The sequence below is a fragment of the Triticum aestivum genome, chromosome 6B, assembly GCF_018294505.1.
Source record: "Triticum aestivum cultivar Chinese Spring chromosome 6B, IWGSC CS RefSeq v2.1, whole genome shotgun sequence".
Classification (NCBI taxonomy): Eukaryota; Viridiplantae; Streptophyta; class Magnoliopsida; order Poales; family Poaceae; genus Triticum; species Triticum aestivum.
The window spans coordinates 327,238,580-327,310,668 of record NC_057810.1 but is presented as its reverse complement, the minus strand read 5'-3'; positions in this window follow the sequence as shown (position 1 = coordinate 327,310,668).

The window sequence follows — 72,089 nt, the reverse complement described above, 5'->3', positions numbered from 1 at the left end:
CAACCAAGCGCACTGCGTGCATTAGCGCGAGGCCGAGCAGGGGGTGGGGAGGGTCGTGACCCCCCTCCCCAACCCCTGCGAGGCCGAGCCTGGAACGAGCCAGAGCAGGCGGCGACGCGGCGTGCCGCGGCGCCGCATGCGTAGGCGAGTCCGCCACACCCCGTCGCCTCCCTGTCTATCTTAGGGGTGTGGCTTTGTGGTTGCGTGCGTCCTATTGTTGAAAAAACAGAATGTTCACACTGCGCCTGTCAACCAAGCGCACTGTTTGCGTTAGCGCGAGGCCGAGTAGGGGGTGGGGAGGGGGGTTGTGACTCCCCTCCCCAACCCCCTGTGAGGCCGAGCCTGGAACGAGCGGGAGCAGGCGGCGACGTGGTGTGCCGCGGCACCGCATGCGTAGGCGAGTCCGCCACTCCCTGTCGCCTCCCTGTCACACCCCGTGCGCTTGTCAACCAAGCCAGGGTGTGACGTGGGATTGTGCCATTATAGCCTAGTGAAAAGATTTGCCAAGTGGAGTAGGCGCTTTGACTCGGGCTAGCCGTTGTAGTGTTCTTGATTGGCCGGAAAAAATAATTGTCTAAGCAAACTGCAATGCTTTACTGACAGCACATCTTCCGTCCCATACCGGACTGCATAGTGGACTGCATTTTTTTAGGTGAGGGGTACTGGAGTTACTTGCTAGTTGTGCGTCGTTGGGCTTTTGTTTGTTTTGGGCTTGTTGGGTCTGTTGGGGTGTAAGATGCATTGGGCTCAAGTCGGCCTGTGAGCACGGCTGGTTCCCGGTGCTTTTTGTGCGCTCTAATATTTAGTCCCACCTCGCCCGTGGAGACCACGCTCGACCTGTTTATAAGTGCTGGCGAGGCATATCTGTCGAACTCCTCTAGTTACTTATGTGTGCGCTTATACACGACGCTCGCTACTCTACGCTCTCTGACCTGTGGGCCCATGTGTGCCCGACCCCATGCATTGTGGCTCAGAACGGCTCGCCTACTGTGGGTGCAGACCTATTACGGGACTGGCTGGGGCCTGGTTGCAGTTGGGTGGTCAATTTTTTTCTTATGTGAAGCATTTTTTCTTTTTGGAGTATATATATTTTCGTGGTAGTACAAATGATGTCATTTGTACTGCTTGCACCAATGTTGAGTACTGCACTGCGCGTAGCAAGTCCGTGTGTTGTGCACCGCACGAAAGTTGCTGCGGCCCTTCTCGTTCTAGATTTATGCATGTACTGCACTTCATGTATACACTTTGTGAACTGCCTTATATTTGTTCTGTGAACTGAATTCACGTTTGTTTAGAATGGTCTGCGGATTATATTTTTTTAGAAATATTAATATCAATGTTCCTTTTCTATAATTACTATTTGTGGACTGCATGTGGACACATGTGTACTGCTTTTTTTACCATTGTGAACTGCATTAATCTTTTCTTTTTTAGGTATGAGTTGTAGTCAGATTACTTAATTTTTTTGTTTAACGTTGTTTTTGAATATGTTTTGTATGTGAATAGTATGTTTTGGTATCACACATTAAATGTTTAAAAGTTGTCTAGATACTTGTTCTAATACAAACTAAGTTCTGCGAAAGCAATTGATCACAAGCAAACTGACATTGTTTTTACAAAAGAAATGTTCGATATGAAGCAACGGACATCATCAAAAGCTTGCATACATGAAACAAAGAACAACACAACGACTAAAGTAAAGTGAAACTAAACATAGCCCTGATTATTTCTAGTTGATGTATTGGATTACAGCCTTGTTCTTCTTTTTCTTTGCTTCTTTCTCTCTTTTTGCCCTGTCCAGTCCCATTATGACATCGTAGATGATTCTCCATGACTCATATGTTGGGAATGCATCTATTGCTGCATACTTGATAAGCTTTTTTGGCAGCGGGCGAAATCCCCACAGAGTATGGTCCTCCTTGCAGTTAATTTTTTTCTTCATGTCATGGTAGTGAATGTCTATCATCCTGCCAGCAACATCAGCCAAAGAGTGAAACTTCTTTTTATTGTATGGATCTCTCCATTCCACCAGAATATCAATGTAGTTGTCGGAGTCGATCTCCAAACCAGATACCTTCAGCTTGCTTTTGTCTCCTTCAATGGCGAATCCGACAAAGGTGTACTCACCATTCATTAGGAATTTTTCTAGTTCCATTGGCCTGCAATATGTTTGTATAGAGTGAATATAGTTTATTTCTTAGAACTACCAATGTTTTTTTGTTTTTTTTGAAACTGAACTGCAATATGAATATCTGAATTTGTTGCATTGAGTAGTTGCTAATACTTTGTTCAACATAACTAGTAAATCTGATAATAGATTGCATAAACAATGCATGTTTTGTGCGTGCTTGTATTCTTGAACTGAGTTTCATACATGTTTTGTATAGTAATGTTGCAGTTTTCTATTGTTCAGCCAAATAATTTGTATTTGGTAAAACAAAATAAATGAATTCATATGCCATGCTTTTCAAAAATGAGAACCAAAGTTTAAATATTTGTCAATTGCAGTGAAGAAAATTTAAAATCAATATTGACAAGCAATAGTACATATTAATAGTTATTCTAACCTGTCTTTAGCTGTAGAGATGTGGTAGACAAGGCATTCTTTTTCTACGCATAGCTGGAGCACTACTGCCCGCTGTGGCTTCACGTAGTGTGTGTACTCGACATCAACACCGACTAGTTTGACGGGCATTCCACCGAGCTTCCTCCTGAATGTGGACAACATCTTATCCACGTCTTCACCCTTGCTTGTGCAAACGACGTGGAGCTTGTGGTTGCCGAGCTCCCTGGTGTACGTGCGGCGCTGCTTGTACAGAGGTGCATCTGCCATGACTCTCCTCTGCTCTCTCGTGTTTGTTCTGGAGAGATAGGTTAGTGAAAGGAAGGTTGGAGAAGAAGATGCAATGGTTTTTTTGGGGGGACGAAGAAGTTGTGTTTTCTCCTCTGCTCTCCTCTGCTCTCCTTGACAGGACATGGGAGAGGTGGAGCGGGGTGGTAGCATGGTGGGGCTCTATTTTAAGTTACGTGGCAACTGCAGAGAGGTTTTTCTATGAGGAGGCTTTGTTAGTGCGTTGGAAATTCGGAACGTCATCGCCTCTTTTTTCGTGACTAGTTCAAGGTATTGACGCAACTGTCAGAGAAATGTGATGATTGTGTTTTCGGTGAATTTTGCAAGTCAGTGCACTTCTTTGCTGTCAGAACAGAACTGCGTATGTCCATTGAAGTGAAATTTATTCTTCATACACTGAATTATATCGGATTAGGATTCACACAGATGTACGCACATTTAGTTTTTTGACGGAGTTCTTTCTTTTTTTCTCTTTTTTTGTGGTAATACAACTTTTGTGTGGATGGAGGGTAGTGTGGGTAGGGGTGTCGGACTGCTTTGCTTAAGTAACAGGGTTGCATTCTTCATTTTAGCCATACTGCATTGCAGAGTGAATAGAACTGCAAATCAGAAAAAAAGAATACTTCGTACTTCCACGTGGAGAACTGCATTATTGTACATCACGGACCACATTTGTACGTTGACTTCGGGCTTCCTGCGTTTTATTTATCAATTGTTTCAGGCAGTGCCGACACACATTTTTTTGTTTGTTGTTATTCATTTAAAAAATGTTTCTCATTTTTCTTTTTGATGTTTTATTTTTGAACTTATTGTTTTTTCTTAGTGGGCCTTGTTGGCCCTGTGTTCGGGTAGTGAAGATGCATTGGGCCCAAGTCCGCCTGTGAGCATTGCTGGTTCCCTGTGCGTTGTGTGCGGCCTATTTTTTAGTCCCACCTCGCTCGTGGAAGGCGCGGCCGACCTGTTTATAAGCGCTGGTGAGGCTGCCATATCGAACTCCTCTGGTTACTTATATGGGCGCTTATACATGGCGCTCGCTGCTCTATGCTCTCTGACCTGTGGGCCCATGTGTGGCTGGCCCCATGCATTGTGACTCAGAACGACTCGCCTTCTATGGGCGCAGACTTACTACGAGACTGGCTGGGGCAGGTTGCACCTGGGTGGTCAATTTTTTTTCATTGTATTTTTCTGTCTTAAGTATTTTTTTCAATGTCGGGGCATGCACTGCTTTTAGTAAATTATGTGTGCACTGCATTGATCAGGGTTCTGTACTGCATGTGCATGCATTCCGTACTGCATGTACAGTTCTCATTTTTGTTTTTATGTTTTTGCTATTATGTAATCTTTTTTTCCAATGTATGGGAGTGCACTGCTTATTAAATCATACTTGTACTGCATTGATTATGTTTCTGTACTGCATGTCCATATATTTCCGCACTACATATACATCTCGCATTTTCCTTTTTGTGTTTTTACTCTGATGTATTCTTTTTTCAAATTTAGGGGTGTGCACTGCTTTGTTGGATATGTGTAAACTTCATTCGACAGAGTCTGTACTGCATTCGTACACATTTTGCACTGCATGCGTCCTATTTGCACACTGCATCTTATTTTCGTTTTGTGCACTGCTCGAATCTAATGATAAATAAGCAAACAATAGAAAACAAATTATCACAAGCACTCTGTACGACAAGTTCATCATCAGCAAACTAAGTTGAACAGAAAGCAATCTAACATAATCAAAGTTCATCATTACAAGCGATTCTGCATGGCAAGCAAACAAGTTCAGCACACAAGCAAACTAATGATACATAAGCAAACAACATAAAGGAAATTCGATGATAATTCTAAAATGACGCTGACATTGTTGGCTCTTGGACGGCACCATCTTCTTCTTCACCAGTTAGGCTCTCCTCATCCCTAGCTGCTCCTGGCGCGCTTCTTGGGGGCTCCTCCTTCTCCAGCTTTGCACGGCGAAGCCCGTCCTGGGTGAGGGTGATGCGGTTCCATATCTTGTATGCTGCGCAAGCATCCTTTGCCGCGTACTCGATGTGCCTCATGGACAGAGGCAGGGTGGCCCAATGCTTGTGTTTGTCGCCGGTGATCTTCTTCTTCATGTTATTGTAGTAGTCGTCGATGAGCATGCCGGAGACGTCTGCAAGGGAGTCCAACTCCTTGGTTGCCTCGGGCACCCTCCACTCCTTCTGGATGTCGACGAAGTTGGCGACCTCTAGATTGACGCGCTCTAGCCTGGTTTTGTCGCCGTCGATGGAGAAGCCTGCAAAGGTGTACCTGGGGTCGGCGAGGAAGTTGTCGAAGACGGTGCACCTTTCAGCGACACTCAGTTGGAAGAGCAGCACCGGGTGATTCTTGCTGATGGAGAGCTGGCAGAGGGCGGGTTTCTGCATCGCTTCAGGCTCGTTGTTGTACTCGAGATCAATGCCGACGATCTTGTGGCGCTGGAGGCTGAGGTGGCGCTCGTACTGGGCGAGGGAGATCGCCATCTGCTTCTTGTCATTGGTGTGGATGACAAGCAACTTGGTGTTTCCATGGGCCTCCACGGCCTTGTCGCCCTTGTACTCGTCGGTGAACGCCAACGCTGGTTGTAGGGCTTGGTGTTTTTGCGTGGATATGGAGCGATTTGGTGGCAGCGCAATGGATACTTGTGTTGTTGTGGATGAGAAGGCCTTTGGAGGGGTCTGAATTTAAGGGGAGGGCGCGGGGTGGGATGGCCGCGTTGGATGAACTGCACGATCTCGCTGATGATGCGGTTGTGCAGATCGTGGGTTGGTGTTGCATCTGTGATCGTGGGCTTGTGGCGATGGAACCGCTCCGATAGGGTGGTTGTATGCGAAAGTGGTTTTTAACGTGGTTTTATTTTATTTTTTATCAGTAAATTTTTTTAACCACCACTTTCTGTGTGATCGGGCATTTTTTCACGTTTATTTATGTATTCTGCGTGATAATGAACTGCATTGGTTATAGTTTTGCATTGCATCGTCTACAATACAGAACTGCACTTTGTCTACAGGTGCATACTTCACTGTTTTTGGCGTGTCCTTGCCGCAGCCCTTGAAAAAAGTATAATGTATTCCGCAATTTTATGAGTTTTTCGCTGTGTTCTATGACGTGTATTTATTCATGTAGGTAATCCGGATCTGGATTTCTATACCGTACTACGTCGTGTAACAAAATGCACTGCATTTTTCTAGTGCTGCGTGTTGCATCTGTTTTTTGCCTGTACTTACTGAAGTCCCTAGTACAGGAGGGGTAGGGGAAGGGGGGTTGGCCCCCCCACCTTGTTTTGAACTTATTGTTTTTTCTTAGTCGGCCTTGTTGAGCCTAGGTTCGGGTAGTGAAGACGCATTTGGGTCCAAGTCGGCCTGTGAGCACGGCTGGTTCCCGGTGCATTGTGTGCGTCCTAATGTTTAGTCCCACCTCGCCCGCGGAAGGCGCGCCCGACCTGTTTATAAGCGCTGGCGAGGCTGTCGTATCGAAGTCCTCTGGTTACTTAGTTGGGCGCTTATACACGACGCTCGCTGCTGTATGCTCTCTGAACTATTGGCCCATGTGTGGCCGGCCCCATGCATTGTGACTCAGAACGGATCGCCTTCTATGGGCGTAGACCTACTACGAGACTGGCTGGGGCCTGTTGCACCTGGGTGGTCAATTTTTTTCTTTGTATTTTTTTCTCTTAAGTATTTTTCTCAATATCGGGGCGTGCACTGTTTTAGTAAATCATCCGTGCACTGCATTGATCGGGGTTATGTACTGCATGTGCACGCATTCCATACTACACATGTTTTGCGCTAGATATTTGTGCACTGCATGGGTAGCATTTTTCTTTATTGTTTTTCCTCTTACGTATCCTTTTTTCTAGTGTACGGGTGTGCACTGCTTTGGTGCCTCCATGCGCACTGCATTCGTCATAGTCCTATGCTGCAGGTTTACACATTTTGCACTGCGTGCAGCCTTCTTTGTGCCAAAGTTGTGACTGGTTATGCCAACACTGCTGACTTCATGACTTACATTTAAGGACTACATCAAGTGCAGTAATTTCTGCTTTGTGCACTGCGCGGAAGTGCTTCTCTTTTGGTTCATTTTGAGCAGGTACTGCACTTCATGCACACATATAGTGAACTTCCTGGTAGGACTTTGGAGAACTGCACACATAAAATAGTCTGTGGATTATAATTTTTTAGAGAATTATTATTTAATGATCTGCGGTTAGTTTGTGGGAATTGCTGCAGTCAAAGTACACCTTCTTTTTTGGTTCCTTTTTCTTTGATAACATAAGCCTTTATTGATTATCCTTTATTCTTGGTAACATAATTTTCATTAACTCCCCTTTAATTTTCAGTTTTGACCTTTTTGCATTCCTCTTCTATAAATGTAGGCTAACTTCTACCCTTCCTTTGCAGTTCATTTCTCCTCTAGCTGCAAGTTCTCTCCTTTCTCTAGCCTCCCTTTATTTTTTTATTTTCTAGGTTTTTGTTGCGATGGCTCCAGGCCCCTGCGGGAATCTCTTCTACTGCGGCCATGGTTGTGGTGTGCTGACGCACTGCGATTGTTCAGCTTGCTCGCAGGCCCGTCGTGCTCATCGTGGGGGCGATAGTATTGTGCCGAACTGGGTGAGCGAAGCAGCTTGCATATGGCACAGTATTCACAGAAGGATTGGATATGGGCCACATCAACGTTTCTGCGTTCTATTCTGCCCTGCTTCGCAGTGGCCTTGGCCGCACAAGTCCTTTTGTCCATCAGCTTACGTCAATAGATGTGGAGACTCACTACAAGATGGCATGTTTCGTTAGATATGATTTTTCTTTGTGTTTTCTATTTTTTTGTATAATTCCATTCTATTCTAAACTTCTAGTATTTAGGAATGCACTTTTTTTTGTTTTTTGAAGTGTACTGCATTGTGTTCTTATTTCTTGTTTTTATTTTTTTGCTTGTGTGCATGCAGCTTGTGTTTTAGTTTGCATGGTTACAATATGTGGACTGCTTATATATTAGTTGAGCACTACATGTTTCCACATTTTTTCCTAAATTGTATGGTGTGTACTACATGTAGCTAGTCTCGAGTACTGCATGATAGTTTGAAGCGTACTGCATATTTGTAAGTTCCATACTGCATATGATATTGCGTTTTATCTGTACTGCTTGTTGGACTATTGTGCACTTCATCTAGCTCGTGTCTGTAGTGTGTGTAGGTTTTTACTGCTCTATGCACAGTATGAGAATTGTACTGCTAGTATCGTTCTCAAACAGTTTTATTATTTTTTGCAGAAAATTCCTCAACGAGCTGTTAGGTATCTCCGGCTCAAGAAGAAGGGAATTCTCCAAGTTGTTCTTGGTAATGGATACCTTAAACCAGCCAAGTACCGTGTATGCATTGATGGACGACTGTGTCTGCAGAAAGGGTGGAAGGAATTTGTCATTGATAGTGGCCTGAAGTTTGAGCAAGTTGTTGTCCTCAACTTCTTTGAACTTGAGGATTGTACGGTTAGAATCACGTTTGACGTGATTGGTTAAGGTTATGAGGTTGATTTGTAATAAGTACTTTTGCGTGTCGTACGCTTCATCTTTTTGATGAGTTTTGTAATAAGCACTTTTGTGATCTGAACCGCTTCAATTATTATTCTGAACTTCGTGCTGCTAGTGAGCTAACAACATTTTTTACATGGTTTTTGAATCAAAATGTGTCAATGTTTTACTCTAGGCTGCTATATATATGGTATACTCTATATACCATTTTGTCTTTACATGGTTTAGTTGAATAACTCATAGTCAACGGGAAATTTGTGTTTACACAAAATTTAAACTGATACATAAGTCATAGAGATAAGCAAACAACTATGCATATGATTAATTTATTGAAGTTCATCTATTTGGTCGTTAACCTGCTGCTTCTACGCGGTGACTGGAGCGTGTCTAATGTCGCACTTTCTTTTGTTTTCCGTGGCGGTGTTGCTGGTTCTTGTCACTGCACCGTTGTGTTTGTAGCCCCTCGCGTGCTGGTTGATGGTTGCTTTGGTTTTTCAGTGTTGCGAATTGCATCCTTCTTTTCTCCCCGCGTGCTAGTTGTTGGCTGCTTTCGTTTTCCAGCGCTGTGAACTGCATCCTTTTGTGCTCCTACCTTGTTTTTTGAAAGTGGTGTCGTTCTCGGTTTCTTCTGTACAGCAACATTCCCTTGTGGTGGTCTTGTTGGCGTTGTTTCTTCATGTTCTTCGTCCTCTTCACTCTCTTCACTATCTTCTTCCTCTTCCTCATTTTCATCATCTGTTTCTTCATAAGCCACTGCTTCTTCGGTTTCTTCATGTTCTTCGTCCTCTTCACTCTCTTCTTCTTCCTCCTCTTCTCCATCTGCTTCTTCATAAGCCAATTCTTCTTTAGTTGTGTCACCATCTTCTTCTTTGATTTCATCTTCTTCGTCTTCCTAATTTTCTAATCTTGTTCTTTTGGGGCAGGTTCTTGAATTGTGTCTGTTCCTCTTTTTGCAGATGCTACAACGTCTCGGTTTCGTCCATTTCTTACTGTTGTGAGTGGAATTTTTGTTTGGTTGTGCATCGCCATATCCTCATTTTTCTTGTTCATTTCTTTTTGTACATGTCCTGGAATTGTGGCCGCTGATTTCATTACATGTTTTGCACCTTCTTATTCCCAGTGGGTGACCATCACTGTCCAGCTCAGGTTGTGGCTTACTGTTTTTGTCATCATTTTTCTCCTTGCATGCAACCTTTTTCTGGGTTGTGTCGCCCCCTTTCTTCCTTCCTCTTGTGTTTGAAACAGGAGGTGGAAGAATTGTTTCTTTTTTGATAGCACCAGTTCGGTTGTGTTTAGTATTTTCTACATGGTCGGCATTATTGTCATGCTGGGATTTCTCTGCTTGCTTTAGTTTTGCTTCTTCTTCTTCTTCTTCTTCTTCTTCTTCTTCTTCTTCTTCTTCTTCTTCTTCTTCTTCTTCTTCTTCTTCTTCTTCTTCTTCTTCTTCTTCTTCTTCTTCTTCTTCTTCTTCTTGTTGTTGTTGTTCTTCTTCTTCTTCTTCTTCTTCTTCTTCTTCTTCGTTGAGCATGTCAACTTCCTCGATTAGTGCCCTCATACCAGACAACGCTCTGTGGCACCCAGCATCAGACCTTGTCGCTCTATTTGCAAGGTCCATTGCTATTTCTGTTAGCAATTTTCTATGGCAAAAAAGCAAGGTTCCATCTGGTGTTGTTTGTTTGTAGTCTCTTCTGTCAAATGTTGCATCTGATCTTGCGTTACGGGTGTATCTTTTCATGATGTACACCTCAGGAATCTTGAGTACTCTCAAATGAGAAAGCATGCATAACACATGGACGCAAAAGAGCCCTGTAGACAAACACATGATTTTTTTTGTTTTGTAAGTGAACTGCATGAAATTAATAAACACATATTTTTTCGTTATTTGTTCATTTTTAAAGAAGTGAACTTCATTTAGTTTTGTGAATTACTCATGCATGTGGACTTTTAAAGTTCAGTAAGTGAGCTTTCGTGCATGACTATCAGAAACTAGATTTTTTTGCTAGGAGTCTCACCTGTGTGTGTCCGGAGTTTGCACTCACATTCGTAGACACCTTTCTTTTCATCGGCGACCACTAGGAAATTATGCCTTGCCCAGTCAAATGCATCCGATCTGTTGTAGAGGTGTACGAGATACTTTGTCGGGTTCTCAGGGCACCGTTCTGCTCTGAATGCAGTGCTACGGTAGAGTGTTTCTTTGAAATCTGCAAACACTGCCCTTGTATACACTTTTGATAGCTGAACTTTGAACCCAAACTTGGTTGTTGTTTTTACCTCTGACTGCATGATCACAAATGCACTGTTACGAACCAGAGAAATGAAAAAATTGTTTGTTTTTGTAGTCATATTTTAGCAGTTTTTGATTGACATTTTGTTTACCTCATTTGCTACTGTCTCTGCGTGCTCGACGGCCTTCCTGGTCTGAATGCACTTGTCTAGCTCCTGAGCAAATAGATGGAGATCATGCTTCTCCTTGACAAAAAATTTCTTCAATATGCGGTTCATGCTCTCGCTTCTCTGTGTGGAAGTCATCTAAGAACAGAAAATTTTCTTGTAGTAAGTCGAGATCCATTCGTGCTTGTCATCCCACAGCGAATTCATCACTTCGTCGTCTTGCAAGTTGTATCTCTGAACGAGGTTCTTCCATGCTCATTCAAATTCTGACGGCATTAGTGGGTGGTTCAGCACCGCATTCAGTTCATCCTTGAGTTTCTCGTGCGCCTTATACAGCAAGGCGAGGTGGTCTTTGTACTTCTTCATGATATGTCACCGACACAACTTATGCAGAGTATGTGGGAGGATAGTTTTTAATTCTCCCTTCATTAAAGAACACTGGTCTGAGAAGTCACAAATAATGTTTTTTATTAAGTTGTTTGTGTGTGTGTAAGATAGATGGAAGAAATATAAGTGCACCAAACAAATGTAAGTATGCATGTGTTGTTTTTTGTACCTGTGCGCATGCAGATTGGCGGCTTGTTGTTCATACACCTCAGAAATGTTTTGAAAACCCACTCGAATGATGGTATTGTTTCATCTCGCACGAGGGCAACAACAAATATGGTGCTCTGTAGATGATGGTTCACTCCCACGAAGACTCCCGGCGGCATGTGGAATTTGTTAGTTTTATACGTCGTGTCAAATGTAACACAGTCTCCAAAATCTTCATATGATCCTTTGCAACTTGCGTTCGCCCAAAAGACATTTCTTACACGGTTATTTGCATCAACGTCATAATCATAGAAGAAGTCTGGGTTTATCTTCTGCATTTTCTCGAAAAAATCTAGAAGTTTCTTGACATCATCTTTGGACTCTTCTCTGGCAAACTTCTGTTTCCTACATTTTCAAACACAATGCAAACTCATCTCAACAAACAGGGCATAATTACCGACAGAATGATCAAGAGATATGCTCTATGACGTGCTTACTTGTTTACCCAGTCACGGCTAGTATGTCCCATGTACTGCAGACCACCGGACATACATGACAACGTCGACATCATCTGAGCATGTGTGTGGTTGTCTAGTTGCATGTCTTTCACTAACTGGTTTATCAAAGGATCGTCCTTTTTGTGCGATCGCATGTGCAAAAGCATCCCGGGGCTTTCCAGCATCTTGTGATTGTGGTTGAGTTGAACCATTTCTATCAAAAATTTGTCATCCTTCCTCTTTTTGAATCTAATCTTTGCCTTGTAGCCAATCCTTTTTGATGTCTTCTGACGTCTCCGATGATAATCTGACATAGTCTGCTTGTGCGTCCCTTCTGTTGAGCAAACAATGTAGGCATTTGTCCTGTGTTTTGCCCTCTTGCGTATACCAAACCCTGCACATCTTGCATAATTGTTGTAAAAGTCCCATGCCTTGTCGTACGTGGTGAACTTCATCCCAGCAGCAGGTATGAGTTTCAGCGGCATGTTTTTATCCTGCATTAATTGCAATGCTCTATGAGATAATTTGTTTTGTTCTCTTTTTTAAATACGAGGAGTGCATACGAGTTTAATAAAGCATTGCAATGTTCCTAAGTTTTCAGAAGAATCCAATGTATTAGATGCTAGGTCAAACCTCACAAGAAATATCAGTGTGCACTGCAATGTTATCTGAATGGACTGCAACTATTTTTTTCAGAACATAAACTTACATGTGTGTCGAGTCGTTCACCTGATGGTGTTTGCAGCTCGCCGGGTTTTATTGGACATGGCGGGGTTATAGCAGATCTGTGTAGTTGAGGATCTCGCGGCGGCAATAGTGAGGAGGATTTGTACCTGCTGTTGACTTTTGACCGAGGCACCGTTGGTGGTCGCAGCGTCGAAGTTGATGCAACAGGTCTGCTTGGAGATCTGTTTTTCGGTGCATGAGGTGGACACTGAGCTCTTTTTTGGGGTGCAGCACGTGGACGTGGTGGTAATCCAGTGTTGTGACGATGTCTTAGTGGATTGGTTTGAAAATTTTGGAGCAGTGGCACATCATCATAGTCATAATCATCATCTGCTGCAACATTGTGTTCAACTACATCATCATTGTCTGTTCGGACATGCTGTCGAAACATAGTGAACTCGTGTTTATACTCTGGGCTGAGAACTGTTATTGGCTCATCTTCATCGTCATAATCTTCATCATCCCGTTTGGTGAGTGCCTTCCCAGACGAATGTGACATCATCGTCATCTTCGACTACATCTTCTTCCTGGAAAAAATCTTCTTCCGAAGAGTACTGCACCCTGTTTGTTGTCGTGAAGAATCCTCGAGGAATCTCAGGGGTAACCCAGCCAGTATCTCTTTCAGAAGAAGCTCCACTCTTCTAAAAGTTGTTGTTCTCAGTGTTGTCAATTATGCGCGGCATTTTGTAGCTGTTGAACGTCATTTCCTGCACACAAAATGACCGAGCTGCATTGTCAGGTTAAATGAACTGAATCATGCAAACTGCAATGTGTTCGAAATGGTACTGCCGAAGTATTGCACGCTGACTCCATCACTCCGCAAGGTGAACTGAAGCAACCGCACTGCATCGTTATCCGTAATGAACCTATACAAGCGTACTTCATAACCGAGCAAGTGCACTGCATTTTCCCCCACGATGAATCGAAGCAACCGTACTGCATAGTTTTTGTAGGCGCACTATACTGCTTGTACTGCTTTGTCTAGAATAACTACACTGAGATGGTTGAGGAAGTGCACTGCTTACCTCGTGTTGCAGTAATTTCTTGCGTTTGCAGGAGGAAGTTCCCTTCTCGTCCATATGCACAACTTTCACGTTTGCCCATGCAGTGCACTTGCCCTTCAGAAGTTCATGAGCTGTCTGGACGTTGCTCAAGGTGAAAGGGGACGGAGGATTTGCTCTGAAGGTCGTTGCAGACTTATTCCAAGAAGCTGCCGTGGATGAAGGAACCTTGCGCACAGTCCTTCTTGCTCGAATTGGTTTGATGTTGAGGCAGCACCAATGCACATCTGATGAATTACAGCTAATTGCAGGCCTGGAGGAGTTCGGTGGCGGCGCTACCGAGCTGCTGCCATGGAAGAAGGCCAATATGCTGATGGGGGAGGTGTTGCTCGATGCCTGCCGCGGAAGAAGGCCGAGAGGCGACAGGCGGCGTCGCTGCTTGGCCGCCGCCACAGAAGAAGGCCGGGAGGGGAGGGGCAGTGTCGCTGCCGGCCGCCACCGCGGAAGAAGGCCGGGAGGGGAGGGGCGGTGGCGCTCCCAGGCCGCCACCGCGGAAGAAAGTGGGAAGGGGAGGGGTGGCATCGCACCCAGGCCGCCATCACGGAAGAAGGCCGGGAGGGGAGGGGCGGCGGTGCTCCCAGACCGCTACCGTGGAAGAAAGCCGGGAGGGGAGGGGCGACAATGCTCCCAGGCCGCTGCCGCGGAAGAAGGTCAGGAGGGGAGGGGCGGCGGCGCTCCCAGGCCGCTGCCGCGGTAGAAGGCCGGGAGGGGAGGGGCGGCGGCGATCTGTTGGTGGTGTGCAGAATAAGGCTGGTGTTATTAGAATAAGACTCTGAAGGGGTGTTATCATAATAGACCCACCCTATATGTATATATATATATATATTATATGTAATATATCTTAATATATAGATTATATATTATATATATTATATTATATTAAGAGTCTTATTCTAATAATATACAGACGGTCTATTCTGCTAATATTAGCAGAATAACTATTCTGCACACCACTTCCGCACTGCACGCTCAATGCAAGCGCACTGCATCTTCTTGACGACGAGCACTGCAATATAGAGTAGTGAACTTCTCGTCGGAAAAAACTGAACGTGTTGTTTTTTCGGTAGTGTTTTCGCTCTAATTTTTTAACCGTTTATCAGAATGAGGCGTGTAATATACCGTTGAAAAGCTATGGATTAGGTGCAACTTCGACATGTTGGACAGTTTCCGAGATTCCACACGGTTTAGGAGCAGTTTTGAAAATGGTGCGGCGGATGACGAGTGGCAGCGAGCTTTTTTTTCATGTTTTTTTTCTAAACCGCTTGTCGGAATGAAGTGAACGATACACCGTTGGATAGATATCGTCGAGGCGCATCTTTTTCATATATAAATGTTTCTCTAATTCCTTATGGTTTAAGAGCAGTTTCAAATTTACTAAATCGCGGAATTCTGTTTTTCAAATTTTTTCCAATTTTTGGTACTGTTTTCGCTCCTGTTTTTGAACCGTTTGTCGAAACGAGGCGTGTAATACTCCGTTGGAAAGCTACGAACGAGGCGCAACTTTCATATGTTGAAATGTTTTTGATATTCCTTATGGTTTTTAGTTAATTTTGAAAATTATACGGCTGACGATGAGAGGCAGCGGCCGTTTTTTGTGAAATTTTCACAAACCGCTGGTCGAAATGATTCAAATCATACGCCGTTGGAAAGATATCGATGAGGCGCAACTTTTTTATGCAGAACACGCTCTCTAATTACTTACGGTTTAAGAGCAATTTTGAATTTACCGAAACGCGGACACTCTGTTTTTGGGCGACACCAAAATCGTCGTATGTACTGCATCAGACAGAAAACCGCAGTGCATCAGACGGTCAAGTGAACTTCAAATTTTTTGTCTAACATAAATTTTTCCCAGACAAGTTTTTGTTGTCTTTTTTTCAGTTTTTTTGTTGTCTTTTTTCTCAATTTTTTTTGTGAACGAGAGTGGACCGCATAGACGAGTTTCTACTAACATGAACCCAACTAAACTGCGGGAACGAGGTGAGTGTACTGCATCAATATTTTTTTCAATTTTATTTCTACTGCATGCAACAACAGAGTGAGCTGCATAAAAAATCAACTTTTTCCAATTTACTTTCTCCCAATTTTTCTTTGCACTAGGCAACATAGTGAACCACTGGCAGGGAGAAGATCACTACGGCAATTAAACAAGTGAGCTACACTTAAAAAATGTGTTGTTGTCTTCAATGCACGTTTTCAATAGAGTTGCAAGTTGTACTTCTCTAGACTACTAGACAGGGCAAACAAACTACAATGATCCTCTTTTTAATCCATAATACAAACACAGACAAATTATGGTGACGATGGACTTCAAAAATAAATCCACAATTTTGTCCGTGAAATGCAAGCCGGCACTGCACTGCATGTCCGGTCCCCACAGCACTGCATTTGTGCGCCCATGGGATGGCAGCCAAAATCTGAAAAGCGGAAAAATTTCAACCGTGAGCAAAATACACATAAAAATCACAGTCTTCCTACACCCCATCTTCGCGTACTACGCGCACATGGGTGCCGCACTGCATGCCAACGCCCAAGCTGCACGAACCGCGAGCCACTCATCGGCGAGCTGCAAGTCCTCGACGAAGAATAATCCGTGGACGTGCTATACTGCAAGGGGCGTGGAGTCGAGGAGGAGTACTGCACGTAAAGCCGCGGTGCACTGCACCGCCATAGCCGTGCTGCCCCAGCGGCGGAGGGCAGGGCCGCAGTGCTACTCCACCCACTGCCAAACTGCACATGCACACGCACGCGGGCTGCACGCAATACTCTGGCGAGCTGCACACGCCTGTGACGCCTTAGAGATGGGAGGGGAGCTCCTTGCAGGCCATTGAAGGGGTCAGAGAGGATCAAGAATACGGGCTAGGGGCCCTCATCGCCAGCATGGACCCAGCTCGATGGCCGCCGGAGTGGAGTGGCAGGGAGGAGCTCCTCACCTGGATCAGGTGCTCCTTGGGCTCGGGGGTGGAGGAACCCACGGTAGAAGGTGGGCAGGGAGAGGGGACCGCGCCGCTCCGGGGGGGCTGGGTCCTGGCGGCACTGGTGGGTGGATTTTGTCACCGGCGGCAGAGAGAACACAGATCCGTCCCCTGGCGCAGCGATGGCCGAGGGATCCCAGCCATGGTCATCGTGGCCTCCCCGCCCTGGTCCCTGCACTAGAAAATGATTTTTTCAGTGAATCTCATAGTGAACTTCAAGAAAGGCAGTGGATCTCATGGTTGTGGTGGTTGGGGGCGGTCCAGGGGTCGTGCGTGGTGGTGGTGGTTGCCACAACGGGGCGTCGCGAGTGGTGGCCAGGGTGGGGCGGCGCGTGGTGGTGGCCGGAAGGGGCGGCGCGGGTTGTGGCCGGGAAGGGGCGGCGCCGGTGGTTGCCTGGGAGGTGGAGAAGGGATCGATGGGGGAGAAGGTAGGTGGCGCACGCGGGGAAGGAGAAGATGAGGTTGTGGGGGGCTGCGAGAGGTGGGGAGGGCTGAGGTAGTTTTTTTTTTCTTTTGTGCAGTTTGGCTTGTTTTGCGCATGGAGTGCGGGTCGGTGGGTAGAGTGTTATCAGAATAAAAATGTGGTGTGCAGAATAAGACTCTTAAGGGTGTTATCATAATAGACGCACCCTTATAATATATATATATATATATATATTATATATATATAATAAGACTCTTAAGGTGTGTGTGTGTGTGTGTGTGTATAATATATATATGTATACATCTTATTTTATTATATATATATGTGATAGAGACAACATAAGGTTCCGTTAAACCTGTCGTTCGTCCAACCATTTTATAGACCTTCCCACTTCCTTTATTTTTTGTTTTCATTAATCCTATATCTGAATTTTCTTCCACTTTCTTTTTTGATGTAAACTGAGTTTTCTCCCAGTACTTTTCCCTAGTACCAACTCAACTGTCCCACGTCTAGCCTAAAAATAATAATACCCCACGTCCTATTAACTCATCAAATTAAAATGATATTTTATTTCGTAAATTGTAAGTTCTTACAAAATAATAATAACAATTGTTTATATATAACTTGGCAAGTTAACTCCTAGTGATTGCGTACATAAGCTTGCAAAGATTTTACTGACCAATGCAGTAATAGACGTGTAATTATGTGTGTATCTTTTTATAATATTTCTTTGTCCAGCCCAACCTGATATTTTCACCTAGCCCAGCAAGTCCGCGGATTTCAAGAACAATGTAAATGGGCTTTAAGTTATACCATATATATATAAACGGGTTGCATAGATGTTACATCATTGTTTCACCTAGCCCACCAAATGGACTAAAAAACAAATGGACTAGCTAACATGTGGACCAGTAGGTCGAAGCCTAAGCAAGGCATTGGATTTACATCCAACGACCGGCATTCTTCTTCAATCTCTCGTCTTCTTCCCCTAGTGCTGTCGGGACTGCCTGCTCCAGCCTCCAGCGTCCAGCGGTGTTGTTTTGCGCACCTCGCAGCGAAACGCTACCCCGCCGACGGCCATCCCTCCACTCCGCACCTCCTGTTATTCTCTGCCGAGTGTAGGCCCACCCCGCACCTGAACCAGTCAAGTTTCCCACTCCTCTCCATCTGCGACTCCACTACCGCGTCTTCCCCATCTCCGGGTCATTCCACTCTAGGGCCTCGCCGTCGTCCACCGCCTCGCTGCGCTCGGCGCGGCATGGTCAACAAACGAGAGTCATCGAAAGAGGACTGTACGTGAACCTGACAGCTGGGACCCACGAGGTCCAGGGTCGCACACAAGGAAAGCTCCTCCTTATTAAGATGTTTCCTCCCCCTGACAGCTGGGACCGACCGGCTGTATCTTCGCACGAAAGGAAGTGCCTCCTTGTTATGTGAAAAAAACTATTCCTCCCGATGACAGCTAGGACCTGGCTGATTTGGTGGCTGACTTGTGGGCCTACTAAGCAGACGTGGACGCATGGCTTTGTTAACTTAATCAACAAATGATTCTAGCAGCTGGACCGTTGGATGTTAATCCAACAACTGTGCTCCTTCTTCAACCTCTTTTCTTGCTCATGTCTCCCGTGGGTGGCAGTGTTGCCGCGCACCCGAACCAGTCAAGTTTCCCACTCCTCTCCATCTGCGACTCCACTAACACGTCTTCCCCATCTCCGGGTCGTTCCAGTCTAGGGCCTCGCTGTCGTCCATCGGCCTTGGTGCGCTCGGCACGGTATGGTCAATGTGGTCAACAAACGAGAGTCATCGGAAGATGACTGTACGTGAGAGGTTGACAGTGGGGACGCACCACGCCCATGGACACATGCGTGCAACTGCATCCTTTTTACCCTAAAAATAATGTTTTCTTCCCCTGACTGTTGGGACCTACTAGCTACATCTTCGCAAGTAAGGAAGTGCGTCCATATTACGGGCAAAAAAATGATTCGCCCCCTAACTGCTGGGACCCACCAGCTACATCTTCGCACGCAAGGAAGTGCTTGACAGTCGGGACCCACCTGGTCGAAGCATACATAACGTTGCCATTCTGGTCGCGAACGTGTATGTACATACTGGTCGATGTAGAGGCACACACGTGTCATAGTAGAGGCACACACATAGCATGTACACATACTTATAGCGGCCAGGGTGCAAGAAAGTAAATATGGCCACGTACGTACATACGGGCGGGGTCTCGAATGCCTACTCGCGCATACGTATGGCGAGGGATCGTGTACATGGCTGAGTCGGAACGGAGAAACCGTGTCGTCGTCGTGTTCATGGGGAGGCAATGGAATGCGTCATGCTCATCGCGAGGCAACAAAACACGTGTTGTTCATCGGGAGCCAACCGGCTTGGACAGAACAACCGATAGAAACGAGGCATGGCGTACCACAGAACGGAGGAAACAGCCTTGTGTTCAACCGGCCACGGTCAAAACGGGATCATGTTCATCGGCAGGGGTCTGGCGTACCAAAAAATGGAGGAAACGGACTTCTGCTGGACCTCCTACGGTCAAAACGGGGTCTTGTTGATCGGGTGGGGTGTGGCATACCGCAAAACGGAGGAAACGGACTTGTGTTGGAGCGCTACGGTCGAAACGGGGGTCTTGTTCATCGGGACGGTGTGGAGTACCACAAAACGGGACTCCACGGGATACTGTTCATATCCACCGCCGACCTCCTTCAGCCTCCACGGGCTACTGTTCATCCACCGTCGACCTCCTCCAGCCTCCACCTGCGACTATTCATCCACGGGCTCTTGTTCATCCAGCCTCCACCGCGCGCTCCTCCACCGGCTACTGTTCAACCAACCCTCTCCACGGGGTCATGTTCAACCACCCCTCCATGGGCTACCGTTCATCCAGCCCTCCACAGGCTACTGTTCAACCAACCTCCACGGGGTCTTGTTCATCCAGCCCTCCACGGGGTCCTTTTCATCCACCGCAACCGGATCGATCGGGGTCCTGTTCATCCGGTGGCAACGGCCTCAACTACCACGGTGTCCTATTCTTCCAACCCCCTACCGGGAAATGTTCATCCACCCCCCAACAATGCTCACTGTTCATCCTGAGGCAGCATCGATCGGCTTCAGCTAGCAGCAGTAGCGAAGGAATCGCTCGATCGGGTTCAATTAACAGCCATCGATCGATCACTCGGGTTCAGTAACGTGTAGCCTGCAGTGCAATCACTCGGGTTCAGTACGAGAACGAGCCCAACGCCTCACACCCACGTGCGCGCATGTATGAGAGAAACGCGCAAACCTCCATGCATCGCTCGGCTCCTACCACCCACCGTAACCGGGTACACCCCTATATTTTCCTCGCCCTCGCTTCTACCATGGTTTTTTCTGTCTTGGACGGCCCAAAGAATGTCATGCAGTTGCGTCTCCGGCCCGCCCAGGATGAAAAGGCCATTTTCTGTCATGATTTTTTGTCGTAGAAGCAGGAGCCCACCACACGTATGATGATACCGGGTTTTGTCACAATTATCATCATAGAAGTGTCATAAGTATGATAGGAAAAAAATGTTCGACCCAAAATGTCACGGATGTGTCTTTTTTTGTAGTGTACTTGTCCTCGGCAAGCAACTGCTCCATAATATTGATGGAGCTCCCCACCAAGACCGACTCATTCATGTACACCATCGAGAGGTCCTTCCCCCTCACGTGCGTGTCCACTATGTGATGCATGGCGAACTGTCGCCCGTTGTCGTCGCCGGCCGCTGGGATCACCATTGGAGCCACGGGAAGCGCCATTCAAGCCACTGGATAACAAATTTGTATGTCTTGTCGTGGGTGTGCTTATTGTGTCGTGTGGCATAAGAGATTAAGGTAAATGTCCGTAGGAATAAATGGAGGTCGGGCGGCCTGGATTCTCGACACGTCCACATGGTAGTTTCTACAGAGGGTAACTGCATTGTGCCATCGCTCCCAGCGCAACCGCATCCATAATGGCAGCACGAATGTATGTGATCGTGCGTCGGCCCTGCACATGCAGAGGGATGTTGGCAGAGCACGCATCGCGGGACGAGCAGAGCACGTTGCGACTGCCTCAACCGTGAGCAACCACACACATAGAGCAGTTGGACACTTAGGGAATGGTCATGTACAAGCTGGCTGGCAGTTGCGAGCCGGCGGCATGATGTGAAACTATGTCGCGTTCCACTTCACATTGTGGTGGAATGATTGTTTGCGACACTGCGAAGAGAGCCGATGTGTGCTACTTCCTCCGTCCTGGTTTGTTAGTCCCCTTTATATTCTTTGCCAAATTTTGATCTTAAATTTACCTAAAAAATGTTAATGCATGTTATAAAAAGAAATATAATTGGAAACTAGTTTAGTTACGAATCCAACAATATAATCTTTGGTGACATGCATTCATATTTTATTAGTTAAATATCTAGTCAAAATTTGGCACAAAAATACAAAGAGGACTTATAAACCAGGATGGAGGTAGTAGGTAAATAAATCGCAAACATTTTCTTTATTAACCATATGTGTATGTGTTGTTTCATTCTCCTCTCGCACGTCTTGTCACCCGCTGTTGTAGATGGCTTCAAGCGCAAGCTTGAGCACCGCGCAGGCATTCTTTTGGCCAAACGGTGGCTCAAAGTGGCACCAATGAATTGTCGGTGAGCCTGTTCCCGTGCAACCATGCAGGTTCCTGCGCATAGCCGCGCAAGCTTCCCGCTTGACTCATTGAAATCCCCCAAAATCCCAATGCATACCAGCCTGCTATATAAACCCTCACGGCCAGCGAGTCCCGCGTTGTATTTTCCCCTCCCTCCCTATAGCTTATCTCGTCTGCTTCTCCAACAATCACCAATGGCACTGGTCCATCATCATCGCTCAGCCACTCCACCGCTATCGGAGGACAGCTCCAGCTGGGACGCTACACCACGACATCGGCACAGTCCTCGACATAGTGTAGTGCCTGTGGCGTCCCTGTTGGGTGTGCGCACAACACTCACCACAAGCTCCACCACCGCTTCCCATCAGCAGCTGTTGTCGGTCGCCGTTGCCGCCATACCACAATCGAAAGCCAGGGCCATCGCCTGCTCTACCACCACGCCCCAGAGTTGGGATGTGGTTGTCGTGGCCGCCACCACACTGTCGGCCACCGTGGCCATCACCCGCTCCGCCACCACGGCCTGAAGGCGGGAGGTGATCATCATGGACGCCCCCCACCGTCGACCGTTAGGGTCATCACTCGCTCCGCCACCACTGCCAGAAGGCGGGTGATGGAGGTGAAGCCTCGCGTGTGCTTCAACAACCTTGCGCACAACATCGAGTTCCCGCGGGAGGAGGAGGAGCACCTGGTCGAGCATGGAAAGAGGCTTACCGCCACCGTGGCCGCAGTACACCCCGCCGTAGAGGCGCGGAATGAGGAGATCTACGAGGAGTACCGCCGCTTTGGGAGGGGTCATATGGAGCAGTAGAGGGCATTCGAGGTGAGTGCCGCTAATAGTGCAGCAGCAGCAGGCACCAGATTCCAGTTATACATCTCGACGGTGGGCATGCTGCGCCTGCATTGTCGTTGTCGTCCTCAGGGATGCCATTGTTGAAGTCTTGAAGCCACGACGTTATCGTTGTCGTCCTCTGGGACATCGCTGTTGAAGACTTCAAGCCAGCACATAATGTTCTACACTTGGAAACAAAAAGACCCTGTTGTCGCACGATCGACTGGTGGGGCGCGGGAGGATAGCAACTATGGTGCTGCGAGGTAGTGGTTCATAGCAACGTCCCATGACACTAATGGGGCACGTGCACGGGAACGGCGGGTGCAGGCAAATGCTCGTGGACCAGCGCCACGGTGGGTACAGGGGAGCGCACGGGCACGGTCGGCGGCACTGGGGCTGGCATGTACACGAGCTCGCGCAGGTCCGTGGGGACCTCGCTGACACCCGCGGCTTCCAGCGCTGCAATAGTGCTCGGTGACCAGCCCGTCAATGCTAGGGGGATGGTCGCTGGCATATGCGCGGGGATAGGAGGTTGGACAGGCGCGGGGGCAGCATCCACCACGACCATCTCGTTCAGGGCCATGTCCATGAGTCCCCATTCCTCCTTATTTTCTATCTTGTCCCGTTGGGAGTCGACTTCACCAAACTGGAAGACTAGTGGCAGATGATCCTTCTACACATGGCATTGGTAGAGGTCTGCGGGAGGGGAATGGGAGGCGAAGAGTAAGGACGCCCGTATTAAACAACAGCTCGGGCACCATTAATGGAGAGGTTGGGAGCGAGGCGGGTGGCCATGGAAGTCAAAGGGCTCACTTCCTAGTGAGCATGCACGGCTTACAACTCGCACACTTCCCGGGGAGCCTGCGCATTGGAGGACTGCTTGCACGCCTCGCAGTCAGCATGTGCAGCGGATTACCCTCGCACGCCTCTCGTCTACTCAAGCAGTTATCCAGATAGAACCTCCTAGCCATTAAAAGTGTGACGCCTGGCGTCATGTAAATGGCTAGCAGACTGCCCATGATTTAAATTATACAAATGTTTGAGGTGATAATGTGGAAGCTATTTATTTCAAAATGCCTTTGTTGGTTGTTCATTCGTGTGCCTTCTCTCAAATTGTACATGAAAAATACCACAACATGTTGGTGCCATTCCATGATAGCGTTCCAAGTTTCATGAATTTGAGACGAGTTTTGGATTTACTAGAATTTGAAAACCAAGTATCTCAATTTTTGCGGCTGAGCCATGATGCCGAGGTGTTTGAAGTTGATTCCCATTTCCTGCATGGGACCTAAGCATGCACGCAAGGACACACATATGATTTTTCAACCCAATTTGCTACACTGGAGCATGTTCATGTAGTTCAAATTTGAATTATGCACATAAAATGTCTAGAAAACTCGGTTAATGCACAAAAATGTCCAAATGACCCCGAATAATTCCAAATTTTAACATAACACTCTAGTTGGTCTGTGTTGTATCTAGAAAAAAAAAATCTAGGTGAGAATAGGCAACGAATGTCATTTCGTCCACAAAGGCGACACATGTTCCCTACCGGTACCACGAGGCTTCTTGTGAGAAGCTCTGGTTTGTGAGGAGCACATACCAAAACCTGCCACAAATGGGACATTGTTTTACCACAGCATGTTGGTGCCATTCCATGATAGCATCCCAAGTTTCATGAATTTCATACGAGTTTTGGATCTACTAGAATTTTAAAACCAACTATCACAACGTTTGCCAGCAAGCAACGGTGCCGAGGTGTTTGAAATTCATTCCCGTTTCTTGCATGGGACCTAAGCATGCACCCAAGGACACACATACGATTTTTCAACCCATTTTTCTACACTAGAGCATGTGCTTATAGTTCAATTTTGAATTATGCACATAATATGCCTAGAAAACTCACTTAATGTATAAGAATGTCCAAACGAACCCACAAAGTTCCAAATTTTAACACGACACTCCTGTTGGTCTATGTTGCCACTAGACAAAAATTTGAAAGCAAGAAGTGGCAACAAATATCGTTTCATCCACGAAGGTGACACGTTACCAACCGGAACCATGAGACTTATTGTGAGAAGCTTATACCCAAATCGGCCCCAAATGGGACAATTTTTTTTACCACAACATGTTGATGTGGTTCCATGATAGCATGCCAAGTTTCATGAATTTCAGACGAGTTTTGGATTTACTAGAATTTAAAAACCATGTATCTTAATGTCCGCGGTCGAGCGACGGTGCAGAGGTGTTTGAAATCCATTCCCATTTCTTGCATGGGACCTAAGCATGCAACCAAGGACACACATGTGCCTATAGTTCAAATTTTAATTATGCACATAAATGCCTCGAAAAATCACTTAATGTACAAAAATGTCCAAACGAACCCCGAAAGATTCCAAATTTTAACACAACACTCTTGTTGGTCTATGTTCCCACTAGAAAAAATTGAAAGCAAGAAGAAGCAACGAATATCGTTTTGTCCACAAATGTGACACGTTCCCTACCGGAACCATGAGGCTTCTTATGAGAAGCTCTGGTTTATGTGAAGCTTATACCAAAACCAGCCCCAAATGGGACAATTTTTTTACTACAGCAGATTGGTGTTGTTCCATGATAGCATGCCAAGTTTCATGAATTCCAGACGAGGTTTAGATTTTCTAGAATTAAAAACCATGTATCTCAATGTTTGCGGCCGAGCTACGGTGCCGAGGTTTTTGAAATTCATTCTCATTTCTTGCATGGGACCTAAGCATGCACCCAAGGACATTATTGAACTCGAGCTATTGATCCCTTGGTTGTTAACTAAACCCGAGCGATTCCTTCGCTACTGCTGCTAACTGAAGCCGATCGAACCTGCTGCCTCTTGATGAATAGTGACCATTGTTGGGGGTTGGATGAACAGTTCCTGGTGGGGGTTGGATGAACAGGACCCCGTGGTAGTAGTAGGCTGTTGTCGCTGGACGAGCAAGACCCCACTTGAGGAGGCCGCCACACACACCCAGGCCAGTTGGGGGTGGATGAACAGGACCCCGTAGAGGGCTGGTTGAATAGTAGCCGGTGGAGGCTGGATGAACAGGACCCCATGGAGGGCTGGTTTAATAGGACCCTGTGGAGGGCTGGTTGAACATTAGCCGGTGGAGGCTGGATGAATAGAGCCCCGTGGTGAATAGTAGCTGGTGAAGGCTGGAGGAAGTCGACGGTGGATGAACAGTAGCAGGTGGAGGCTGGAGGAAGTCGACGATGGATGAACAGTAGGCGTGGAGGCTGGAGCGAGGCAGTATATGGTGGATGAACAGTAGTCAGTGGAGCTGTAACACCCCGGTGTAATGATGCTACAGTAACCCCTGGGGTTAAGTTAATCTTTTTGCTAAACATGTTCCTGATCATAATTGTCTCCTTTCTCTTTTAAATTCCAGTTGAATTCAAATTCAAATTTTGTCTGAAATTCAAAATGCTCAGACATGAAAACAAAAATGTTCATCATGTGCAGAATATTCCACAACTAATATTGGTGGTGAACCAACTTTTTGCAAAAAGGTTTGAGTGGCCTAAGCTACTTCAAACAGTGGCCTAAGAAATAAATTAAATGCCTTTTTAATTTATGACAATGGCAAAGTATTTCTAAAAGCCTCACAATCTTTTTTTTTGGGCAGTGCCTAATAATTCTTTGAGATTATTTTGTCCAATGGCATAATCTTTTGCAAAGTCTTTATTGGCTAAAAGAAAAAGAAAAGAAAATGCAAAAGCTGTTTAAAAAAAAGGAAAAGAAGAGGGGGTGGGAGAGCCCTGGCCTCCCCTTGGGCCTCGGCGACCCACAGCCCCCTGCCCCCCCTTGGCCCCCAACCAGCCCAGCCGGCCCAAGCTCCCCGCATCGCTCTCCCCTCCCTCCTGTTCCCCCGGTGCGCACCGCTACAGGGGCGCGTCGCCGCCCGACCACCTCGCCGGCAACGCCGCGGGTGGATAAGGGCCCCTCCCCTCGACGCCTCGACCTCCTCCCCACCTACCTCCACCCACTCCCCTGCTCGCCCTCTCCGCCTCTCCCTCTCCCACTCCTTCGTTCTGGAGAGGAGTCCGACGCGGTCGCCGCCGTGCCTCGCCCGTCCTCGCGGCCATCGAGCGCCGTTCGCCTCGCCATCGTGCCCATCGTCTCTGCCGTCGTCGTCTACCCCGTCCCCGTCCGTGAGCGCGAGCCGGGAGCCACTGCGGGGTGCGGATCGAGCCGCCCCCTTTCGCCTCTGTCGCCGGCGAACTCCGTCGTCTCCGGCAACTGCTGCTGCTACTAATCTTACACCGGGCCACCTTGTGCCTCCCCGGTGAGCTCTCCTACCTTCTCCCTCTCCTTGCCTACTTGGCGCGCCCCCTAGCTGCTTCCCCACGTGCGCCCGAACGCAGCGCCGCGGAGCTCGTCGCCGGCGAGACTCCGGTGACCTTTTGGTCACGGGCTCAAGCCCGTTGGACTCGCCGCACCACGGGGATCCTCCCCAGCCCTTCCTTTCGTTCCGTAGCACGCTGCTTCGCCTTCGCCATCACACGCCCGAAGGTCGTCGCCGCCTTTTCCGTCGCCGGCGATGCTCCGGTCGTCCCCGACGCCAGTCATCGTCACCATCGTGTGCGCGGTGCCGGGCCGCGCCCTTAGGTCCAAGCCGTAGGTCCGGAGGCCCCCTGTAGCGCGGCTCCGGCCAACTCCGGCGAGACGCCGCCGTCGCCTTGGTCGCCGGAGCCCTCCCCGGCGCAGCCACCAACATGGATGCGTGGGCCCCATCACCTGAGTCGCTGACGCTGGGCCCCACGGGACCCTGTTGACTGGTTTGACCAGTCAACATGCTGACTGGGCTTCTCTGTGACACTGACGTGCGGGCCCCACCACGTAATTAGATTAACTAAACCGGTTTTATAAATAAAACTAATTAGTTAACCTAACCAGTCACTGACTGCTGGGGCCCACGCCCCCTAACTAACCCGGTTAGCTTAGTTAAGCCTCTGTTAGACAGAGAGGCTGACAGGTGGGTCCCACCTGTCAGTTTGACTGGTCAGCAGAGCTGACGCAATGCTGACGTCACTACTGGCGCAATAAACCTTTTCTGCTTTTAAAATAATTCAGAAATTGGTTTAAACTTTGAAAATCCGTAACTTTTAAACCGTAACTCCGATGAAAATGTTTTCTATATGAAAGTTGCTCAGAAAAATCCAACGAATCCGAATATGCGGTCCGTTCATCTGTCACATGCCCCTAGCATGCTGAACATGGAACTTTCCCCCTCCGGTCATCTGTCTGACACAGGTCCGGAACCGGGAATACCTTCCCGGTTGTTTTCCCCCTTCCCCTATAACGTCTAGGACCGCGTTAGAACACGCTTAGTGCTACGTATCGTCATGTCATGCTTAGTGTTACCTCTGTTTGCTATGTATTTACTGTTTCTTCCCCCTCTTCTCTCCGGTAGACCCCGAGGCCGCTAATGCCCCGGTGATCGACTACGTCGTCGACAACGACCCCTCCTTGCCAGATCAACCAGGCAAGCCCCCCCTTTGATCATCCCGATATCGCCCATTCCATTCTCTCATGCTTGCATTAGATTTTGCTATTGTTATTGTTTGCTCCTATTCTGATGCATAGCCTCCTTTTGTAACCTGCTTATTGTTACCTTACCGGCTTATCCTAAACTGCTTAGTATAGGTTGGTTAGTGATCCATCAGTGACCCCCGCCTTGTCCCGACTGCCCCGCTGGATAATCAGAAGACCCGATTAACGGGATCGAAGACCAGGCCCCGACACCGCACATCACTTTCCCCTTAGTTGCTCGACACTACTGGGTTACTATCGAGTGCCGAGGGTGAGACCTCTACAGCACTTCTGATGTTAACCTGTAGTGTAGCTATTCGGTCGTGGTCATCGAGGGTGATTTCCTCTTTAACCACTTCCGATACGACTCTGTCGTGCAACCCCTCAAGTGTGAACCTCGAGGGTGATTCCTCTACGTTCACCTTGATGATTACATTGAGTGGAACCCACCGAGGGTGATTCCTTGGGTTTTCCTCTTGATGTTTGGACACACGGATACTTGGACTTTACAACTGTTACTTGGAAAGTGATGTGGAGACGGGTTGACCTGGAAGGTGCCCGTGAGATAATTACGAGGCGTGGCCGGGCATTCTTAGCCCTTGCCGCAAGTCCTCGAGACGGGGCAACGGGGTCACCTCTTTCGTGAGGCTCTGCTTGTTACCGCGCGTTCCTAATCCACTACGATTTGGATATTTGATCCGAGGGGCCTCTGGCCTGATAGCACTAACCATCACGTGGGCATAGTATGGGCGTTCTGCGTCGTGTACATCAGCCGAAGCTTAATAGACGTCAGCGACGGAGCGGCGCGCGCCGGGTTGGACTGGTAAGCTCCTGCCTTTTTAGGGAGGTAGCTAGGTCTGCTCACCGGCCGCCCACGCAACGTGCAGGAGTTCCCGGGGAGATGGCCCATGACCCCTGGGGGCATAGGTTTAGTCCGGCGTGCTGGCCTCTCTATTAAGCCTAGGTCGGGTTGCGGCGTATTGTTTGGCCGAGGCCGGGCATGACCCTGGAAAGTGTGTCCGGCCGGAGTCAATCGAGCGTGGTGGGTAAGTTGGTGCACCCCTGCAGGGAAGAAAACATCTATCGATAGCCTGTCCTACGGTAACGGACACTTGGAGTTGTATCCCGATCGATACAACTAGAACTGGATACTTGTGATGAGAACTGGATGGTGATGAGGATTTGATTGTGATGATAACTGGATAGTATGGCTCTGGGATTGCTTTCTCGCAGGGAGTCGAGAAAGGATCTCTGGCCGAGGTTGATAACACTACTACCGCTTTACCTTATGTTACTCTACTCCCTCCTGTTTGCTGCAAGATGGTGGTTTCCAGAAGATGCTAGTCTTCGACAGGACTAGGCCTTCTCTCTATTCTAGCATTTCTGCAGCCTAGTCCACATATACAGCCTTTCTTTGATAATGTTGCATATGTAGTGTAGATCCTTGCTTGCGAGTACTTTGGATGAGTACTCACGGTTGCTTTGCTCCCCCTTTTCCCCCTTCTTTCTTCTTTCTGGTTGTTGCAACCAGATGGTGGAGTCCAGGAGACAGATGCCACCTTTGACGACTGCTGCTACCCCGAGGGTGCCTACTACCACGTGACGGACGCCGACGACCAAGAGTAGTTAGGAGGCTCCCAGGCAGGAGGCCTTGCCTTTTCGATCGTAGATGCTTTTGTGCTAGCCTTCTTAAGGCAAACTTGTTTAACTTATGTCTGTACTCAGATATTGTTGCTTCCGCTGACTCTTTTGTTTTCGAGCTTATGTATTCGAGCCCTCGAGGCCCCTGGCTTGTAATATAAAGCTTGTATTATTTTAATTTGTGTCTAGAGTTGTGTTGTGATATCTTCCCGTGAGTCCTTGATCTTGATCGTACACATTTGCGTGTATGATTAGTGTACGATTGAATCGAGGGCGTCACAAGTTGGTATCAGAGCCGACTGCCTGTAGGTAGCCCCCTTTCCAACTCCTTGGCCGAAGTTGAGTCTAGTCACTGAAAACTTTTACTAACATTGGCTGTGTGGCTTACGGGCCCACGTCGCCATATGGGTGGTATTAGCATCTTTTACTCCTCGTCTATACTCTGGGACTCTGAACTCTCTTCTACTCGGGTTAAATGAATTTACTAACATTAGGATCCCGTGACCACATTCACCCCGAAGTTGGATGAAGCCATAGTTATTCCTTAGAATAGCTTTTTGAGTAGTGCACACCCTGTTGTGTTGACTACGGAGTGGAATCCATCGTACCTCCTTCATTATGCATGTTTTCATCATGAATGATCCTTATCTTTGCAAATGCTCAATGCTGAACTACCCCTGTTACATGTTAGCAGGATGGTTAGACCCGCTGGTCGTGGCTGTGGTGCCAACGACCCACCACCGCCTGAATTCTTTACTGGAATGAGGCAACAGTTTGAGTTAACTCGCCAGTTCATGGAAGGAATGATGGCTCAGTTTCCTCGTCCGAACATGAATCAACATCCAACCCGAGTAACTCTGCAGGACTTCATGCGCCTCAACCCATCTATCTACCGCAGCTCAACTCAACCCCTTGATGCTGATGACTGGCTCCGCGACATCACATATGAAATGGAGTCTGCTAGTGTTGCCCCTGCCAGCTATGTCACCTTCGCATCTTTCTTTCTGAAGGGTCCTGCTGCTCAATGGTGGGACAGCCACAGGCGTACCCTACCTGCTGGAACGGTCATTACTTGGCCGGATTTCCAAGCTGCCTTCCGTGCCCGTTTCATTCCTCAGGGAACCATGGACAGGAAGAAGCGAGAGTTCCGCAACCTCACCCAAGGCAACAAGACTGTAGATGCTTATCAACGGGAATTTCTGGACTTGTCACGTTATGCTGAAGAAGACATTGCAACTGATGCTCGTAAGCAAGAAAAGTTTCGTGATGGACTTCACCCAGATATCAAGCTAGCACTGCTCATTCATGACTTTGCCGACTTCGCCACCTTGGTGAACAAGGCTATTCAGGTTGAGACTGGTCTTCAGGAACACCAGGGATCCCTCAGGCGTAGCCGTGACGCTGGCCCATCTTCGGGCCCGTCAGCGCAGAAGCGTCGGATATGGATTCCCCACAGCATGTATCGTCCAACCGCACCTACACCAAGACAGTCCTATGCTGCACCTCGTCTGCCTCCTCCACCAGAGAGGCAGCCTCTTCGAGATGTACCATCCCAAGCTCCTGCTCCCGATCCCAATGATGGTCTGTGCTTCAGATGTGGCCGCCCCGGCCACCTTGCTAAAGAGTGCACTCAGAAAAAGAGCCAGCTGGCTCTACCTTCAACTGGCCGTAACAATCAGCCCCATAACAATAATGCCAGACCTTATGGTCATGGTCAGGCTAATCATGTTGATCTGAATGAAGCTCAAGACCAGCCTGCCACTGTGATGGGTACTCTTCTTGTTAATTCAGTACCGGCTTCTGTTTTATTCGATTCAGGAGCATCACATTCATTCATGTCAGAAAATTTTGCTTACGCACATGACATTCGTTGCGAGCCCATGAACACTCCGATAGTGGTACGTACCCCTGCGGGTCAGTGTCGAACTACCATGATTGGTCGCGACGTCCCCGTTGAAATTGAAGGGTTGGAATTTCGTGTTTCTCCCATTATTCTTGATTCTTCCAATATTGACCTCATTCTGGGAATGGAATGGTTGAAAGCGCATACTGCCTCTATCGTTTGCGCCACCAAGGTCGTTCACCTCCTACATCCTTCCGATGAGATAGTAAGCTACCATGCTCAGCTTGTTCAAAACGCTGAAGCACGACTTTATGCTTTGAATGCGTTGAACGCGGCACCTCTTGAGGGAATTGAAAAGATTCCAGTCGTTCGCAACTTCCAAGACGTATTTCCAGAAGAACTTCCAGGAATACCCCCTGCCCGGGCTGTCGAGTTCGTCATCGACTTGAAACCAGGCACCGTTCCTATTGCAAAACGACCCTACAAGATGCCACCTCATGAACTCCTTGAGCTTAAGGAGGAAATCGACAAATCTCTTCACAAGGGTTTCATTCGTCCAAGTTCCTCTGCTTGGGGAGCACCTTCTCTCTTCGTCAAGAAGAAGGACGGTACGAACCGTTTGGTCCAAGACTATCGTCCTATCAACCAAGCTACAATTCAAAACAAATATCCCCTTCCTCGGATCAATGATCTGTATGATCAACTGGCTGGTTCATCAATATTCTCTAAACTCGACTTGAGGTTGGGTTACCACCAGATCCGTGTTCGTGAAGAGGATATTCCAAAGACCGCATTTGTGACTCGTTATGGTTCTTACGAGTACACCGTCATGTCATTCGGTTTAACCAATGCTCCAGCTACATTCTCTCGTCTGATGAACTATATATTCATGGATTACCTCGACAAGTTCGTCGTAGTCTATCTGGATGATATACTGGTATATTCGAAGAATAAAGAAGAACATGCTGAACATCTTCGTCTTGTTCTGGAGAAGCTTCGAGAGCATCAACTTTATGCCAAGTATTCCAAGTGTGAATTCTGGTTACCCGAAGTCACCTACCTTGGTCATGTTATCTCCAAGGATGGTATTGCCGTCAACCCAGAGCGCGTTCAGGCTATTCTTGACTGGACCCCTCCAAAGACTGTCAAGCAAGTCAGAAGCTTTCTCGGACTGGCCAGCTATTGTCGCCGCTTTGTCGAGAACTTCTCCAAGATCGCCAAGCCACTGACTAATCTGCTTCACAAAGGCGTTAAGTTCGATTGGACAGACAAATGTCAGGAAAGTTTCCAGGCACTCAAGGATAAACTGACTTCTGCCCCAGTGCTTGCTCCCCCTGATTCTCGCAAGGACTTTGTCATCTATTGTGACGCTTCACGTCAAGGATTAGGCTGTGTTCTAATGCAAGAGCGCAGGGTGATTGCCTATGCCTCCCGTCAAGTGCGTCCTCACGAAGAAAACTACCCGGTTCATGACCTTGAGCTTGCAGCGGTTATCTTTGCATTGAAGCTATGGCGACAATACCTTCTCGGTAATCGTTGTGAGATCTTCACTGATCATCAGAGTCTGAAGTACCTGTTTACTCAGCCAGATCTGAACCTCCGTCAGCAGCGATGGATGGAAGCTATTGCTGACTACAACTGCGGTATATCTTATACACCTGGCAAGGCTAATGTAATGGCCGATGCCCTAAGCCGAAAGTCTTATTGCAATAATCACCAGGTCTACAAAGCTCAACCCCGCCTTTATGAAGAGCTATGCAAGCTGAACCTTCAACTAGTTCCACAGGGTTCTCTGAATAACCTTGTTTTGGAACCAACTCTTCTGAAAGCAATCAAGTCTGCTCAAGCCAAAGATGCTCATGTTGATCTGATGAAAAAGGATCTTGCCTTAGAAAAATCCAGAGATTTCTCACTTGGTGAAGATGGAACCTTATACTTCAGAGATCGCATTGTCGTACCCCGGTTCGAGCTTATGACAGAGAAGGTGATGAAAGAAGCGCATGACACCCCTCTCTCTATTCATCCGGGAAGTACCAAGATGTATCTTGACATCCGTCAGAAGTACTGGTGGTCTAAGATGAAGCAAGACATTGCTCGATATATTGAAGAATGTGACGTTTGTCGTCGCGTCAAAGCAGAACATCAAAAACCGGCTGGACTTCTACAACCGCTTCCGATTCCTGAATGGAAGTGGGATAAGATCCAAATGGACTTCGTCACTGGCCTTCCCAAGTCTCAGAAAGGTAACGATGCTATCTTTGTCGTCATCGACCAATTCTCGAAGGTTGCTCACTTTCTGCCAGTCAAGGAGACTATCACTGCTAGTCAATTGGCAACCTTGTATATCTCCCGAATTGTGTCACTCCACGGCATTCCGAAGGAGATCAGTTCAGACCGCGGCAGTATTTTCACTTCTAAGTTCTGGGATAGTTTCCAAGAGGCAATGGGAACTCATATTACCTGGAGCACTGCTTATCATCCCCAATCCCAAGGCCAAGTCGAGCGAGTCAATCAAATTCTTGAAGACATGCTTCGAGCTTGTGTTATTTCTTTCGGCAAGAAGTGGGAAGAATCTCTCCCTTATGCGGAGTTCTCTTATAACAACAGCTATCAAGCCAGCTTGAAGATGGCACCCTTTGAAGTGCTTTATGGACGTAAGTGCCGAACCCCTCTGAATTGGTCAGAAACTGGGGAACGAGCACTCATTGGTCCGGACATTATTCAACAAGCTGAAGAGCAGGTTCGCATTGTCCGGGATAATCTCAAGGCGGCCCAATCCCGCCAGAAGAGCAACTATGACCGGAAACACTGGGGTTCAACTTATCAACCTGGTGAACAAGCTTATCTGCGTGTCACTCCTTTGAGAGGCACTCATCGGTTCGGAGTCAAGGGAAAGTTAGCTCCTCGCTACATTGGTCCCTTCCGTATTCTCGCCCGTCGTGGACTGGTGGCTTATCAATTGGAGTTGCCACCTCAGTTCTCTCACGTCCATGACGTCTTCCATGTGTCGCAACTTCGTCGATGCTTCAAGGATCCGGAACGTGAAGTGGATCCGGAATTGATTGAAATTCAAGATGATCTCACATACAAGGAGCATCCGATCTGCATTCTTGAAGAAGCTGAACGTCGAACCCGCCAGAAGGTTACTAAGTTCCTCAAGGTGCAATGGTCGAATCATACTAAAGAGGAAGCCACTTGGGAACGCGAAGATAACCTCCGGGCTGAATACCCCGATCTTTTCCCTTCTACCTCTTAATTCTCGGGACGAGAATTTCTTTTAGAGGAGGAGAGTTGTAACACCCCGGTGTAATGATGCTACAGTAACCCCTGGGGTTAAGTTAATCTTTTTGCTAAACATGTTCCTGATCATAATTGTCTCCTTTCTCTTTTAAATCCCAGTTGAATTCAAATTCAAATTTTGTCTGAAATTCAAAATGCTCAGACATGAAAACAAAAATGTTCATCATGTGCAGAATATTCCACAACTAATATTGGTGGTGAACCAACTTTTTGCAAAAAGGTTTGAGTGGCCTAAGCTACTTCAAACAGTGGCCTAAGAAATAAATTAAATGCCTTTTTAATTTATGAAAATGGCAAAGTATTTCTAAAAGCCTCACAATCTTTTTTTTGGGCAGTGCCTAATAATTCTTTGAGATTATTTTGTCCAATGGCATAATTTTTTTGCAAAGTCTTTATTGGCTAAAAGAAAAAGAAAATGCAAAAGCTGTTTAAAAAAAAGGAAAAGAAGAGGGGGTGGGAGAGCCCTGGCCTCCCCTTGGGCCTCGGCGACCCACAGCCCCCTGCCCCCCCTTGGCCCCCAACCAGCCCAGCCGGCCCAAGCTCCCCGCATCGCTCTCCCCTCCCTCCTGTTCCCCCGGTGCGCACCGCTACAGGGGCGCGTCGCCGCCCGACCACCTCGCCGGCAACGCCGCGGGTGGATAAGGGCCCCTCCCCTCGACGCCTCGACCTCCTCCCCACCTACCTCCACCCACTCCCCTGCTCGCCCTCTCCGCCTCTCCCTCTCCCACTCCTTCGTTCTGGAGAGGAGTCCGACGCGGTCGCCGCCGTGCCTCGCCCGTCCTCGCGGCCATCGAGCGCCGTTCGCCTCGCCATCGTGCCCATCGTCTCTGCCGTCGTCGTCTACCCCGTCCCCGTCCGTGAGCGCGAGCCGGGAGCCACTGCGGGGTGCGGATCGAGCCGCCCCCTTTCGCCTCTGTCGCCGGCGAACTCCGTCGTCTCCGGCAACTGCTGCTGCTACTAATCTTACACCGGGCCACCTTGTGCCTCCCCGGTGAGCTCTCCTACCTTCTCCCTCTCCTTGCCTACTTGGCGCGCCCCCTAGCTGCTTCCCCACGTGCGCCCGAACGCAGCGCCGCGGAGCTCGTCGCCGGCGAGACTCCGGTGACCTTTTGGTCACGGGCTCAAGCCCGTTGGACTCGCCGCACCACGGGGATCCTCCCCAGCCCTTCCTTTCGTTCCGTAGCACGCTGCTTCGCCTTCGCCATCACACGCCCGAAGGTCGTCGCCGCCTTTTCCGTCGCCGGCGATGCTCCGGTCGTCCCCGACGCCAGTCATCGTCACCATCGTGTGCGCGGTGCCGGGCCGCGCCCTTAGGTCCAAGCCGTAGGTCCGGAGGCCCCCTGTAGCGCGGCTCCGGCCAACTCCGGCGAGGCGCCGCCGTCGCCTTGGTCGCCGGAGCCCTCCCCGGCGCAGCCACCAACATGGATGCGTGGGCCCCATCACCTGAGTCACTGACGCTGGGCCCCACGGGACCCTGTTGACTGGTTTGACCAGTCAACATGCTGACTGGGCTTCTCTGTGACACTGACGTGCGGGCCCCACCACGTAATTAGATTAACTAAACCGGTTTTATAAATAAAACTAATTAGTTAACCTAACCAGTCACTGACTGCTGGGGCCCACGCCCCCTAACTAACCCTGTTAGCTTAGTTAAGCCTCTGTTAGACAGAGAGGCTGACAGGTGGGTCCCACCTGTCAGTTTGACTGGTCAGCAGAGCTGACGCAATGCTGACGTCACTACTGGCGCAATAAACCTTTTCTGCTTTTAAAATAATTCAGAAATTGGTTTAAACTTTGAAAATCCGTAACTTTTAAACCGTAACTCCGATGAAAATGTTTTCTATATGAAAGTTGCTCAGAAAAATCCAACGAATCCGAATATGCGGTCCGTTCATCTGTCACATGCCCCTAGCATGCTGAACATGGAACTTTCCCCCTCCGGTCATCTGTCTGACACAGGTCCGGAACCGGGAACACCTTCCCGGTTGTTTTCCCCCTTCCCCTATAACGTCTAGGACCGCGTTAGAGCACGCTTAGTGCTACGTATCGTCATGTCATGCTTAGTGTTACCTCTGTTTGCTATGTATTTACTGTTTCTTCCCCCTCTTCTCTCCGGTAGACCCCGAGGCCGCTGATGCCCCGGTGATCGACTACGTCGTCGACAACGACCCCTCCTTGCCAGATCAACCAGGCAAGCCCCCCCTTTGATCATCCCGATATCGCCCATTCCATTCTCTCATGCTTGCATTAGATTTTGCTATTGTTATTGTTTGCTCCTATTCTGATGCATAGCCTCCTTTTGTAACCTGCTTATTGTTACCTTACCGGCTTATCCTAAACTGCTTAGTATAGGTTGGTTAGTGATCCATCAGTGACCCCCGCCTTGTCCCGACTGCCCCTGCTGGATAATCAGAAGACCCGATTAACGGGATCGAAGACCAGGCCCCGACACCGCACATCACTTTCCCCTTAGTTGCTCGACACTACTGGGTTACTATCGAGTGCCGAGGGTGAGACCTCTACAGCACTTCTGATGTTAACCTGTAGTGTAGCTATTCGGTCGTGGTCATCGAGGGTGATTTCCTCTTTAACCACTTCCGATACGACTCTGTCGTGCAACCCCTCAAGTGTGAACCTCGAGGGTGATTCCTCTACGTTCACCTTGATGATTACATTGAGTGGAACCCACCGAGGGTGATTCCTTGGGTTTTCCTCTTGATGTTTGGACACACGGATACTTGGACTTTACAACTGTTACTTGGAAAGTGATGTGGAGACGGGTTGACCTGGAAGGTGCCCGTGAGATAATTACGAGGCGTGGCCGGGCATTCTTAGCCCTTGCCGCAAGTCCTCGAGACGGGGCAACGGGGTCACCTCTTTCGTGAGGCTCTGCTTGTTACCGCGCGTTCCTAATCCACTACGATTTGGATATTTGATCCGAGGGGCCTCTGGCCTGATAGCACTAACCATCACGTGGGCATAGTATGGGCGTTCTGCGTCGTGTACATCAGCCGAAGCTTAATAGACGTCAGCGACGGAGCGGCGCGCGCCGGGTTGGACTGGTAAGCTCCTGCCTTTTTAGGGAGGTAGCTAGGTCTGCTCACCGGCCGCCCACGCAACGTGCAGGAGTTCCCGGGGAGATGGCCCATGACCCCTGGGGGCATAGGTTTAGTCCGGCGTGCTGGCCTCTCTATTAAGCCTAGGTCGGGTTGCGGCGTATTGTTTGGCCGAGGCCGGGCATGACCCTGGAAAGTGTGTCCGGCCGGAGTCAATCGAGCGTGGTGGGTAAGTTGGTGCACCCCTGCAGGGAAGAAAACATCTATCGATAGCCTGTCCTACGGTAACGGACACTTGGAGTTGTATCCCGATCGATACAACTAGAACTGGATACTTGTGATGAGAACTGGATGGTGATGAGGATTTGATTGTGATGATAACTGGATAGTATGGCTCTGGGATTGCTTTCTCGCAGGGAGTCGAGAAAGGATCTCTGGCCGAGGTTGATAACACTACTACCGCTTTACCTTATGTTACTCTACTCCCTCCTGTTTGCTGCAAGATGGTGGTTTCCAGAAGATGCTAGTCTTCGACAGGACTAGGCCTTCTCTCTATTCTAGCATTTCTGCAGCCCAGTCCACATATACAGCCTTTCTTTGATAATGTTGCATATGTAGTGTAGATCCTTGCTTGCGAGTACTTTGGATGAGTACTCACGGTTGCTTTGCTCCCCCTTTTCCCCCTTCTTTCTTCTTTCTGGTTGTTGCAACCAGATGGTGGAGTCCAGGAGACAGATGCCACCTTTGACGACTGCTGCTACCCCGAGGGTGCCTACTACCACGTGACGGACGCCGACGACCAAGAGTAGTTAGGAGGCTCCCAGGCAGGAGGCCTTGCCTTTTCGATCGTAGATGCTTTTGTGCTAGCCTTCTTAAGGCAAACTTGTTTAACTTATGTCTGTACTCAGATATTGTTGCTTCCGCTGACTCTTTTGTTTTCGAGCTTATGTATTCGAGCCCTCGAGGCCCCTGGCTTGTAATATAAAGCTTGTATTATTTTATTTTGTGTCTAGAGTTGTGTTGTGATATCTTCCCATGAGTCCTTGATCTTGACCGTACACATTTGCGTGTATGATTAGTGTACGATTGAATCGAGGGCGTCACAGGAGCCCAGTTCTATGGTACGCCACACCCCTCTCGATGAACAGGACCCCATTTCGACCGTAGGCGCTCCAACACAAGTCTGTTTCCTCTGTTTTGCGGTACGCCACACCCCTCCCGATCAGCAGGACCCTATTTCAACTGTAGGCACTCGAACAAAAGTCCATTTCCTCCGTTTTGTGGTACGCCAGACCCTTCCTGATGAACATGACCCCGTTTTGACCATACACGGTCGAACAGAAGGCCGTTTCCTCCATTCTGTGGTACGCCAGACCTCGTTTCGGCTGTTCCGTCCATGCCGGTTGGCTCTCGATGAACACACGATGCTGTTTATTCCATTCCGACCTAGCCGGTTGGCTACTGATGAACATGATGGCATCACTGTGACGCCCTCGATTCAATCATACACTAATCATACACACAAATGTGTACGATCAAGATCAAGGACTCACGGGAAGATATCACAACACAACTCTAGACACAAATTAAAAGAATACAAGCTTTATATTACAAGCCAGGGGCCTCGAGGGCTCGAATACATAAGCTCGAATACACAAGAGTCAGCGGAAGCAACCGTATCTGAGTACAGACATAGGTTAGACAAGTTTGCCTTAAGAAGGCTAGCACAAAAGCAACATTGATCGAAAAGGCAAGGCCTCCTGCCTGGGAGCCTCCTAACTACTCCTGGTCGTCGGCGGTCTTCACGTAGTAGTAGGCACCCTCGGGGTAGCAGTAGTCGTTTGTGGTGTCGTTTGGCTCCTGGACTCCACCATCTAGTTGCATCAACCGGAAAGAAGAAGAAGGGGGGGAAAAGGAGGAGCAAAGCAACCGTGAGTACTCATCCAAAGTACTTGCAAGCAAGGATCTACACTAGATATGCAACATTATGAAAGGAAGGCTGTATATGTGGACTGGGCTACAGAAATGCCAGAATAGAGAGAAGGCTTAGTCCTATCGAAGACTAGCATCTTCTGGAAACCACCATCTTGCAGCAAGCAGGAGGGAGTAGAGTAGCATAACATAAAGTAGTAGTAGTGTTATCAACCTCGGCCGGAGATCCTTTCTCGACTCCCTGCGAGAAAGAAATCCCAGAGCCATACTATCCAGTTATCATCACAATCCAATTCTCATCACCATCCGGTTCTCATCACAAGTATCCAGTTCTAGTTGTATCGATCGGGATACAACTCCAAGTGTCCGTTACCGTAGGAAAGGCTATCGATAGATGTTTTCTTCCCTGCAGGGGTGCACCAACTTACCCACCACGCTCGATTAACTCTGGCCGGACACACTTTCCTGGGTCATGCCCGGCCTCGGCCAAACAATACGCCGCAACCCGACCTAGGCTTAATAGAGAGGTCAGCACGCCGGACTAAACCTATGCCCCCAGGGGTCATGGGCCATCTCCCCGGGAACTCCTGCATGTTGCGTGGGCGGCCGGTGAGCAGACCTAGCTACCTCCCTAAAAAAGGTAGGAGCTTACCAGTCCAACCCGGCGCGCGCCGCTTAGTCGCTGACATCTAATAAGCTTCGGCTGGTGCATACGACGCAGAACACCCATACTATGCCCATGTGATGGTTAGTGCTATCAGGCCAGAGGCCCCTCGGATCAAATATCAAAATCGTAGTGGATTAGGAACGCGCGGTAACAAACAGAGACTCACGAAAGATGTGACCCCGTTGCCCCGTCTCGAGGACTTGTGGCAAGGGCTAAGAATGCCCGGCCACGCCTCGTAATTATCTCATGGGCACCTTCCAGGTCAACCCGACTCCACATCACTCACAATTATGCTCGCGCAGGTACCCCTCATGGTCGACCCGTCTTTAGTAACATGGTTCAGTGTCAAGTCATAGTAACCATAGTAACCGTGTGTCCAAACATCAAGGGGAAAACCCGAGGAATCACCCATGGTGAATTCTAGTCGGTGTAATCATCAAGGTGAACGTAAGAGGAATCACCCCCGAGGTTCACACTTGAGGGGTTGCACGACAGAGTCGTATCGGAAGTGGTTAAGGCGGAATCACCCTCGATGACCACGACCGGATAACTACACTACAGGGTTAACATCAGAAGTGCTGTAGAGGTCTCACCCTCGACACTCGATAGTAACCCAGCAGTGTCGAGCAACTAAGGGGAAGTGATGTGCGGTGCTGGGGCCTGGTCTTCGATCCTGTTGATCGGGTCTTCAGTGATGAAGCAGGGGCAACAAGAACAAGGTGGGGTTCACTGATGGATCACTAACCAACCTATACTAAGCAGTTTAGGATAAGCAGGTAAGGTACAACAGCAGATACAAAAGCAGGCTATGCATCAGAATAGGAGCAATCAATAACAATAGCAAAATCTAATGCAAGCATGAGAGAATGCAATGGGCAATATCGGGATGATCAAAGGGGGGGCTTGCCTGGTTGCTCTGGCAAGGAGGGGTCGTCATCGACGTAGTCGATCATAGGGGCAGCATCAGTCTCGGGGTCTACCGGAGAGAAAAGGGGGAAGAAACAATAAATACAGAGCAAACAATGCATCACAAGTCATAACGTGGTAATATGCTGTGCCGGGTGTGACCTAACGTATGGCTACACGATAAAGTGAAGGGGGAATTCAACCGGGAATGTTTTCCCGGTTCCGGACCTGTGTCAGACAGATGACCAGAGGGGTAATGTTCCATGTTCAGCATGCTAGGGGCATGTGACAGATGAACGGACCGTGTAATCGGATTCGTTGGATTTTTCTGAGCAACTTTCATATAGAAAACATTTTCATCGGAGTTACGATTTAATTACTATGATTTTTGCAAGTTTAAAGCATATTCTAGAATTAAATAAATTATCAGAAAAAGGAAAATATGACGTCAACAGAGTGTCAACATGACATCAGCAGGTCAGCAGACCCGCTGACTAGTCAAACTGACTAGTGGGTCCCACCTGTCATGGACAGTGGACTAACAGTGGGTTATTTTAATTAAACGTGGTTCATTAGCAGCCGAGCCCCACATGTTAGTGACTCACTAATTTAGTTAATTACTTTTAATTAGGAAAAACTTTAATTAGGTTAATTATGCGGTGGGGCCTGTGTGTCAGTGGCACTGAGTGCCCAGTGAGCATAGTTGACCACGGTCAACGTGGTCAACTGAGTCCAGGGGGCCCATGGGCAACGACCCAAAGGCGGGCCCCGCCGGTGCCAGGTCAGCGCTGGCGCCGGAGCAACGCCGGCGAGGCCATCCGCGGCGGCCGAACGCCGGAGATGGCAGGAATCGCGCTACGGCGCATCATTTGAGCCGTGGTCGGGCGCGTTCGAATGGCGAGGCTGGGCCGCATCCAACCGTGATGGTGGCGTGGGCCGTAACGGTCGGAATCTTCACCGGCGGCGAGTGGAGGCGGTGGTGGCGTTCGGGAGGTGGTCGGGTTTCGCGACAGGGCGCCGTTTCCAGCGCAGTCGGGCTCGTTCGAACGAGAAGACGACGGCGACGCGATCTGGGGGGTGGCAGAGGTTGAGGTGGTCGGGAACGTGGATGGCGGGCGGCGAGGCAGACGCCGGACTTTGGCCGTCGTCGGGATCGGGGTTGGGAGGCGTTTGTGGGCAACCCAAGCGGCCGGACGAAGCCTACGCGGTGCGGTGAGCGTGATGGACCCTGGCCCGTGACCATTTGGTCACCACAGACTGGCCGGCGACGAGCTCCGCGGCGCTACGTTTGGGTGCGCGTGGGGGGAAGCAGCTAGGGAGCGCGCCAGAGTCAGCAAGGAGAGGGAGAAGGGAGAGGAGCTCACCGGGGAGGCACAAGGTGGCCCGGTGTAAGCTCAGTAGCAGCAGAGCAGCCGGAGACGGAGAGGATCGCCGGCGATCGTCAAGGAAGGGGGCGGCTCGATCCGCGGCCTGTGATGCTCCCCGGTTTGTGTTCGTGGACGGGGACGAGGTAGTCAACGACGGCGGAGCTGCTGGACAGGTCGGCGAGGCGCGGCGAGGTCGGTAGCCGTGAGGACAGGCGAGGCATGGCGGCGACCGCGTAGGCCTCCTCTCCAAAACGAAGGAGAGGGAGAGAGAGAAGGGAAAATGGGGGAGTGGATGAGATGGGGAGGGGAACCCGAGGGGGCACTGCGTCAGCGTCCTTATCCCCTCGTCGGCGTGGCCGACGAAGTGGTCGGGCGGGAGCACGTCCCTATTGCGGTCTGAGACCGAGGAACAGGAAGGAGGGAGAGGGGCAACCAGTGCGGGGGGATTGGGCTGGATGGGTGGGAGTGGGCCGAGGCCCAGGGGGATGGGCCGAAGCCTAAGGGGAGGCCAGGGGCTCTCCCACCCCTTCTTCCTTCCTTTTCTTTTTTTGTTTTTCTTTTCCAGTAGCTTTTGCCTTTCCTTTTAGCCACTAATGACTTTGCAAAATTATGCCACTGGCTAAAACAATTCCAAAGAATTATTGTGCAATGCCACAAAATGAATTGTGAGGCTTTTGAAATAGTTTGCAACCTTCATAATTTAAAAAGGCATTTAAACTATAGTTTTAGCCATTGTTTTAAAGTGGTTTGGGGCACTTGGACATTTGCAAAAATGTTGGTTCACTACCAATATTAGTTATGGATTATTTGGCACATGAAGAACATTTTGGTTTCCATGTTTGAGAAATTTTGAATTTCACTCATAATTTGAATTTGAATTTGACTTAGATTTTTCATCAAGTGATAACTAGCTCAGTAAGCATGGTGACCTGGCACCATTAACACGAGATTACTGTAGCATGACACTGGGGGTGTTACAAATCTCCTCCACTACAAGAAATCTCGTCCCAAGATTTAAGTGGTGAAGTAAAGGGTAACTTCGGGAGAACTGACCCTTATAGGGTTAATTATCTGGTGAACAATTCAGGGAATGAGGCAGAAGTATCTCTCAAGTTGAAGCTTAATTAACATTGAGAGCAAATTATAAATGTACAATGGGAGGTTTCAAGCGAATGGACGAACAATTGACCTGAACAGAGTGTGAGGAAGGGGGGGGGGGTTCTGAGCATCGGGAATAGATCATCTCTCGGAGGGTGGCTCATGACAACACACAAAGCCAAGAGCAAATGATACTTCAGAAAAAGGGTATACATGAGAGTCAGGTTCCGATCCCGTGGAACTTTGGGTTATGGGCCCACCATGTGGGTTAACAGTAGAAAGGGGGGTCGATAGCAAGGCATGTCAGATGAAAGACTGTCAATTATGTTGTCAACAACGTTGGTACCAAGGGCGAGGGACATAGAGAACTATTTTCCTGCTCGTTTGAATGAGGCGGACCAATAGGCAAGGTTCTCATCCATCGGTGGTTACCGTAATGTCAACAACAATAATAACAAGGTCTTACTGACAAATTGTACGCCGAGGTGTTTTCATAAGCAGGGAACTATTACTGCTTAGATCATATAGATCACAAGAAAGGTTAAACAAAACAATGGAAAGGAAAATGTGGTTATTAGATTAATCAGAACATTGGAAAGGAAAATGTGTTTACACAAGAATTGGGAGTATATCCTTCCCAAAGAAACGCGGAGCATGATATACATGATAGGGCAGCAAGTTCAAAAGTATTTAGATAAAGGGGGCGAGGGAAGAATCATGATATTACCCATACAACTATGTTTGGATAATTGATCAAGGTACATGTAGCGTTGCGTTTCCACTGTTCTCAATGATATTCGGAATACCATAGTCATGCTCCGAGGTAGCGATAACACGGTGTTTCAAGTAAGGGTTGGATCGAAGGATCACAAGAGATACAAAGGAACACTTCCAAGATTATCTCAGAACGTAAGGATTAACCAAACACAACCGGGTCTGTGTTGGTAGAAAGTCAAGGATGACATCGATGATATCACAAATTATCGAGGGGCAGGGATGGTATTTCTCTCATGATTTCGATTGATATCCTGGAAGAGCTTAGAATATTGGAAATCGCTTAATTTATGATGGAGCCAAGAGTTTTTTTAACCACGGATATGACACAAACTCGGAATCAAGCTTGTGTGCGAGGTGAAATGATAAGATTGGGAAGATCGACATAAGCTTAGCTCATCGTCGGAATTTGCGCTCCGGGAAGAAGAACCAGGTAGCACAATTAAAATTTGGCACGATAATGATATAGTCGGCCAGGCTAGGAATGACTTGAAGGATTATTAAACTCATAAGAAATTACTTAGAGTTATTGAATCAGAGTGCGGAATCGATTCACTTATCAGTGTTCTCAGTTGACAAACAAACCAGAACTCTTGAAGTGACAAAGACAGGGTAAGGTAATACTCCATCAAAAGTTCATAAGATGTAGTGCAATGGCATGATATCCTGGAGATAACATGAGGCAATACTTGAAGGTAGATCAAATTAGAGGTTGGACAAGTGAAATGACTTGCAGTAGACAAGTATTTTAACTTGTCCGGGAGATGGAATTAAAGAGAAACTATGGTCGGAACCACGATTATGAATGATCAAACCACCGATACAAGATGGACTTATAACAAGGAGTAATTATTTTTACGAGCAACTTCCATGATAAGTTCTACATTGGGTCCATGGGCATGAACACAAAGGTTCAATGTCGACTCCCACTTCTTCAATGCATAATCTTTCATTCACTCCTCATTTTCGAAGAATTTGTAGCGCGAAAGATTTATCTGGTGAAGCACCAGAAGAGTATGACTCACACCTCTTCCGAGTTCACACAGATTTAGGAAAGGTATAGGTTCAACCCGTAGGGGTATCTTAGGAACATATACCACTAACTTCCAGAGCATATAACATCAACTCAATGACAAAGCATGGTTGACAATAAGCATAGGATACAATTTACTAAAGGCAATATGTATCAGGGGAAGAGCGCACAAGATTTTGAATATGAAGGACATTGCCGGATAATAATCCAACAAAGGATTCAGCGGTCTCAATGTATCTGATGTGAGTATCAGTCCTCAATCAGAAGAGGGAAAGAATGCGAAGGCATTAGATTAGAGAAACAACTAGATAATTCGACGTTCAAGTTGAAGGGAACTAGGTGGACAATCAATTACAACATGATTGGCCGAGATCCAACTCATGTCTAGAATGACGTATGAGCAGGAAGGTCATATTTCAGGGTTCGACTGATGATTGGGAGCAATCGCAACATAATGAATCAATAGGCTCAGGATGATAATGACAAAGGATGTTAATGAATATTGCTGGACATATGGATTTAACCATAATGCAGGCAGGCAAGACTTTCGGGAGCACTAGGCTGCAGAGGATCTTCAGGAGATCGAATTGCATTCGAAGAATTTTGTGAGACATATGATCAACTGGGGATGAACAAATCCCTGATAAGTGTGTGGAATTATTCGTAGGGGTATTCATGCGGCAAAGAACTTCAAGGCAGTTGCGAAAGGGGTTCTCGAAACATCAGAGTGTAATTCGAGGCATCTTGTAATAACAAGAGCAACCTGAAAATGATGTATGAACGACAGGTGTATGTAGCTATACATAGGGGTTGACGGTAGAAGTGAATTGCAAAAGTGATGAGCACATGTTCTCGGGAGAACATCGTAGAGTATCTTCGAAGTCTTCTGGCAAAGCAAGCGATCATCGATAATGTCGGGGCTCTCCGGGAGGAAGTGGGTACGAGAGCCTAATGTCAGAGTTAGTAAATTGTTTAACCCGAATAGATGAGAGATCAGAGTCCTAGATTATAGAGAAGGAATAAAAGATCCTAATAACACCCAATGGCGACGTGGGCCCGTAAGACACACAGCCAATGTTAGTAAAAGTTTTTTAGTGACTAGACTCAACTTCGACCAAGGAGTTGGAAAGGGGGCTACCTACAGGCAGTCGGCTCTGATACCAACTTGTGACGCCCTCGATTCAATCGTACACTAATCATACACGCAAATGTGTACGATCAAGATCAAGGACTCACGGGAAGATATCACAACACAACTCTAGACACAAATTAAAAAAATACAAGCTTTATATTACAAGACAGGAGCCTCGAGGGCTCGAATACATAAGCTCGAATACACAAGAGTCAACGGAAGCAACAGTATCTGAGTACAGACATAGGTTAGACAAGTTTGCCTTAACAAGGCTAGTACCAAAGCAACATTGATCGAAAAGGCAAGGCCTCCTGCCTGGGAGCCTCCTAACTACTCCTGGTCGTCGGCGGTCTTCACGTAGTAGTAGGCACCCTCGGGGTAGCAGTAGTCGTCTATGGTGTCGTCTGGCTCCTGGACTCCACCATCTGGTTGCATCAACCGGAAAGAAGAAGGGGGAAAAGGAGGAGCAAAGCAACCGTGAGTACTCATCCAAAGTACTCACAAGCAAGGATCTACACTACATATGCAACATTATGAAAGGAAGGCTGTATATGTGGACTGGGCTGCAGAAATGCCAGAATAGAGAGAAGGCCTAGTCCTATCGAAGACTAGCATCTTCTGGAAACCACCATCTTGCAGCAAGCAGGAGGGAGTAGAGTAGCATAACGTAAAGTAGTAGTAGTGTTATCAACCTCGGCCGGAGATCCTTTCTCGACTCCCTGTGAGAAAGAAATCCCAGAGCCATACTATCCAGTTATCATCACAATCCAATTCTCATCACCATCCAGTTCTCATCACAAGTATCCAGTTCTAGTTGTATCGATCGGGACACAACTCCAAGTGTCCGTTACCGTAGGAAAGGCTATCGATAGATGTTTTCTTCCCTGCAGGGGTGCACCAACTTACCCACCACGCTCGATTAACTCCGGCCGGACACACTTTCCTGGGTCATGCCCTGCCTTGGCCAAACAATACGCCGCAACCCGACCTAGGTTTAATAAAGAGGTCAGCACGCCGGACTAAACCTATGCCCCCAGGGGTCATGGGCCATCTCCCCGGGAACTCCTGCACGTTGCGTGGGCGCCCGGTGAGCAGACCTAGCTACCTCCTTAAAAAAGGTAGGAGCTTACCAGTCCAACCCGACGCGCGCCGCTTAGTCGCTAACGTCTAATAAGCTTCGGCTAATGCATATGACGCAGAACGCCCATACTATGCCCACGTGATGGTTAGTGCTATCAGGCCAGAGGCCCCTCGGATCAAATATCCAAATCATAGTGGATTAGGAACGCACGATAACAAACAGAGACTCACGAAAGGTGTGACCCCATTGCCCCGTCTCGAGGACTTGCGGCAAGGGCTAAGAAAGCCCGGCCACGCCTCGTAATTATCTCACGAGCACCTTCCAGGTCAACTCGACTCCACATCACTCGCAATTATGCTCGTGCGGGTACCCCTCATGGTCGACCCGTCTTTAGTAACATGGTTCAGTGTCAAGTCATAGTAACCATAGCAACCGTGTGTCCAAACATCAAGGGGAAAACCCGAGGAATCACCCACAGTGAATTCCAGTCGATGTAATCATCAAGGTGAACGTAAGAGGAATCACCCCCGAGGTTGACACTTGAGGGGTTGCACGACAGAGTCGTATCGGAAGTGGTTAAGGCGGAATCACCCTCGGTGACCACGACCGGATAACTACATTACAGGGTTAACATCAGAAGTGCTGTAGAGGTCTCACCCTCGGCACTCGATAGTAACTCAGCAGTGTCGAGCAACTAAGGGGAAAGTGATGTGCGTTGCCGGGGCCTGGTCTTCGATACCGTTGATCGGGTCTTCGGTGATGAAGCAGGGGCAACAAGAACAAGGTGGGGGTCACTGATGGATCACTAACCAACCTATACTAAGCAGTTTAGGATAAGCAGGTAAGGTACAACAGCAGATACAAAAGCAGGCTATGCATCAGAATAGGAGAAATCAATAACAATAGCAAAATCTAATGCAAGCATGAGAGAATGCAATGGGCGATATCAGGATGATCAAAGCGGGGGCTTGCCTGGTTGCTCTGGCAAGGAGGGGTCGTCGTCGACGTAGTCGATCACAGGGGCAGCATTAGTCTCGGGGTCTACCGGAGAGAAGAGGGGGAAGAAACAGTAAAAACAGAGCAAACAATGCATCACAAGGCATAATGTGGCAATATGCTGTGCCGGGTGTGACCTAACGTATGGCTACACGATAAAGTGAAGGGGGAATTCAACTGGGAATGTTTTCCCGGTTCCGGACCTGTGTCAGACAGATGACCAGAGGGGGAATGCTCCATGTTCAGCATGCTAGGGGCATGTGACAGATGAACGGACCGCGTAATCGGATTCGTTGGATTTTTCTGAGCAACTTTCATATAGAAAACATTTTCATCGGAGTTACGGTTTAATTACTATGATTTTTGCAAGTTTAAAACACATTCTAGAATTAGATAAATTATCAGAAAAGGAAAATATGACGTCAGCAGAGTGTCAGCATGACATCAGTAGGTCAACAGATCCGCTGACTAGTCAAACTGACCAGTGGGTCCCATCTGTCATGGACAGTGGACTAACAGTGGGTTATTTTAATTAAACGTGGTTCATTAGCAGCTAGGCCCCACATTTTAGTGACTCACTAATTTAGTTAATTACTTTTAATTAGAAAAAAACTTTAATTAGGTTAATTATGCGGTGGGGCCCGTGTGTCAGTGGCACTGAATTCCCAGTCAGCATAGTTGACCACGGTCAACGTGGTCAACTGAGTCCACGGGGCCCACGGGCAGCGACCCAGAGGCGGGCCCCACCGATGCCAGGTCAGCGCCGGCGCCGGAGCAACGCCGGCGTGGCCATCCGCGGCGGCCCAACGCTGGAGACGGCAGGAATCGCGCTACGTCGCATCATTTGAGCCGTGGTCGGGTGCGTTCGAATGGTGAGTCTGGGCCGCATCCAACCGTGATGGTGGCGCGGGCCGTAACGGCCGGAATCTTCGCCGACGGCGAGTGGAGGCGGTGGTGGCGTTCAGGAGGTGGTCGGGTTTCGTGCACAGGGCGCCATTTCCAGCGCGGTCGGGCTCGTTCGAATGAGAAGACGACGGCGAGGCGATCTGGGGGGTGGCAGAGGTTGAGGTGGTCGGGAACGTGGATGGCAAGCGGCGAGGCGGACGCCAGACTTCGGCAGTTGTCGGGATCGGGGTTGGGAGGCGTTTGCGGGCAACCCAAGCGGCCGGACGAAGCCTACGCGGTGCGGTGAGCGCGATGGACCCTGGCCCGTGACCATTTGGTCACTGGAGACTGGCCGACGACGAGCTCCGTGGTGCTACGTTCGGGTGCGCGTGAGGGGAAGCAGCTAGGGGGAGCGCCAGAGTCAGCAAGGAGAGGGAGAAAGAAGAGGAGCTCACCGGGGAGGCACAAGGTGGCCCGGTGTAAGCTTCGTAGCAGCAGAGCCACCGGAAATGGAGAGGATCGCTGGCTATCGTCGAGGAAGGGGGCGGCTCGATCCGCGGCCTGTGGTGCTCCCCGGTTTGTGTTCGTGGACGGGGACGAGGTAGTCGACAACGGCGGAGCTGCTGGACAGGTCGGTGAGGCATGGCGAGGTCGGTAGCCGTGAGGACAGGCGAGGCATGGCGGCGATCGCGTCGGCCTCCTCTCCAAAACGAAGGAGAGGGAGAGAGAGAAGGGAAAAGGGGGGAGTGGATGAGATGGGGAGGGGAACCCGAGGGGGCGCTGCGTCGGCGTCCTTATCCCCTCGTCGGCGTGGCCGGCGAGGTGGTCGGGTGGGAGCACGTCCCTGTTACGGTCTGAGACCTAGGAGCAGGAAGGAGGGAGAGGGGCAACCAGTGCGGGGGGGGGGGGATTGGGCTGGATGGGTGGGAGTGGGCCGAGGCCCAGGGGGATGGGCCGAAGCCTAAGGGGAGGCCAGGGGCTCTCCCACCCCTTCTTCCTTCCTTTTCTTTTTTTTGTTTTTCTTTTTCAGTAGCTTTTGCCTTTTCTTTTAGCCACTAATGACTTTGCAAAATTATGCCACTGGCTAAAACAATTCCAAAGAATTATTGTGCAATGCCACAAAATGAATTGTGAGGCTTTTGAAATAGTTTGCAACCTTCATAATTTAAAAAGGCATTTAAACTATAGTTTTAGCCACTGTTTTGAAGTGGTTTGGGGCACTTGGACATTTGCAAAAATGTTGGTTCACTACCAATATTAGTTATGGATTATTTGGCACATGAAGAACATTTTAGTTTTCATGTTTGAGAAATTTTGAATTTCACTCATAATTTGAATTTGAATTTGACTTAGATTTTTCATCAAGTGATAACTAGCTCAGTAAGCATGGTGACCTGGCACCATTAACAGGGGATTACTGTAGCATGACACTGGGGGTGTTACAATCGCTGTATGCATTAGAGACCCCGCCCGTATGTACGTATGTAGCCATATTTACTATCTTGAAGCATGGCTGTACAAACGTGTACATGATATAGACGGGACTGCGTGACATGCTACGTCGGCGCTTCTACTTCAGCACGTGCCGCTTCATACTCGGCCACGATACATTGCTGCAGAGAGACAGATCAATCGCTATGTACGTACACGTTCACGACCAGACAGATAACTCTACCTTCGCTTCAACCTGGTGGGTCCCAACTGTCAGGGGGTAAAAGGCACTTCCTTCCGTGTGAAAATAAAGCTGATGGGTCCCAGTTGTCATGGGCGAACATTTTTTTCACGAAATAAAGAGGCCCTTCCGGTTGGTCCGAGCTGTCAGGTGGAGGAATCATTATTTTGCACATAATAAGGAGGCACCTCCTTGCGTGCGGCTATTGACCAGCTGTCAGCCTCTCCACGTACGGTCCTCTTCTGATGGCTGTCGTTCCTTCACCGTTTTGACAATGTCGTACCGTCCGAGAGCACCAAGGTGGTGGACGACGGTGCAACCTCGGAAGGGAACAACCTGGAGCCAGGGAACATGAAGAGGGTAGTACGAGAGTTGACTGGTTCAGCTGCGGTGTGAGGCTGCCGTTGCCGTAGAATAACAGGGGGTGTGGGTGAGTAGAGGGATGGCATGGCCAGCGGTGGAAGTAGTAGGGGCAGTGAGGCCTGCGTGGTAGCACAAACGACCACGGGAGGCAGGAGCACACGGTTGTTTGGACGGCCGGAGCAAAAAATCAGAGGTTGAAGAAGGAGGACAACCGTTGGATGTTAACAATCCAACTGTCACTGGTGATAGAATCGTTTGTTGACTAAGTTGACAAAGCCCTGCGTATGCGTCAACTTAGTAGGGCCACAATTCAGCCTCCAAATCTGGTGGGCCCAAGCTGTCATGGGGAGCACTCATTATTTTTTGATTAATAAGGAGGCACTTCCTTCTGTGCCAAGATATAGATGGTGGGTCCCAGCTGTCATGAGGAGGATTCATTCTTTTTGGCGTAATAAGGCAATACTTGCTTGCTTGTGGCCATGGACCATGTGGGTCCCACCTGTCATCCTCTCCATGTACATCCCTCTTCCAATGTTGTCGTTTGTTGACAACGTTGATCACGGCGTGCCGAGAACACCAACACGATGGACGACGTCGAGACCTAGGAAGGGAATGACCTGGAGGCGGCAAAGCCACACCATTGGAGCATTGTGGGTGAGTAGAGGGATGGCCTGTCCAGCGGTTGGGTAGTAGGGGGTGGTGAGGCCTGCGCGGCAACATAGTCGGCCACAACAGGCGGGAGTAGGCGGTCCCGCCGGCGCTGGATTTGGCGGCTGGAGCAAGAAGATCAGAGATTGAATAAGCATGACGGCTGTTGGATTGACATCCAACGGTCACGTCTGCTAGAATCGTTTGTTAATGTATAGAATAAGTAAAACAAATCTTGCATACACGTCAACTGAATAAGCCCACAAGTCAGATCCCTATTTTTTTTAATAATTTACAGCTCATTGCAACTTCTTATGCAATTTATTGCAGTCCATTTTTTTGTTGGCCAAGGCCAGGGTTAAAAATTTAAACTAAATTTCGCATATTTCAGTGGGGTCCAAACTATTCTTAGTACCGAAACACCGAGCCAGAAATATTTAAATCAGGTTAAAGCCTAGTGAAATTGGAATTTGAAAATGTGAAAAAATTCTGAAATTTGAAAGTAATTGCCAATTTGTCATGTGTTTTTTTATATTTACAACCCATTTCATATTAGTTTTAAGATTTCAGCCGTCTTGAAAGAGTTGCAGCCCAGCAGGGCGGAGAAAAATAAGTAGGCCTGGATTGGGTATTTTTTAGAAAAAATAAACCGGGCTAGCCATTTTCACAAAGAAAAAATAGCTGGGCTGGTCATGTGGTAAACGTAAAATAGAAGCATGGGCTAGATGGGCCACAGCCTAGTTAAAACCATGCTCCGTCTCAACAATAACAACAAAAATACTGCTCGAGCAGCTACGTCCTAGGTGTCAGCCCATATTGGGTATTCTTCAGAAAAAATAAGCAGGGCTCGAGCAGCTGGAGGAAGACGAGACCGAAGAAACACGACACACTATAAAAGTAGCAGGAGTACTTAACAACCTTGATTGAAACCAGCAGGAGCACTTAACAACCATAGCTGAAAGTAGTATGAGTACTTATACAGGTTCAACCATACAAAGCACACCTCGAAAAGTGCTATTTTGCCTACAGTTAACCAAGGGAGAGGGAACCATAGCTCTCGCTTTGCATACCATGTTCAATCTGAACTGTTTGCAATGAATAGATGCACAAATCCTGCACGACAAGTTTTCCCTTGGCTTACTGGGAAGCTCTTAGTTTGCATACGGGTGTTCTATCTAAAACGTTTTTGATGAGTGTTTTAAATTGAAAAATCATTGATGTTTTGTTTTAAAAAATCATTTCATAAGTTTGTACATTTAGAGAGAAAAACGCAAGTTCGTTCAAACCGTAGGTTTCATTCAGTCACACTGTGACTTATATAATCATTTGATCGAGATACAATATTAACCAAACAAGTTCGAAACAAGAAATTGGACCCACTCATGGCATGGCAAGCCTGTCTCATTTGGTCCGTCGGTCAAAGCGCTTCCTCTTCTTGGCATAACAATAGAGTACAGTAATTTTTTTAGAATGCTCTTGGCATGTCATTAACATGTGGGAGCGAGTGTGAGTTAACCTACCTCAATAGACGGCAAAATCGCCAGCCCGTCTCACTTTGAGAGAGACGAGGAGCGAGAAGCTATACGGGCTGGTGGATTACTAGAGCTAGCGGTCACATGGAGGCCAAGAAATATGGTGATAGCATGGGGTGGGCCTTGTATGATGTAACTACACTGGGCTTTCGTGTTTCGGACTCTTCCGGTCTACTAGGATGTGGAGAAGATTGGGTTGATTTTATATCCAGATGCTCCACCGCGAGGTTCCTTGCTCCTTCTCGGTCATCGGAAAGCATTCTTCTTTGTTTTGCCGACACATGGGACATCCATCATCGAGGTCCACGTGCCATGCAAGCAAATGGAGTTAATTAGTAGGACATACTCACCAACGGTCACGAACATAGGTGGAGTACGTGCATGAATCACCCAAAAAAAGGAATACAAGCACGAAGAGAAGAGGCGCAGGCATCGACGCAGGTAGTCTTTGCTTCTTTCCTAATACTCATGCGTGGGTACACGATGAGCTCATTTCTGTATGAAGAGGCAATTAACATGACAATATGGCGAGTGTAGTAGTTGTTCATGGGAACCACACGTGAACGAATCAAAGTTCGACCATGACGGGGTGGCGCATTATTTATAAATTAAGTTATTCTATTTGATGGCACGTACGCAACATTATTTTCTCAATGGAACATGAATCATGCACAAACTAAATAACGGAGCATGGGACGGGATGGTAGCTTTGCTTACTACGACCTCTCCCTTGCTCACGCGTGCGCGGTAGCTCGCAAGAGAAGGAAAAGATTTTGCTTTATGATTGTGCGCTTATACAGGCGGTGGCGGTGGATGTGCAGCCGTTCATTCGGTGTTAGATTGCCAAAAGTACATATACTGTAGTACCATCATCATTGTTCGACTTCCGAAAGAGGCGAACAGCCAAGCGCAAGGTCACCTACTCACAATATAACCAGTCGTCTTTGCATGAATTTGTTTACGTGCAATATGAGTGGATTGCTCTAGTGGTTATCACAAGTGAGCCAATCGATTCGCACCCTTCCGCGCTCCATTTTGTCTTGCGTTACTTCCTCCATCCAGCATGCTCACAAGTGGGCCCCATGCTCATGTATGCCAACATGGTAGTCAATTATTTTGTCAGAGTCAGCTATCACACCCTTTCGGTGCCACATCAACGAAACCAGTAGAAACAAGTCTAGACTTGTTCGGTTGAACCACCTGCCTGGGTGTTTGGAGAGGAATTGTCCGGCGCGAGGCGGTTCTATAGGTGGGTAGGCGGCAAAAAAGGGGAAAACGCGGGAACAAGCTAGACGAGGGAGGGAAGCTTCTACATTCGCGAGGGACGTGGCATTGGCCATAGGGCGGCAACAGGCGGTCATCTGGGTATGCCATAAAGGACGCAAAGAGGCATCCTATATAAGCAAGGACCAGCTTCCCTACCGATATCTCATCTAACAGAACTCCCAAGTTAACTGTGCTGAGGCTTGAGTAGTCATCAGATGGGTGACTTCATGGGAAGTGGCCTCGATGTCAAATTAACTGATGGGATGGGTCACTTTAAAACATTTAATTGTCTTAAATGTATATAGTGCTTCGTCCTATTAGTTGAATTAACCTCAAGGTACTTGTTTGGTAATTTTTGACATTTTTTGTCTTCTGAACACATGTTAATCGAAGGTTTATCGCATTACTTTTTGTTTTTGGAACAGATGTTAATTTGCTTGAAAGAAGGTATATCGCGTTACTTTATGACATGTTTCCAAAAAAAGTGATATGACTTCTGTCAACTTATAAGTCATGTCTGTCGAATTAACCTTTGTGTAATTGTTCTTAAATTAACCTATGGGCCTTGCAGGAGTGCTGCAATGTGTCAGCGTCAATTGCAAGATGAGCCAGCAAGCTAGCAATGGAGTTGCCAACATGCTCAAAGTGCACGCAACATTGAGTAGAAAGAAACATGCCTTGGAAATTATTGCGTGCTTAGGGAGGCCCTTTACTCGGAAAGCAAGTATAATAAGGTACAACCAGCAGACTATAAGGACGAGGAGCGAGAAGCAATACGGGCTGTTGGATATACTATAACTAGGTATCGCACGGAGGCCGGAGAATATGGTGAATGCATGAGGTGAGCCATGTATGATGTGTTTCTAACTCTTTCAGTTACTAGTAAATTACACGTGCTTTGCACGTCAACTATCATACAGAAACATATACCTAATTAAAATACACATGCCAAACATATATATGTTTTTTCCCAATGATATAGAGACATTGTTACACCTTATTACACGTTTTATTATCATTTAATTGCAGTTACATTACAACCAACTTACGAAAAAATGGTAACCGGTTTTACGTGTTTATAGTGGAATGCCATGTAGGATAAATGATGAGGTGGATGAGAGAGACCATAAGAAAACGCATGTCTTCTCCTGATTGATAGATAATCTCTTAGCAACGATATGTCTCACCAAATATTTAGAAATATCACGTTATCAAAGATAAGACTAAAAATAACCCACTACAATATATTTTGATGTCTCCTCTAGATTATGTGAAAGGCTTAAGATAAAGTTGTCTTATCAAGCACTGTGCATGCTCTAAATAGTAATAAATTAACATTTGGGTAGTCGATAATAACATGTGAGATTATGAATATATCATTTTGCAAATATATCAAAACAAAATGTTCTTTTTCTTTTGCCGGTAAAAAAGAAAGTTCAATGTAACTGATTAGCTCTGTGCTGGTTTTGACTACTTTAATTTAAAAATGAACGACGTGTTTTCTTTGGTAACACAAAATTAGTAACAAAATGGAGATTGGACACCATGTCCTGCCACATACGTAAGTGCAGCAAGAAAGATTTATTCACATACAGGGCATGCTTGTACTTCTTAGAGACAAGTAAAGAAAACAAATGGGGAAGCTGACTACGACAGCATGTGAAGTTGTCACCCGCAAAAAAAACAAGTGAAGTTGTGAACCCACATGTTGCATGAGCATGTACCCTGCCAGTCTCCATAGCTTCGCATGAATGTTTGGGATGGTTCACCAGATAGCGCGGTAGTTTCTGCGGTGCAGCAGGATGTGCAAGGTTGCAACAATCTGAGCGCTAAAGAGTTGATCCAATGGCTGGTTTTGTTTGGATTTGCCAACTATTGACCGTGGGATAGAGTGAATCAATCACTTACATTCAAAGTTATTCTCACACAATAGAATGGTTTAGAAATGTGGAGAGATTTGGTTGATTTTATATCTCTGAATAATATAAATTATTGTGAGTGCAGACGCTCCACCGCAAGGTTCCTTGCTCCTTCTCGGTCATCGGGAATCTATGTTCTTCGACACTTTTTTACTTGAGCTCTGTTCATCCGTTTGCCAACACGTGGGACATCTAGCATCAAGGTGCACATGTTATGCAAGAAAATGGAGATAAGCAGTGCGTAAGTGAGTCGTGAACTTCGATGGCACGTGAATCATGCACGTACTCAACGACGGAGTGCGGGATGGTAGCCATGGACATGGTCGACCCTTTTTGGAGAGAGTACTAAATAACTTTGACGTGTCCCGTCAACTCGTAGAACAACAAGAAGCTTGCTTACTACACCCTCTCTGTCGGCCACGCACGCGTGGTGGCTCGCAGCACGAGGAGAAGCTTTTGCTTACAATCGTGGCCTTTCTACAAGCGGTGGACGTGCAGAAGTTCATTTGGTGTCAGCTTGCCAAAAGTATGTATACTATAGTACCATCATCATTGCTTGACTTCTGAAAGAGGCGAAGAGACAAGCGCAAGGTCACCTACTCACCTTTAGTACAGTACTATAGCCAAAGTTGTGCCGCCTTTTTAGAGCATGGTTAATAATATAGGCGGATCTTGCAGCGGCACATCATTTAGAGCAAGTACTCCCTCCATTTCTTTTCTTTCATTCTAGGAACTTAAAACGTAGGAATAGGAAAAATAAAGGAACTGAGTGGCACGTCCACTTGAATCCCATAGCATTATCAAAGTGTTTGACACAGGGAAAACAAAGGAAGTGAAAATAAGTTGGAGTGGATGCTAGATTGCCAATTAACACATGATTTCATAGGAAAAATTCCAATAGCATTCTATCCTATGAATCAAATGACCAATGTAGGAATATTATGAGGGGAGTCTCTCCAACAGTGTCCCTTGGCTCGCACCTAGCATCATGAGGGTCGAAGTTGGAGTCATTCATCTGGTACATGTGGCATCTCAGATCTAGACACAAGGTAACATAAACCATCAAGGTCCATTTGGAGGATAATGTTGTGCTCAAAGCCGGGCGCACACGGTCAAGGTCCATGGTCAAGGGGGTCAGGGCGGACACGACCTCTCACTGTGTCCGCCATTGAAGCGGCGCGCTGACCGAGGGCACCACCCACTGCACTCCTAGCTATACCCGCCTCCTCACCGCATTCAAACACCTACATTTAAACCCGCGTGGAACGCGAGAAACCCACTCTGGCCACACATCCGTTCAGGAGCGGGACGTTGACCAAGATCCTCCTTTCCACCATTTTCTCCACTCTTTCGGCAGCATCCGACGAGCAAGAAGAGCAGTTCTCATGCATAAAAAGCCCTCTAAGTGGCCGGCAGTTACGAGCGAGGCAGCTCGCTGCTCCACCTACCTCGCCTAGCCCGGCGGAGCCATTTGCCGCCCTAAGCCACGCGTGGTTCTATAGCTGGCCGCTCCAATCCAGATCGAGGAAGAGTGTCGAGTTACTCCCTGCCGGCTTGTTGAGGAGCATGGCGGCACGGGCATCACCGCAGCCCTCGACGCTGCAGCGTCGTACAGCGCCTCCAGCGCCTGCGACTGCGCCATCCACCATCGACGCGTGCGTAGCCGCACCATGTAGGCAGAGAAATAAGTCATCGCAAATGTCGAAGAGGTGACGCGGCTATGCGGATGTTGACGAGGTGATGCCAGCACATCCCCGCCCGCCACCATCATCAAGGAGAAGTAGAACACGGGAGGCCGCCGCTGATTGTATCCCATGAAGGCCACCACCGAGGCGACACCGGCGTAAATAGCCGGTGTCTTGCACGATTCTTCTTCATTCGGATGATGGAGGAGGACAAAGAGATCGGCCGGCGACCGTTTAGATTAGGTATATTAATTCTACCTTTAGTTCCGGACTAGCACAACTTATTTAGTGTAAATGTAATGAAATCCGTCATGTTTATATGAAATCCGACCGTGTTTGCACGAATTTGCGTCCATGTTCGCGCTCTCGGCCGAGCAGTCTCCGTCGCTTGAATGGGACGACGGACTCCGTCTCTGACAACACCGCAAAGTGCATCACCACTGTTATGATGGCCAGGACGCGGTGAAAGAATGACGTCCTTCATTCCGAAGGTGATGGCCATTACTGCGCGCTCGTCTAGACGGCTCGGTAGCTCATGAAGCAGCACCAACAACATGCATTGTGCGTCTAGTACTCCATTACAGTCATAGTTGCTGCATGCGCTACTCGGGTTGTAGTTGTAGGTGAGCATGGTGACGCCGCGTGGCCATCCATCAATAGTGGCTGGTATGAGGATGACATCACCATGTGCATCCTAATTGTATACTAAATATCATGATTGAGGAGTATAAACATGTTTACGTACAACCTGAGTGGATTGCTCCAGTGGTCATCACACGTGTAGTGTCATGAAAAGCTTCATTTATTAGGTTATAGAGTCATTTTGTTTTGGTATGTGTGATGTTACCCATAGAATGAGTAACTTGCTAAGTTTACTCAATTTACCTCTCTCCTCATTAACTAATTGCCACATAGGCGAATTTGCTGAGTTGGACCCGATATTACTCTCTAAGTTACTCCCACTGTGGTTAGTCTTAGGCCGGTTGTACATGAATGGAATTCCCCTCCTCGCAAGTGGTTTGGATAGGAATGGAGGGGAATTTGGCTTGTACATGATATAATCCCCCACAATCCTTGTTAATCCCCGTTAAAACCCCTTGAACCGCACATGCCCTTAGGCCTTGTTCGGTTGCGTGTGAATTCGAGTGGATTGAAGGGGGTTTGAGGGGGATTTAAACCTCTTATAAGTCAAAATATGAACCAATCCCCTACAATCCTCCTAGGGAGAGGAAAACAATCCCTTAAGGTTAAAAATGACCGGGATTATAGAGGATAGGGTACAAACTTCAGGGATTTAAAGGTGAGGGTTTGTTTCCGACTAGGTCTACAACCTCAAGGTTTATAAATCGGACTTGACTCTCCCCTCACGCACACGCGTGGGTACACTCATGGTGGAGCGCATTTACACACGAAAAGGCAGGTAACGTGACAATTTGAGACATCTACTTATCCACTTAATGTGGGGTCTGGGACCAAATGCCAGCCATACCAAGTGCGACTTGAACGCAGTGGCTCGGTTATTGGTCGAGTTTCTTTTTTGCTGGTACGTTAAATGAAAAGAGGGCTCCACATGTATTCAATTTAAAACGATCACAACGGAGAGAAAAACAATTACTACTCCACTTTGGGACATGTTGGCAGAGTTGCTTAATACGTCTCTGTCGTATCTACTTTTCCTAACGCTTTTCCTCTTATTTTGGACTCTAATTTGCATGGTTTGAATGAATGTAACCCGGACTGACGCTATTTTTAGTAGAACTACCATGGTTATGTTTTTGTACAGTTCTCGGAATGGAACGAAACTTTGCAAGGATTTTTTATACAATAAAAGAAAACACCTAGAGCCAAGAACCACCGGAGGGCGGGCACCTGGGTGGGCACAACCCACCAGGGCGCGCCACCCCCTCCAGGCGCGCCCTACTGGGTTGTCCCCACCTGGTGGCCCCGATGACCCTGAAACCGACGCTATAAAATCACATATTTCTAGAAAAAAAATTAGGGAGAAAGAATTATCGCGTTTCACGAGACGGAGCCGTCGCCGTCTCCTGGTCTTCATTGGGAGGCCAGATCTGGAGTCCATTTGGGGCTCCGGAGAGGGGGTCTTCGATCTTTGTCATCACCAACACATCTCCATCGCCAATTCCATGATGCTCCCCACTGGGAGTGAGTAATTCCTTCGTAGGCTCGCTGGTCGGTGAGGAGTTGGATGAGATTCATCATGTAATCGAGTTAGTTTTGTTACGGCCTGATCCCTAGTATCAACTATGTTCTGAGATTGATGTTGCTATGACTTTGCCATGCTTAATGCTTGTCACTTTGGGCCCGGGTGCCATGATTTCAGATCTGAACCGTTTATGATATCACCATTATATCCATGTTCTAGATCCAATCTTGCAAGTTATACTCACCTACTATGTGTTATGATCCGGCAACCCCGGAGTGACAATAGTCGGGACCACTCCCGGTGATGACTGTAGTTTGAGGAGTTCATGTATTCGCCGTGTGTTAATGCTTTGTTCCGGTTATCTATTAAAAGGAGGCATTAATATCCCTTAGTTTCCAATAGGATCCCGCTGCCATGGGAGGGTAGGACAAAAGATGTCATGCAAGCTCTTTCCATAAGCATGTATGACTATTTACAGAATACATGACTACATTATATTTATGAACTGGAGCTAGTGCCGCATCGCCCTAGGTTATGACTGCCTCATGTTGAATATCATCCAACGAGCCATCGATCCAATGCCTACGAATTTACCTTATATTGTTCTTGCTAAGTTACTACTATTGCTACTACTATCGTTACTACTACAAAATCACTGCTATCACTGTTACTATTACTATTATTGCTACCACTATTATCAAAACTATCATATTACTATGCTACTAATCGCTTTGCTACAGATAATTATTCTCCAGGTGTTGTTGAATTGACAACTCAGCTGCTAATACTTGCAAGTATTCTTTGGCTCCCCTTGCATCGAATCTATAAATTTGGGTTGAATACTGTACCCTCGAAAACTGTTGCGATCCCATATACTTGTGGGTTATCATTGCTCTCTTCTTCTCACTCTCTCACCCTCTCTAGATCTAAACAAGATGGTGGTGTCCACTCTATCTCTTCTCCCTGGTTATCACAGATCCGGCCGAATCCCTTCCGCTGGTGGTCGCCGGTGGCGAGGGAGGAAGCCAACGTGTGTCGTCTTCTCTGACTTGACCTTGGTGTTGGAGGTCCTCCGCACCCTTGCTCCGCACCGTCGTGTTGGCAGATCCCACCGCCTACCTAGCCACATCCCGTCAGCCGGAGGTATAACTTGTTTTAGAACCGGTGTTGTTTTAAGGGCCCAACTCCCCATGTTGTTGCACCCTTTTTTCATCAAGTTATGATTTCTTCCCACGTTGGTGCATCCTGCATGTGGATATACTTATAGTATTACAAAGCTCCCCATGTAGCTAGCTCCGTCGACTTGTCAAACACTCAAACACCATCAAAACTTTTACTATTAGAGGAAAAAAGGTACTGCAGATACTAGCTAACAAACCGATCTCTTGGTTGGAAAGGGAAATAAAGATGCTGGCCTAACAGGTCTCTTGGTCGAAAAAGGATATAAAGTGGTGGGGGTGGGTCGACAATGCAACCGAGAATGAGCACGTCTAGATTTCCTGTGGTCACATAGGAAAGGTCACTGACGAGAATAAAAAAATTCACAAATCCATACATGTTGTGCATTGCCGCACTTGGCAACGCCTCTGCCTCACCACTATATGCCTCGGTGGATGTAAAACATGCTTGTGCCTCCCCTGTCTGTATGCCCTTACTGTTGTTATTAATCTAACATCACAGGTAAACTGAAACAATGCCACTGTTAATGTGATGTTGCTGTTAAGTAATGTTGTTGTCAATCTATTGCCATTAATATACTGAATCAATGCCACCACCGTTTTATGAAATGCTTCTATCTTGCTTTATTTCTCATAAAGAGTGTTTTGGGCCGTTACACTAAAATCTGACACCGGTAACATAGCTGCATCTCTGTGGAACTGCACAAAATTTAATTGCACAATTGTTGACACGACGATGTGTTTCTCCTTTTCATATCAGCCTTTGTTAGAACGATCTTTCCTGTTAACCAGGCACGTACATATTGATCAAGTGCTATTCTCAATTGTCATCACAAAGTAATAATGCAATTGTTATGCATATTAATGTAATCCCCCGTTAATCTAGTGCCAGTGTTGATTTGATGTGATGGCACTTCTTAGTTAATGGCACTTTTTCATACTGTCAGTGTAATGCCATTGATAACATATGAGATGCTGCTGTTAATCATATGACACTGCAAAAAAATGACACTCCTTAAATAGCCATGTTACATATTTGTGCAAACAGGGTTGTCTATCTCCATATGGTGTCTATTAGTGCAAACAGAAGCACAAAGCTCAATTTTAGTGGAACCTGCTATCAGCTGACCTCACGGTGCTCCAGGTATTCCTACATTCGTAACTAGGTAGAATGACCAACGAAAGATGAAATAAGCTTATTCATACTTTGACTTGTTGATTGTAGTGTGGAACGAGCCTGACATGTGTGGAGGAGCAAACAAGCACTGCAGCCGCGCCGTCAACGCAAGATAAAAGAGACCGAGTCATTGATGGCCTGGCCGGCGAGTAGGGGTCATGCAAACAACGGTGCATTCACTACAAAAAAAAGACACATCTGTGACATTTTGGGCCGAACGAATTTTTTTCCTGTCATACATATGACACTTCTATGACGATAATTGTGACAAAACCCGGTATCATCATAGATGTGGTGGGCTCCTACTTCTATGACAAAAAATCATGACAGAAAATGGGCTTTTCGTCCTGGGCGGTCTGGAGACGCAGCTGCATGACATTCTTTGGGCCGTCCATGACGGAAAAAACCGTGGTAGAAGCAAGGGGGAGGAAAATTTCGGGGAGCTGCCGGTTACGGTGGGAGAGCGATGCGCATTTCTCTCATACAGGTACGCGCGTGTGTGCGAGGCGTTGGCTCTAACTGAACCCGAGTGAGGCGTTGGGCTCTAACTGAACCCGAGCGATTGCACTGTAGGCTACGCGTTACTGAACCCGAGCGATCGATCGATGGCTGCTAACTGAACCCGATGGAGCGATTCCTTCGCTACTGCTGCTAACTGAAGCCGATCGATTGGGATGAACAGTAAGCGTTGCGGGGGGGGGGGGGTTGGATGAACAGTGAGCGGTGGCGTTGCCTCTGGATGAACAGGAACCCGTGGTGTGGAGGGTTGGATGAACAGTAGACGGTGGAGGGGTGGCCGTGGAGGGGTGGTTGAACAGGACCCCGTGGTGTGGAGGGCTGGGTGAACAGTAGACGGTGGAGGGGTGCCCGCGAAGGGGTGGTTGAACAGTAGCCGGTGGAGTAGCGCGTGGTGGAGGCTGGATGAACAGGAGCCCGTGGAGGTTGGAGGAGGTCGACGGTAGCCCATGGAGGCTGGAGGAGGTCAACGGTGGAGATGAACAGTATCCCGTGGAGTACCGTTTTGCGGTACGCCACACCCCTCCACCCCGTTTCGACCGTAGCGCTCCAACACAAGTCTGTTTCGTCCTTTTTGCAGTACGCCACACCCCTCCCGATGAATAGGACCCCCGTTTCGACCGTAGCGCTCCAACACAAGTCCGTTTCGTCCGTTTTGCGGTACGCCACACCTCTACCGATCAACATGACCCCCGTTTCGACCGTAGGAGGTCCGTTTCCTCCGTTTTATGGTACGCCACACCCCTCCCGATCAACAGGACCCCCGTTTCGACCATAGGAGGTCCGTTTCCTCCGTTTGCGGTACGCCAGGCCCCTCCCGATCAACAGGACCCCGTTTCGAACGTGGCCGGTCGAACACAAGGCGGTTTCCTCCGTTGTGCGGTACGCCAGGCCTCGTTTCCATCGCCTCTTCCGTCCAAGCCCTCCCGATGAACACGACCACGCATTCCATTCCGACCCAGCCGGTTGGCTCCCCATGAACACGACGATGACGCTGTTTCTCCGTTCCGACCCAGCCATGTACGTATGCGCGATAGGCGTTAGAGACCCTGCCCGTATGTACGTACGTCGCCGTATTTTCTTTCTTGCACCTCGCTGATGTACGTACGTGTACATGCTACGTGCGCGCCTCTACTACGACACGTGCGCGCCTCTACATCTACGACACGTGCGCGCCTCTACATCTACGACACGTGCGCGCCTCTACATCGACCAGTATGTACGTACACGTTCGTGACCAAAATGACAACACTACGTACGCTTCGACCAGGTGGGTCCCGACTGTCAGGCACTTCCTTGCGTGCGAAGATGTAGCTGGTGGGTCCCAACAGTCAGGGGGGCGAATCATTTTTTTGCCCGGACGCACTTCCTTGTGTGCGAAGATGTAGCTGGTGGGTCCCAGCAGTTAGGGGGGCGAATCGTTTTTTTGCCCGGACGCACTTCCTTGCGTGCGAAGGTGTAGCTGGTGGGTCCAGCAGTCAGGGGGGAAACATTTTTTTCATGAAATATGGTGGCCCGTCTGGTGGGTCCCCGTTGTCAGGTGGAGGAATAATTATTTTGCGCGTAATAAGGAGGCACTTTCTTGTTGCGGCCATGGACCCAGCTGTCAGCCTCTCCACGTATAGTCCACGTCCGATGGAAGCCGTTCCTTGACCACGTTGACCACGCCGCGCCAAGAGCACCAGGGCGGTGGACGACGGCGAGGCCTAGGAAGGGGACGACTCGGAGCCGGGGAATACGCAGCAGTGGATGCCCACTCGTAGAGGAGTACGAGGGTTCACTGGTTCGCTGTGGTGTGAGGCTGCCGTCGCCGCAGAATAACAGGGGGTGTGGGTGAGTAGAGGGATGGCCTGGCCAGCGGTGGGAATAGTAGGGGGTGGTGAGGCCTCCCCCGCATCGCAGCTGGCCACGGGAGGCAAGAGCACGAGGCACGACCGGCGCTGGTTTGGGCGGCTAGAGCAAGAAGACCAGAGGTTGAAGAAGCACTACGGCCGTTGGATGGACATCGTACGGTCACTGGAGCTAGAAACGTGCATATTGACTAAGTTGACAAAGCCCTCCGTCCCCGTCAACTTAGTAGGACCACAAGTCAGCCTGCCACTATACTGGGTCCCAGCTAACAGGGGGAGTATTCATTTTTTTGTGCTTAATAAGGAGGCACCTCCTTGCGTACGAAGATATAACTGGTGCGTCCGAGCTGTCAGAGCCGGCCACGGGGAGGAGGAAGCAGGTAGTCCCACCGGCGCTTGTTTGAGCGGCTGGAGCAGGAAGAGCAGAGATTGAAGAACCACGACGGCCGTTGGATGGCCATCCAACAGTCACTGCTTGTGCGTCAACCTTTTTTTAGGAAAGCCTCAAATCTGTGGAAAACAGCATACAGCCCATCTGCCATTATTTTTAATAATTTACAGCCCATTTGCTAATTCTTAAGGTTTTTTTGGAGCCCATATTCTTTTTGTTAGCATTACAGCCCATATTGTGGCCACGGTTAAAAACTTATACGAAATTTTGCATATTTCGGTGCGGTCCGAACTGTTTTTAATCCCGAAATTTCGACTCACATTCAAACTGATTTTAAAAATAAATGTATATCAATATAAAATCCAACAAATTCTCCACGCATAAAAATTAATGTAATTTAAAATCTCGAAATGAAAAAAAAGATATTTGAAACTAACTGCCGGTTTGATGTGTTTTTAAAATGTACATCCCATTTCTCATTACTGATGGGCCATTTTCTCGGCCAGCCGAATGAAAGCTCTCCTCGTCTTGAAAGATTTGCAGCCCAACAGGCCTGACAAAGCGACTTACTTGGCAAATCACAAAAAAACTGGGCTGTGGCCGTGGACCCAGCTGTCAGCCTCTACACGTACAATACTCTCCCGATGGAATGTCGTTGACCACATTGACCATGCCGCGCCGAGAGCACCAAGGCGGTGGACGACGGCGAGGCCTAGGAAGGGGACGACGCGGAGCCGGGGAAGACGCGGCAGTGGATGCCCACGCGGAGAGGAGTACCAGGGTTCACTGGTTCGGCTGCGGTGTGAGGCTGCCGTCGCCGCAGGGCCTGGCTAGCGGTGGGAGTAGTAGGGGGCAATGAGGCCTCAACGGCAGCACAGCCGGCCACTGGAGGCAGGAGCAGGCGGTCTCCCCGGCGCTGGTTTGGGCGGCCGTTGCAAGAAGAGCAACGATTGAAGAAGCAGCAGGACCGTTCGATTCAAATCTAATGGTTACTGCTGCTAGAATCGTTTGTTGACTAAGTTGACAAGCCCTGCGTACGCGTCAACATAGTAGGCCCACAGGTCAGCCTCCCAACCGGTGCGCCCCAGATGTCAGTGGGAGGAATCATTTTTTTCGCGTAATAAGGAGGCAGTTGATTGCGTGCGGCCAGGCCAGCGGAGGGAGTAGGGTGGGCCGGGGAAGCCTGCGCGGCATCACAGCGGGCCACAAGAGGAGGGAGCAGGCAGTCCCGCCGGCGCTAGTTTAGGCGGCTGGAGCAGGAAGATCAGAGATTGAAGAAGCACGGCGGCTAGAATCGTGTGTTCACTGACAAAGCCTTGCGTAAACAAGTCAGCCTCGAAATCTGTGGCGTGTACAGCCCATTTGCTATTATTTTTATAATTTTTACTCATTTTCTAATTCATATGGAATTTATTGCAGCCCGTTTTCCATTTTTAGAATTGCCGGCCATTTTCTGGTCAGTACCAGGGTCAAAAAATTAACTAAATATGTGGGAAATTTTTGCTGGGGAACGAAATATTCTTAATCCAAAAATTAATAGCCATACTAAAACAAATTTAAAAATAAGTTAGTACTATGTCATGTTAAATCCAATGAAATACGTATAAGATATCAGTGAAGAACAAAATTCAAAAAAAACTAATATCCCATTTGCTCGTCTTGAAAGATTTGCAGCCCAGTAATTCGGAGAAAACAAATAGGCCTAGCTTGGGTATTCTTCAAAAAGAAATACTGGGCTACCTATTTTCCCAAAGAACTGGTGCATGAGCATTTAGCTTTATTTATTTATTTACTTATTTATGTTTAGGGGACCATGAGCATGTACCTGGGCCGGATTCATGTGAGAGCGTCCCTTCCAGTTAATTATGGGCTTCTCTATTGGGCCTTCATCAGTGGGCTGCATGTTATCAACAAGTGGAAAATGTGTTCCGTACGAAAAATAGTATGAGCTACGTACGGTACGGGGCACTAAAGGATCGAACCGTGCAACGACTTCCAAAACATTGTGTTTGTCGTTCTAACAACACATTTATATTCAACCAACAGACGAAATATACTACTGATTGTACATTGAAAACAGCAGCAGCAGCAACCAGGGCTGGGGGTGCAACAGAAGCAGTAAGCAGGCCAGAAGAGTGAAGACGCAGCTCTCTCTTCCAAACCAAACATCAGCCATCATTACAAAAGGGCTACCAAAAAAGAACAAGTGTATGCATCAAACTAAATAAAGATCCTACTACACCAAGTGTACGCATCTAACTAACTGGCTCAGTTAGACGTTACTATTTATTAAGCTGTGGAGATTGGCTGACGGCTTGAACCAGATGGGTGCCTGACGGGGGAAACTCCAGCCAGCAGGTCGAAGTCTGATACTTGCGACCCTCTCTCCTACTTTGGGCTGCAGAGCGTGGCGGCACATATCAGGGTATGGTGCATGCAGAGACGCATGGTACGCTGTGTACACACAGTTTTGCCTGATGAACGAAACCGCGCTGCCATCATGATCCTTGCCGTCGGTTATCTCCTGGTTAATCGGATAATTCAGTCCGACAAACAGAGAGCGTGTGCCAAGGCTACTTACCAGCCTCCAGTCAAAAATTCCTGAAGGCCCAGAGAAGCTGGGATCCTGCTCAAAGACCTTGCAGTGACTGTGATTGTATTCCGCGAAACAACACGTCCGGTACGTGCGAACGATCATCAATCTTTCGCCGTCGTCTGATCGAGCCAGGAACCACCTGCAACTGCCATGCCGCTTTTCTTTGAAAGGTTCTGGGATTAGGAAGGGTAGGGACACCAGGCGGCCTACAACATCATATCAAGTTGGAGTCAAATAAAAAAGGGCTCTTGATTTAGTCAATCTTAAGAACAGCATGTTATGAGCATGAATATTTTTTCAGTAAATGTTGACAGTAATATAAGCAAGCCATCATGATATCATAGGAAAGTAACATACTGCTGTAACAGCCATTTGTAGCAATGACTGGAGTAGGCCAGCAATAAGTCCAGCCATAGAAGGAGTTGACAGCGTAAATGAAGCCCTTGTGTTCAATGGCATCAGAGAACCATGGAGGATGTATGATCCTGCGATGGACGTGCAGATTTATCCACTTACTGCAGTGACCTGTCAGATAGGCGAGACCGCGGTTGAAGAACGCAATTAGCCTGAAATCTTTATAATTCCTAGATCTTGTGGGCACTTGGCAGATTACAACCTTGAGCAAATCAAACTTGGTATCATGTTGGCTACTGTAAGATTCCGAGTATTCTGGGCTGCGGTGCTAAAGCAATGCAGTGTTAATCGAAGGAAGGGGGATCAATCGCCGGGTGTAGACCTCCACGAGCATCCAGCTGCCGCGACCGTCGACGAGCACCATCCAAGACGTGTTCATGCCGACCCAGTACATACCGTTAATGTAGCTGAGGCTGATGGGGATCGGATCGCAGTGAAGGGGGTTGATGCTCGCCACTCTATGATCGTTATGCTGCGTGACACGCCGTTTTGAAAGACCAGGCGGCATCAGCAAGCAAGGAGCTAGCTTAAAAAGCTCCGGCCTGAGGGCTTTGAGTAAACGGTACAGCCCCGACAAGCACGCGGCGAGCGGCATGGTACTGAGATTGTCCACACGCGAAACAATGAGCTTGATTACCTCTGCGGGGAGCGAATTCCAGCCACTCTTTCGGCGGACGCTGCTCGGTTCTGCCATTGTTAGTGCTTGGTTTTCGGACGAGGGTGGGAGGCGCCTTAGCGGGGATGGAAGCTTGGACGAGATTATGTGCGGACAAAGATGGAGAAGCGAATATGTGTTGCGGGAAGTGGACAGGTGATGATGACTACAGCATGCCGCTTGACTTATGAGACACATACTAGCAGCGTAGGGTCATATTGATGCCAGACAACTTGCTTGAGTGATCACAGTACTTGTACTCCCTACAGTACCTACTACAGTACTATGCCCTAGCTTGCTAGAGTAGAGTAGTAGAGTAGGACTTTGCTCTACTACTAGCACCGGAGGAGTAGTATATTCTAATCTAATATAGTTACAAACTTCGATGCCCGATCGTGGAATGACTACGAACCGTGCTCAAAGACCGTGTGTACGTGGTGTTTGGACTTATATGCAAAAAAATAGCAAGATGCCCGTGCATTACACGACACACCATCATCACCAACTCGGTTTTCTATAAGAGTAGATATATATATATAGATATAGATAGATAGAGACTAGGGAGTACTAGTAAGGACACCATGTATTGCTTCGTGTGCTACTCCTGTGCTCCATTCGGCGGCCGCAACGTCCCCCCTACAGCCACTCCCTCCTGCGCTCCATTCGGCGGGCGCTGTTGAAATCTGGGGAGCGCACTCTCGCGACTGCTGGCAGCCACGACTTCACCGACGATGACTTCTTCCCCAACCTCGGCAACCTCTTCCTCAACGACATGGGCGACAACCTCAACGCCAACGGTGCTGCTCCCGTTGCACCGTATGTGTTTCTGTCCTTCCTGTTCGAAATCGTGGTAGAATTCATGTTTCTACTATGTATCCTACTACTATGATAGTCCACATGATTATTTTCATCTCTGTTATAGCCGTCATGATTTATTTTGGGCTTATTCGGATTAAATTTCGTAGTAACTTGCTCACATATTCAACTGGCGCAACGTCCCCTACAGCCACTCCCGTTTCATGGACGGCCTAGTCGATGCCTCCAAGGAGCCCTTCGTCCACTGCTATGAGTGCCCGATGCCGTTTTGTGGCTCGCCGGCGGACATGGTGCATCACCTCATGGATGCGTGCAGCGGTCACTGCTGGCCCTTGGCGGAGAACATCAAGTACGACACGTGCTACCGGTTCACCATGCCGGAGTCGCTGGAGGATCACTGCCGCCTGCTAGTCTCGGAGGAGGACGGCAGCGTCTTCCTCTTGATCGTGGGCACCGGCGAGGCCCGCGCAGGCCGCCGCCCCGTCTTTGTAGCGTGTGTCAGGGGCGTCGCCACTGACGCTGACACTGACACGAGGCAGATGTACGGGTGCAAGGTCAATGTTACTACCCCTCCGGGTCACGTGGGCGGCGAAACCGGCCTCATTGGACAGACTTGGAATCTGAGGAGCTGGGACTATCCCGCCAATGTGGACTTGGAAAACCCATGGCATCCGTTCTATCCTTTACCCGCCGACTCGGTGCACGTGGACTCCAAGGAGCTTCACCTGGACATATGCATTATCAAGTGCACTTAGAAAACATGTAGTGTCTGTGTGGGCGCTTATGGCGTGTGTCTTTGCCGCTTTTGATTCTATAAGCTTGTCGTTAAACTTGAGTGGCTTTCGCCGCAGTCCTTCCTTTGAACTGCTCCTCTCAGTGAGCTGATGTAAGACACTTTGGGTTTCATTTGATAATGGAACCGGGGAGGAGCCTCCCTGTTCTTCTAAAAAAAATACGCATTATCAAGTTAAATGTTGATCATTAGTCTTCGCTCAATGTAATCCGCTGTCTAAGCATGTGGAGACTTCCATGCAGGATCTTGCTCTATTGGAGTATCGCGCATGAATAAAAGTGTATCAGTTTATGGTTTAGTCTAGAATCTTCCATGTATGAATTTTTACTACAGTACTGGTGAAAGACTTACGATGAACCATTTCTTACATCTCCTCTGCCCCCTTGCAAGTTATCCTGATTTAATCCCTCCATCTAGGTGTATAAGGGCATGGTTAATATTACTTAATAGTATAGCCAACTGTTGACTATAAGAAAGTGCCATGTCATCTGTAGCCAACATGTATAACAATCGATACTCAAAAACTAATTCTTAAAGATCATTTCTTGCAAAGCACAATAAGTGTTATTTCTTCACAAGTTTTGGATGCAGGTTGAATAGTTGAACGCTTTTGTTTGCAAAAGATACCTTTTTATCTATTTCACCCGGATGTTTGTGAGCTCTAGAGATGAGATAATATCCGAAGAAA